This window comes from Salvia miltiorrhiza, chromosome 4 (genome assembly GCF_028751815.1).
Source record: "Salvia miltiorrhiza cultivar Shanhuang (shh) chromosome 4, IMPLAD_Smil_shh, whole genome shotgun sequence".
Classification (NCBI taxonomy): domain Eukaryota; kingdom Viridiplantae; phylum Streptophyta; class Magnoliopsida; order Lamiales; family Lamiaceae; genus Salvia; species Salvia miltiorrhiza.
Window position 1 is genome coordinate 26,095,634 of NC_080390.1, and position 72,089 is coordinate 26,167,722.

The 72,089-nt window shown below is 38.2% G+C and overlaps 2 protein-coding genes and 1 long non-coding RNA gene across 7 annotated transcripts; all 3 read right to left on the reverse strand.

Annotated features, from left to right (window-relative positions):
• Nucleotides 1-3,681: 3,681 nt before the first annotated feature.
• Nucleotides 3,682-31,437, reverse strand: LOC131020008 (anaphase-promoting complex subunit 1). Of its 5 annotated transcripts, none has more exons than XM_057948644.1 (39): nt 31,137-31,437; nt 30,528-30,763; nt 29,746-29,809; nt 28,397-28,481; nt 27,687-27,952; nt 27,475-27,580; nt 27,230-27,390; nt 25,677-25,864; nt 25,538-25,607; nt 24,591-24,761; nt 23,169-23,647; nt 21,912-22,371; nt 21,103-21,438; nt 20,269-20,352; nt 19,410-19,502; nt 19,180-19,239; nt 18,988-19,086; nt 18,618-18,758; nt 17,991-18,071; nt 15,097-15,168; nt 14,829-14,865; nt 14,661-14,732; nt 13,539-13,622; nt 13,382-13,464; nt 13,226-13,276; nt 13,008-13,085; nt 12,764-12,885; nt 12,519-12,679; nt 11,043-11,119; nt 10,862-10,975; nt 10,681-10,782; nt 10,063-10,203; nt 7,277-7,450; nt 6,901-6,964; nt 6,689-6,828; nt 6,460-6,608; nt 5,583-5,661; nt 4,821-4,919; nt 3,682-4,454 (listed from the first exon to the last, which is right to left on the reverse strand). In XM_057948644.1, exons 2-39 carry the CDS (start codon nt 30,743-30,745, stop codon nt 4,059-4,061), a joined length of 5,457 nt encoding a protein of 1,818 aa, XP_057804627.1. In that variant the 5' UTR covers nt 30,746-30,763; nt 31,137-31,437; the 3' UTR covers nt 3,682-4,058. The 5 variants fall into 5 exon arrangements, with proteins under 5 accessions (XP_057804627.1, XP_057804625.1, XP_057804624.1 ...); XM_057948642.1 differs by having other exon boundaries at nt 30,528-30,833; nt 31,137-31,279; XM_057948641.1 differs by having other exon boundaries at nt 30,528-30,844; nt 31,137-31,278.
• Nucleotides 31,438-34,503: 3,066 nt separating this feature from the next.
• On the reverse strand, nt 34,504-44,287 carry LOC131023211 (uncharacterized). The gene is made up of 3 exons (XM_057952753.1): nt 44,080-44,287; nt 42,752-43,972; nt 34,504-35,108 (listed from the first exon to the last, which is right to left on the reverse strand). The coding sequence occupies exons 1-3, from the start codon at nt 44,285-44,287 to the stop codon at nt 34,504-34,506; spliced, it is 2,034 nt and encodes a 677-aa protein (XP_057808736.1).
• Nucleotides 44,288-46,580: 2,293 nt separating this feature from the next.
• LOC131020010 (uncharacterized) lies at nt 46,581-50,053 on the reverse strand. The gene is made up of 2 exons (XR_009100577.1): nt 49,060-50,053; nt 46,581-46,883 (listed from the first exon to the last, which is right to left on the reverse strand). It is a non-coding gene; the product is annotated as an uncharacterized LOC131020010 (long non-coding RNA).
• Between the last annotated feature and the right edge of the window lie 22,036 nt (nt 50,054-72,089).

Here is a 72,089-nt window from a genome sequence, read left to right on the forward strand (position 1 = left end):
GCAATGCAGAATCTAAGTATAGAGTCTTAGCTAACACTACGATTGAAATTATTTGGTTGCAATCTTTGTGTACTGAACTTGGTATTGCTCTTACACCACCTCATAAACTTTAGAGTGATAATTTGAGTGTTGTGGCTCTTGCTTCTAATCCGATATTTCATGCTTGTACGAAACACATAGAAGTGGATGTTCACTTCATAAGAGAGAAGGTGCATGATAAAGTCATAAAAAGTGGTCATGTATCTGTGGTAGATCAAATTGCAGATTTATTCACCAATTCACTTCCTGAGTCTCGTTTTTGTCTTATGCGAAGCAAACTATGACTCAAGTCTTTGTTTTTCCTAGGTTAGCAATTTAGCATTCAATGAAGGTGTGTTAGATTTGTAGGTGTTTTTTAAAAAAAGTTATGATAGGAGTAGTTATTCTGATATGGTTTAGTTATCTAACTTGGCGTCGTTAGCTAGATATTTACTTTATGTTCTAAAGTAAGCTATATATTTATAGGATTAATTGCATATAAATTGCTGAACTTTCAACAAATTCTCATTTTGCACATGAACTTAAAATTTTTATAAAAATTACTCAATTATTAATTTTTTTACTCATTTTGCATGCTTACCCGTTTTTTGACAAAACTTTGGGAACTAAACGACGTCATTTCCATCCAACTATACAATACGACGTCAATTCTATTTTTTCACACGGTCATATTTATGGCACACAAGCATATTCATGTCAAGCGAATATATTTATACCATGTCACGATGACGAAAAATGGACGAATATGCTAAATGAGAAAAATTAATAGTTGAGTAATTTTAAAAAAGATTTTAAAGTTCGTGCGCAAGATCATGCTGAAAGTTCAGTAATTTATATGCAATTAACCCATATTTAAATATATTCTCTATAGAAATTAGTTTTTCTATACAGAAATTAAATTCCAAATATTCTCAAATATTTTCTTATTTACTTTCTCAAATCTTCCCCCTTTATGCAATCCAGTTTCTTTAATACCCTATGATGAAACAAGTAAAGTAACAACATATTAAAGAAAAGAGATAAAGAACACTAATTTTACGTGGTTCGATCATAAGATCTACATCCACGGGAGATTGTCGGAGTTTTCACTATATTTCGTGAGGATTACATTTACAAGTTTTCTACTACTGAAAAGAGAGAGAGCCTCCTAATTTACAAGTGAAAAGTCATATTTATAGTTTACAAGGAAACCCTAGCTTTAAAGGCCCACTCATTAGGTCAATTGGGCCCAAGCCTCATTGCAATAGTCCTAGTTTCAGAGCTTAATTGTCATATGTTGGCAGCGTTGAGCTGTCGGTGCTAAGCCGTCAGCGCTGATTTTGGCAGATCTGACTAGTCAATGTTGACTTTGGTAGAGTTGACCAGTCAATGCTGGCTTTGACCAGCACTGACCAACTGACTTTGACCAAAGCTGATTCCCAAGGTTGACACAAGTGTCTTGCCTTTCTTCTTTGATAGTTTTTCCTTCATCAAGTTTGACTATTTGCCTTCATTCATATCTTTTATTCATTAAACTTGGTCCAAAGAGATGTGCATAATATTGTCCTCATCACCCTTTTGAATACAACATATTACTACATTCGTCTCAACTTTTAGTATCCATTTGAGAGTGACACGGGTTTAATAAAGTGGTTGAGTGTGTTGTGAGTGGAATAAGGGTCCCACCTTTTGTATGAGGGTTTAATTAATTAAAGTGGAGCAAAGGACTCATCTACTTTTACTAGAACTATAAATGGATACTAAAATGCGGGACGATCAAAAAATGAAAGTTGGATACTAAAAGTTGGGACAGAGGGAGTATTATATTATGAACTTGTAAGTGTTGGCCAAGCGGTAAGGGGTTAATGCCTAAGACCAAAGGTTTTGGGTTTAAGTCCCATGTGTTGCGGCCTTTAAATTTCTTTATTTAATGATGTTCATTCATCAAAAAAAAATTGAAATACTAGAATCTTATTCATATATATTATGAACTTGTTAATTAAAAAAAAATGCAAAAACAGTCAGCAAACGAACCTAAACACATTTTACCCAAATAAATAAGACGACAAATTAACAAATAACAACAAGTTAACAATCAACAATTCAACATGATGCTAAAATATAATCTTCAATCCAACTCCTAGCCTCCATAGTCTTGATTACACACATCACAAATATGAAATATACAAATCTTCGCTGCAGACTGTGTTGTTGCTCTTTCCAGCGGCAGCACTGCTATTAATAATGCCTCCTCTTGTTGTTGAATCGTTCACAGCTGCAAACGGGTGGCGCCCAGCAATGGTGGTGCTTCCGGTGAACGGTAGAGAATGCTTCCTAACCCTACTAAATACATCAACGAACTTGCATTAATATATGATGTGGTAAAAACGCACCAATCCTTGTTTACATTTTTGTATTCGATTGTGTATATAGTGTAAAAATAATGTGCCTTAGTTTGGATAAGTTAACCCTATTAATTAATTACTCCATATGTCCATAAAAAAAATAGTACTAAAAAAGGACGACATGAGTTCTGAAAAAAAAAAATAGTTTAGTGTATTCGAAGTGAAGAATGAGTCTCGCTTAAAAATTAGTATTAATAATGATAATTAACTATATTATGAATGGAAAAATGGGCCTACAACGTGAAAATGTTTCCAAAAATGAAAAAAAAAACTAATTTTTGTGAACGTTTCAAAGTGACAAAAAATAGACTTTTTTTTATGGATGAAGTATTAATTAAAAAATGAAAATACTCTTATGAATCCTTATTGAGTTATAAAACTCTATTTAATTATTTTAAAGTTATATTAAAACATAATAAAAATAAAATTGAAAAAAAAAAGAAATTATTACTCCCTCCGTCTCACAAAAACATGAACGTTTTTCCATTTTGGGGTGTCTCACAAAAACATGAACCTTTCCATTTTAGTACATCATGACCCACCACTACTTTTCCTTAATTAATTCATTACTCTCACAACACCTTTTAAAGTGGGACCCATTTTCCACTTACTTTAACTCTCAACTAACATTTAAAGTGGCGAGCCGAACTGGAACGACGGCGGCTGGAGTTGCACGAACTGGAGTGTGCTGCACTGCCGCTGCTGCTGGCGGGCGAGCGAGCGCGGCGTGACTCCAGCGGCGGGCGATGGAGGGAGAGAAGCAGGGAGCGAGGTAGAAAGGCCGAGCGAAGCAGGGATCGAGCGACGAGCGTGACTCCAGCGGCGGGCGGGCGAGCGAATCGGAGAAGACGACCGGCGATGGAGGTGAGGCACGCCGACTGAGGGAGATGGGAGTGAGTCTAGGGATGGAGGTGCGGCACGGGGAGTGAGAAGACCGAGAGGGAGAGAAGAGATGAATTAGAAATTAGGTTTTCAAAGTTAATTTTATTATTTTTTTATTTTTTAATATATCTAATATTATTAAAAAAAATAAATATAAAAAATAAATAATATATTTTAAATTAAATCGGATCCACGGGTCGAATCTGGGTCGGATCCGGATCTCAAATGTCAAGATCCAGATCCAGATCCGTTTTAGAAAATGAGATCCAGATTCGTCAAATCAAATCTGGATCCACGGATCTGGACCGGGTCCAGGATCCACTGCCATCCCTAGTGGTGGGCAGCGGTGAAACAAAAAACACAAAGCCACAAGCTATAAGTGACAACTTACAATCTACTATAAAAGGTTTTTTTTTTTTTTAATGAATTACATAAGTAAATAAAGAACTTTAAAGACCACGCGACAAAGGACTCGAACACACAGGACCTATTTATATTAATCTCAAGAAAAAAAAAAAAAAGCATATTTCCATGTTTGTCTTTCAGCTGCAAAATTCCACTTTGAATGAAGTGAAGTTATGGTGTGTTTACATAACAGAACTATTATCACAACTAAACCATTTTCTCCATCATAATGATGTTTTGAGAAACTCCGGTAGCATTCATTCCCTGCAACCAAGTGAGTTTCACCTGTGAAACATCGTAGAGCCTGGTTTTGCTACTCGCAAGATACAATGACGACGATGGTTGGCTTCAACCTTCAACTTGTGATGATGACAAGAATTCATTGATAGCATCTATTGCAGCAACATGAGTTGTAGGGAACACCACCCGCAACAAGGGGACAGATGGGCTTGCCTTAGCGCATTTAATCTTCTCCGCAGCTCTTTTAATATCTAGTGGTGAAGGCACGTTGTACCATTGGAGGTACCATGATAGAGCCATACTAGACTTCATTACACGAGAATGATCCGTTGGCCATTTACCAGAGAGAGCATAGTCACGGATATGTGCATTCAGGTCTGTGGAACAATTTAGGATATCTTCAACTCGCTTCTTGAGTGAACCCAGAAAAGTTGATTGCATAATTTCTCCTCTCGAAGTAGTTAATCTTCCGTTCGAGAGAGCTTCATAATAGGCTAGAGCAATCTGGGACCAGAAAGTACGACAAGTCAATCGAAGACGGTCAGGAGCACAACTACAATTTTCATTGATGCAAAATTATAAGAATGATTTGAGTGAAAACCAGAATATTCAATGGTAATCAATACTTGTTTTAACTATCATTGTCATAGGTCTGTAAACTTTCACACAAGGCACATACGGAAATGGTGGTCTCCAGAACTTTGCAAAATATGCAATAAGTCATATGTTAAAGCTGATATATACAAGTTAGGTAAAAACACAGGATCCGTTATTTTATATAAATTAGGACTGCAATCTTTTCACACAAACAGCATAGAAGGTCCTATAACAGAATTTTTAACTCGGAAGTAACAAGGATGAGACTTTTACCTTCAAACTTGAAAGAGAGAGCGAGTCCCCTATTATGCATGTTCCACCGACAACCGAATCCACAATGTATGCCATTGTGGCGTACAAGGACAGATAAACCTGAATATCAGCACAACTGTGTTCCATAATGCTTGACGAGATAGACCAAACACTAAATAGCTTATGTAGCAAGGACAGTAAAGTTCACCCAATTTTTATGCTTTGTGATAGTTTTAAGTACTCCTTCCGTCCCCCATATTTATGCATACATTTTCTTTTTTGGACATCCCCCAAATTTATGCATACTCTATTTTCGGACACTACCCCACACATAATTTTCACAATTTTATCCTTGTAATTTACACTATTTACCCACAATCTACTTAATAATACCCTTAATGTGGGACCCTTCTCCACAATCAATATTTTAAACAACTTTTCATCAAAACCCGTGCCGAAAGCACCTATGCATATTTATGGGGGACGGAGGGAGTACAATACAACATAAGAAAAACTGAAATGTGGACCATTTAGTGCGATCTCCATTAGCATTTACAAGATTATATTTTGACACTAAACAGTTTGCATCTTAGAATGCAATTCATACTGAAAAAGTGTTATTTGTGTGAGTGTGACCAGGCAGCATATTTACCACCAAAGTTGTTCGATTACAACTTATCTGATTTTAGTTCCCAATATTAGTTCTCCAAGAAGGGCATGCCCACACGACCCAATATTAGTTCTCCAAGAAGAGCACATCCAGCTGTTAATTTGAATGAATACCTGCAACAATGCCGGTCTGTCCTTGCTGACGCACTCAAACAAAACTTGCTGACAGAATTCCTGGAAGTCGAGCTCAAATCTGCAGAAAAAGATTTTGCACTGAATAACTACTTGGTGGGAGTAATTTCTCAACTAGAATTTTAAAGACTGTCAATTAAAAACACCATCATCCAATGGATTCATTCCATGGGATGCGCGCAAATGTCTACTGATAAGTGATAACATAGGGACTTATACTAATTCCACTAGCCACCTGATTTCCATTCAGATAGTAGTATTGGTATATGCAGAAAATACAAAATTTATAAGCATCTGATGCTCAATAACATAAAAGACCTCTGCAGCATGTTTATTGGGACTGCGAGTGGAATTTTCAGAAGATTGGCATAGATAACAAGTTAATGAATCACACGTGTCAGAAAAAGATTTTAGAGAAATTGTTTGACCAGACACTAAGCCAAAGGATAAAAATAGAAAATCAAAAAATTGTAGACAGTGATTTAGTGTTTTCGTATATTCTACATATTCTCAAGTTGTTCATAAAAATTGCATGCTTATGGAGAAGCACAATCCGGAAACAAATATACAGCAAATTCAATGTGTAGTGCCACAGGAGAAATATCCTTCCCACATCATAAAGGAAACTGATTAATCTCATTAGGCATATTGGCATATCAGATAAGTGATAAAAATTATTGTTAACCATTTCAGATAATTAAGGTAGCATAACATAAGCATCAAACTTGAAGCTAGAGAACATACAATAGAACTCTTGCACATGTCCACTTTAATATTTATTTGATAGAGGATTATATCACCGTCATCTTCAGCCTTCAGATACAATAAAAATTACACATAAAACATTAAGCAAACTTGCCTGCTACTCCAAGATGAGCCACAAAATAATTGGGCGAAAGCAATCAAGCTCGGATCTGATGAAAAAGTGCTAACCAACTGATCGACTGGGATTGCATCAGTGCACTCTGTGGTTGGAAGAGAGGATTTTGGTTGATTCAAAGCACTCATCTGCATTGAAAAGGATTCCCTTCTGCTAAACAATATGATATGTGCAGAAGGTAAACAAAATTATTAAGAACGATGTAAACCTTGTGCATTGCTCGTGACAACAAAGATTGACTTCCTATGGGATCATCCACATAAGAACATGCTCCAACCTTTCTCTTCACGTACAGAACACCTGAGTTAAATGGGTGATGGTTCTCTCCAGAATTCCACCAAGGTTTTTCTGTACATTTACCATTATCCATAAAGTCAAAGTGCAATTAAACAGGTTGATTGTGTAATGTATGATTCATACCTTTAGGAGAAAGATCAATGAGTTGAGGCCAGTATCGAGGACCGCAGACACGGACAGACTTTAGCTGTAAACAAGAACCGACAGGTCATTAAAACCCCGTGCTTCAAACATGAAGGCAAGTCAGTGTAGTTATCAAACCAAACTAGTCGTAAAGGGAGTTGATGTTATTTCATTTCCACAGAGTTTCACGCCCATGGTAATGGTCATCTTTGTGAATGCCAAGAATGAGATCTATGGTAAGTGATTAACTGCAATACTATCAAATCTTTATCAAGCGAATGGAAGATGATCTTTGTCACCCCGACATGAGTTTACAGAGGAGAGAGACAACAAAAGGGATGTGATTGTGCAGGGATATAGGACTACTAAGACTTACAATAGCACGTTCTGGGAGGCTGCAAGGAGTGACCTCACAAAAACTTGTTTCAGCGTAGAGTTCAGTTTCCTTATTGGTAATTTCAAGAGGCACATAAACAGGTAAACCAGTATCGACATCAACTGTTTGAATCCAGCGTGCTTCAGTAGCAAGAACATATAAATGCCTGAATGCCTGGAATTAGAGGTGGTTCACGTCAAGAGGATGGAACTTTAGAATAAGAAACAAACTCAATACTCAAGACTTGAACAAGACGAGTATCCATTACAAAATATAAGATGACACAGCGCAAGGAAAAGATGAGCAAATGAATCATGGTAATCATAAAGACAGTACTTCCGGAAAAAATAAAATAACAACTCACTATTTCATCTGTTATGTCCTAGAATGAAATGTAAGCCACAAGACAAGTAACTATATTGATTTTCATTCGAATGCACAAAGATATGGGATGCGAATTATAAAGGTGTAGAAGAAAAGGGCAAGAACTCGTTAACATTTGTTTTTTCCATAAGTAGAATGAATGGGCAAGAACTCATTTTTATGTTAAAAATGGAAGATTTTACGGTTTCTGAGCTTTTGCTTCTAGGATATTTACTAACAGAAAGCTCTAAGATTATAAGATATTCCTATACTAATTAGGAAACGAACTCAATGATTCACTTCGTCCAATTACATATTTTATAACCATAGGCATTTACCTACAAAATGTCACTTCCAGTGAGCATTTAAGAGACCAAAAAAATAATATTGATGGGTAAATATTACTTTTTGGCCCATCGTTGCAATTTTTTCTTGTTTGTGGCCCACAAAAAAATTCCGACGATGGAAAATTGACGTGTTCTAGCAAGTATCCAACTTGTCAATACGTGTGGCATGGTTTAGACGAGGTGGTTATTATGTTGGAAAAAGAAAATCCACCTAATACCTAGAAAAAAATAAAAACGTTGTTGCTTCTACATGGCCGAGGAAACTGAGAACACAGCGTCTCCAGCGTGCGCGGCTGAAGAAATGGCGGTGACCGATGCGTCGGTGGTGGCGCCAGCGGTGGCGCCGGCAGAGAAGGAGAAAGATGAAGCAGCAGTGGTAGAAGAAAAAGCCCTCGACGAATTCAAGCTCTTGATTCAGGAGGCCCTCAACAAGCACGAGTTCACCGCGTCGCCGCCTTTGCCGCCGGTCAAGGAGGAGAAGATAGTAGAAGCAGAAGCAAAACAAGAAGAAAAGAAAGAAGAGCCCAAACCCGAAGAAGAGCCAAAAATCGAATCTTCGAGGTCCCACCTGCTGAAATTCTGCCGCCTCTGGCAGCAATGGAGGAGTCGGTGGTGGAGAGGAAGGTGGAAGAGGCAACCCGACTGTCTTCGGGGGAGGGGTTGGGTTGCAACCCTGTTCCGACAAGCCAGGAAGACATCGGCTTGGGCCCTTGCAACAGAATGGAGACAGCGGCAACATTGATGGAACCTGTGCGTGAGGCGGAGACTGGCTGCCCTGTTCTTTTGAGTACTGTGAGAAGTCCGACGGTGGGCTGAGGGATGGAGATGGGCGGAATTCGGAGGCACGACAGCCACTGCTGCTTTCCTAATCGTCAAGGCAGAAAGAGAGATGTCGATGGCATAGGGGCGGCTGCATTTTTCAGAGAAGGAGGCAAGGTGTTGAATGGATGCCCTCGCTGATTTTCGGAGCAGCAGCGACGGAGTCGTGGCGTTCTCCAGGCGGCAAGATCAAGAGCGAAGGGAGTTTGGGCTTGGTTCTTTTGTGAAGAAGGTATATGCGTATGTGAATTTTCTATTTATTTATTTATTTATTTTCAATAGACTGGCCACCTCATCTAAAACATGCCAAGTGTATTGACAAGTTGGATACTTGTCGGAACTTTTTTGCGGGCCACAAACAAGAAAAAATTGCAACGATCGGTATTGTTTTGTAATTGGACTTAGGGTGGGACATTTTCGAAAAAATGTTTAAACGATGGGCCAAAAAGTTATATTTACCCATTATTGATTATGATAAGTTTATTTGGATGAGAAGTCCCATAAGACTACTAAGAACTCTCTACAGCACATGGGTCAATATCTAGCCAAATCAGACAAGGAGACAATTCTAAAATCTTCCTGGATTGAGACGAACCAAGAAAGTCTAAACTTGATCATATCTCATAATCCGTCTAGAGACTCTCCACATTCTTAGAAGTCACTTCTAATTCTTTCTGACAAAAGTCGACCAACATAATGTAGGAACAATGACTAACCATAACTTCAAGCTGGAAATTTAACAATGAGGAGAGATATGGATGCTCTTAGGAGTGGCACTTTAAAGCTAGTTGACATGCTAGCATAAGAAAAAGGTTGATGAGTGAAAATGGTTTAAAATGTGAAATATGAGGCCAGAAGCATGGACAGATTCAAGGCACGATGAGGAGGTTGTACATAAACTTATGGAATGAGTATCAGGAAAAAATTGCAGCATAGTCCAAATAAAATTATTTTCTCGTTAGCTGTAAATTACAATTGACCTTTACATCAAATGCATAATGAAAAATGCATCCTATGTGGAGATAAAGAGGAAGATGTTTGGGAGCCTAAGAGGTCTTTCAGTGAAAGGAATTTTATACAGTCCGAAAGCATGGTCTGAAAGCTTTACTAAGGCTATAAAGAACTATGATTACTTCAGCGTAAAGCAAAATACTAGGTCATATAAGCACGATTTAAAAACAAGAAGGAAGATCACTTCTACAGATTATGTATAAGATATTACAAAAACAAAGCAGATCAGTCATACAATTACTTTACCTGGAGATGGCATCTGTTGTCATTTGGTCCAGTAGGCAAACGTGGATAAAGTGTTATCAGCAAAGCTGCGATGGAACAGTTGCTTGTTGAAAAGGTCCACATTCCACCTCCAATGAACAAGAAACCTATTGCTAAGCTTACCTACAAAAATGTGAATATCCATTAGAAACTTGTCTAGTTATAAATATATAAAGATGACTATCGCAATAACATTGCGGCGTCATATTAGAAGAAAAAAAAAGGCAATATCAATTAGAAACTTGTCTAGTTTCTAACATGTAGCTAATTACAAAATGTAATAGCATTGATGACACAAGTGCAGTCGAAAATGCCTCCAAAAACACATCATGTTAATTGTTTGAACCAAAATCCAACATTTTCATTCACTAAGCATTCCTTATAACAGTCTTCCCAACCTTGGAGGAAACAGAAATAAATATAATTAGTTTTTCCCTATTCTAGGTAACTGAAAATAGACTTCATTCCAATCTTAGGTTTGGAAGAACATTATGTGAAATACCTACACAAAGGTACCATATAAACTTAGATTCGTGTAATTTTGACCCATTTTTGCAAATAGATACACAGTGAGAGAGATTTCATGTTTAGCAGACTTACGGCCATTTGAGTACCGAAACCAGCATGTCCATCAGCAGAGTTGCGAATGCGGAGAAATTTCAAGAATCTAAAGGTTTGTAGATGACCAGATCCAGCCATTACCTGCAACCACACCAACCAGTCAGAGGTATCCTTGTGTTAAATCAAGAAAAAACTGATATTCTCATAATAAGCTACTAACCACACATAGGGAAAGAACAATAAGATGAAGATATGTCTCCAATGTCCCACGATCAACATAAACGGATAGGCCCTTGGGTAAATCATTTGCATTGGAAGCACAAACAGGCTTTATCTGCAGGTGAAATGGTGAATTTCTCAGGGTCCAAAATAAAATGCAGAAACAGTATTTCAAGACAAACCTCATTTAAGAAATAGACAGCATATTTGTAAAGCAACTCTTGTGCATTTCCATCTCTTGTACCTGCAAATCGTAACCCTGCAATAATTTATTGCTGTTGTCAGGAAGTGACAAAGCAATTAACAGAGGCAGAATCATTGTGAAACAAAATAATTCAGGCGGTTACAATTGTTTGGATCTACTTTATATATGTTCTTGTTTATTTCATCCACAAATAAATGTAAACTAAGTTGAGTTATGAGAACTTATCCTAATGTACATGCAACAGAAGCTGACCAGTCACAATCTCAATACCAGGAACATGTTGCAAAAACATAGTTTCTTTGAAATGCAATTCCATGTAAAATGCCTATCTCCAGTACTATGAAATATGAATACACACTGAAGCATAGATGTAATGGAAAATGCATCTGTTCAGTGTTTAGTATGAAGACTTCAACTCATGGCAGACATAAATAGTTCACATCTTCAGTGACATTAGATAAGAAACTAGAGGCCTCGAACTGGGGAAAAGTGGCACCCAAATGTTTGCCCATGGAAAACATGACAAAAGAAAGCAGGATAAATAACTACAAGATTGGAATTTAACTCCAGAAACCATTTTCCAGACCATCAAATTTAGACGACCAAAGTAAATGGGGAAAAAGCAATTAGATCACAGAGGAAGCAATTAGAAGTTGATTTTCATAATATGCAAGAAAATAAATCTTCAGGTTATAATGCCGGTCTGTCTCCCTTATGTTAAGTTACATAAAATTGGCGACCTCCAAAAGGACTGAACAGAAGCAGGAATAACACTTACACCAGATAGAAGAAATACAAAGGGAAAAGAATGAACCTTCTCTCCACAGTTTTTTAGCAAAAAAACAGCAACATTTAAGAGTAAGAGGGCGTTTGGCTAAACTTATTTTAGACAGCTTATAAGATGTTTCAAGAGCTTATAAGATGTAATGTCTCAAGAGCTTATAAGTTGTCAAACTGTTTGGATAATTGAGATCATAAGTTAGAGAGAGAATGTGAATTAGGGAGAGAATCCTAGTTAGAGATGAAATTGGAAAAGTATACATTAGAAATAGCAAACAATCATACAGTTGTTTTTGTAAATAGAAATAGCAAACAATCATAGAGTTGTTTTTGTAAATTGATTTTTGCGTATAAGATCATGAAAAAGAAAGAGTGGTTGAGGAGCTTATAAGTTCAGCAAAACACCCTCTAAGCCTAACCCTTCTCTTGTCTAGAACATAGGGTCAAGAACTGTCCAATTTCAGATAAACATAACATAAAGTACATACTAGTCTGCTCATTTTTATTTAAAGCAAGTTATCTAGGTGGAAAGTTCAAATCTAAAAGTCTCTATATAATTTGATTGGACATTATCCTAATTGAAACAGAAAACATAGAAAGAAAACCAAGATGGAACTCGTGGAACATGAATGAAATGTCTTAATAAGCCATGACACGGAGCAATAAAAATTACCAAGAGAAATACATGCTCCAACAATTATATTGACATATGCCTGAACAAAAGCCTCAGCGTCCATCTCATATACATCATCCATTTTATTTCCAAGGCCTGACACCCCATGTTTGACAACTTCAGGAATCTGTGACTGAATCCAGTTCTCTGATGGTTGAATTCTTAGCAATAATAAACTTGGATTAATCAAGATGCAGATAATAATTTATAAGCAACTTCATCTCATTATCAACTGAAGATTATACCTGGTCCACAGTATCAAATTTCGAGCAATGACACGGAGCAATATGAAATCAGGCCTTATGTACTGCAAGTCAAACTTAGTTTGGGGGATTGACAGTCTAGATACAATCAGCTCGGACTCTGTCTGTTCAAATCAAGGACAAATGAAACATCTCTTAAAGTAAATTTGGAAATGATATAACAAAATTATGTGGTAACTTAGTGGGATGAAAAAAATGACCGGTGAAATTTCATGCAACAAGATACCTTCAAAAACATCAGAGCCAGAGCAATTATAGCCCCTGGTGCAGTAACATCAATATTGACCACATTCCCATCTACAATCTAGAAAACAGAAAATTTGGATATATAAGAAAAATAACTGGATACAAAATAATCAACTCGTTAGAAAGGATTTTAATCAATATCAGATAGAAGCCAAAAACAAAAAAAGATCTTATATGGCTCATAGGAAACTACACAACCTGTCCCACACTTCGGGTGAACTCATCAGCTGATGATGAGAAGAGGCCATCCTGATAACAGTGTATATGAAACAAGAATTACTTCATAATGTTGATTATGGGTAAGCTCAACCAAAGACTGTAGCATTATTTTAATTGAAATATGGCAGAATATACATTATGAAGTTCTTTGCCACCAATGTAGTGGAATAACCGATCCACCAAGGTGTCTATGGAGCCAACGGCATCTTCACCACGACCTTTATTTACACAAGAGACAAGGGATGTCAGCAGAGACATCAATTAGATAAATCAGAAAGATTTTAAACCATACCCAAAGCAACCAATCCTAATGCAAATCCAGCTGAAACTGCATAACCCTCCCTTTCATGCACATTATCACCTCCACTTCTGCGACCTATTTCACTCTAGAAAAGAAGTTATGCACATTACTAAAGCAATGTTTGCATCTCGAGAAAGAAACAGAGACAGCTATCATGCTCAAATAGACAATAGAAAAAATGCAAGATGATATGAAATAAACATGGAGAGGTAGTAACGCTATAATTGCCAAATGAATTAACATAAATAGAAAACTTTTATATTTCTTCTAGTAAGATGCGCCTCAACCCACAATTATCTCCAGCATATTGTACAGCTTTAGCAAAACAAAAGACAAAGTCCAACATATGTTAGATCTCAAATATTTAGTATCTGGAATGGCAAAATCATCAAAGGAACAGGCTGCAGCACAATGATCATTCCCAATCAAAGATGTTATAGCAAATCATATATTGCACTAATAAAAAAGGATTATACAAAATGACTTTTAAATTCTCTATTTTAGCATCCATTGTAGTGTTGAAATCATTAGTTGTTTTTTTCTTGTTTAGTCACTGAAACCAATTAGATAGTAAAATTCCATAATTTTTTCTTAATTTCTTCTTAAGACATGAAACTGCTTCCGCATTTCTATCACAACTACAACCTATCAGATCCACAGAAAGCTGTAGGATGGCTTCATCTTAGATGGAAACATCTTATAGCCGCAACCACCACAGAAACTGGAATTTTGAAACATGGCCGTCAATAAAAGAATGCTGTTCAAAGGGCAATAATCTGAGTAATATTATCTTCACTCGGAACTTAGATTTATGTACTTTGACTTTTTCCAGTCTTTTCTAGCTGAAACAACAATAACATTGCGAGATTCTAATGGGAACAGCCTGGTTAAGAATTTTAAGAATTTAGTAGTAACAACGAAGTGGTGGATAAATTGCTTTTTATTTTTCTTGTAAGCTTTTTCCTTGGTTAATTTCAAAAGTTTGAGCACATTAGCAATTGATCTTCATCACTCAAATATAGCATACCGCACACTGAAACATAAATGTAAAATAAGAAAACAAAAAGATTAATCAATTTGAGACTCATAGATTGCATTAAGTCGTCAAATTACCAGAAGAATTTGCATTGTTTGCGGATGTGCTGATCCCTCGTAAAGAAGCCCAACCGAAATAAGTGCCGCAGACTAGAAATTTCAAATTTACAGTTAAAATTTCTTCAGAAGAATCATCGAAACCAATCCATTAGGTATTTCAAAATCAGATAACAGACAAGGGCATACTGGTGATAAATGACTGACCACAATAAAAGCATCCTGACTGTCAAAAGAAAAGGTAGATGACAATGAACTCTATAAAGGAATAATAGCATAAACATGCAAGAATTCTACAAAGCATCTGACTAGAAAAGGAAAGCCTTGCTGATAGTACTAAAGAAGATAAAATTATAAGAACAAGCACAAATAACAAGCTAAAGAGTAGATGGACCGTGTGTTAACATTGAGCTTTAGACAAATGAACAAGGGAAAATGATGGATCGATTGATCAAACCTGTATAAGGGTTGGAAGTTCTAATTCTGGAAAGGAAGATGGATGGCGGGCAGGTAAGTGCACGTACAGAGACTGCCAATATTAAATAAAGTACATCAATGAGAGTCAATAGATTGGATAGAATACTGACCCAGTGAGACTGGGTCTGCAGGCTGAAGATCTTCAAAACAACGAAAACTCAACAGCAGATTAAAAAGATTAGCTTTACAGAATTTGATCAGTTACTATTAACCACGCACATTTTAGCCAAAGGACGATCTCGACTCCAATTACAATAATGAATAAAATTACATTGATCTAATGAGTCCATACTCCAGCAAATGATTGCTCTATACTCCAATTACAGATTTATAGTTATGAATGGAACAACAGGACGATCTCGACTCCAATTACAATAATAATGTTGAATTTTAATGAATGTACATACTTTTTATCTAGGGAAAAGGTGCAGATTGGCCCGCGAAGTAGTAGCCCTTATAGCGTATAACCCCTCTTACTCACTGTGTGTGCAACTAAACCCCCGTACTAAAAAAAAACGTGCAATTAGGCTCCTCTGACCTAACGCCGTTTACGGCCATCAGTCAACTTTTTTTATTATTATTTAATTAAAAAGTGGGGCCCACCATTAGTCTCGCTCAACTCTCATCTCTCTCTCTCTCTCTCAGCCACTCCACCGCCGCCGCCACCTTCCATCACCACCAGCCGCTCCTCCACGACGCAACCGCAGCAGCTGAACGGAGGCCATGGAATCGCAAGGGAGACGCCAGAAAAGCCCCCTGCCCTCTCGCCTGAAACTTGAACAAGAGCTCAAGTGGGCTCTCTTCACAGGTTTATTTCGTCGCCGATCGACCACTAGGCCAATAACCGGCAACGTGTAGCCGTTCACCCATCTTCAGGCTACCATCGACAAGAATCGAAAAGCTCAAAAACTATCTACATCTCCCGAACCAACAGCCGCAATACCCTCCGGCGAAGCGACGTCGGTGAACAATCTCAACATCGTTTCCTCTCGTTCTCGATCTCTCACGGCTGTGCGTGATAAAAAGATCTCGTCGCTGCCTCTGTAGTCTTTTCCGCTTGTGACAGCGGCGCCGTGAACCCTCACAGCCAAGGAATTAACCGGCTTCGCCCCATCATACATACTCCTTCATATCTCAGCTAAGCCGACGGGAAACTAGCGGCGGAACTACTCGAAACCTCTCTTCCCTCCGCGGAGTTTGAATACACCGCGCCTATCTTCCTCTTTCTTTCTGTGACCATCACGCCGATAGCGTGAGTGCGGGTGAGACTAATGGTGGGCCCCACTTTTTAATTAAATAATACTCCCTCCGTCCATGAAAGAATTTCCTACCTTTTCTTTTTGGGACGTCCACAAAAAAACTTTCTACCTATTTTTGAATTTTACCCCACCACTTATAATTACTCTTACTTTCACTTTTTCACAACTCCCAATATTAATTATAACACCTTTTCACCATTCCCAATACACTCAACAACTTTTTCTCCACTATTAATACACCTAATAATCTTTTTCTTAAAACGCATGTCACTCCCTCCTAGGAAGTTTTTTCGTGGACGGAGGGAGTAATAAAAAAAAAAGTTAACTGACGACCGTAAACGGCGTTAGGTCAGAGGGGCCTAATTGCATAGTTTTTTTGAGTTCGGGGGTTCAGTTGCACACACAGTGAGTAAGAGGGGTTATACCGTTATACGATATAAGGACTACTACTTCGGGGGCCAATCTGCACATTTTCCCTTTTATCTATGGCTAGTAGCTTATAAGTTACATCAGTGTTCATACTAAATTGTCATTTATTTATCAAATAACAAACCATTAAATATGCAATTGGGAAAACAATTTGATGGTGGCAATTAGACTCTAGAAGGGTATACATGTAAAAACATTTGGCATGGAACTGAACAGAATGAATCCAACAGATACGATTCAACGAACATGAAAAATCTCATGTATAAACAAGCACATCTAATTTTATGGATAAACTTTGTACTAATGATATATCTCTGGTTACCTGAAATGGTTTGTAGTCCAAATAGCTTCAAAGCTTTTAGTCAACTACCAACTGTGTGGGAATATATGTAGGTGAAACAAAGAACTCTTGCTAGTAACATACATGCATACTAAATGAAATGCAAGTTGCATACATTTGCAAGAGTAAAAGAATTAAAAAAGCATAACAAAAATGACCACATAGGAGGAGAGTGCTGGGAGATGATCTTGGTTTAAAAAAGCGCGCTTAAGCGCAAAAAAGCGCACGCTTTTGGTGAAGCGCAGGTTTGGGCTTTTTTCTGGGCGAAGCGCGCTTACCTACAGGAAGCGCTGAGAAGCGCACAAAAGCGCGCCTAGGCGAGAAGCGCTGAAGCGCGGGCTTTTAGTATGTTAGGGTTAGGTTTTAAAATTTTAAAAAAACTAGGTTTTATTTCATTAAAACAAATGATTGCCTCCCATCTTCTCCCATCCCTCTCGCGACCTTAACCTGTTCTGCCCACCATCCAGCGCCGCCAGCCGTCGCGCGCCGCCTCCAGCCGGCCGCCGTCGTCGCCAGCTGTCTGCCGCCGCCGCCGGTCATGATGATTTTTGATTAGTTGCTTGAGATTTGATTGAACTTTTAGACTTGCGTACTTTAAACTTAAGTATTTGTGTGTTTTAATTTTTAAATTAAGTATTTGTGTGTTTAAGTATTTGTGGTTTTAAGTATTTGAGTTTTTTGCTATAAAATATATTGTAGGTAAATATATTAGAATTTTTTAGGTTTTAGCACGTTTCGCCTACGAAAAGCCCGCGCTTTAAGCCCCGGGGCAGTTTGCGCTTCGGTGCGCTTCACGCTTTTTTAAACCAAGGAGATGATAAGTAAGAGATTACATCTGCATTTTACCTTTGAAATAGATGGTTGCATGGTTCCTCTATATGAAGCCGCGAGGCCAATCATCAATCCTACTGTAGTACTTTCATGTTCCTACGAGAGAACGATCAATGCAATACAAAATTTAGGATGAGGTAAGACTGTAAGAATTGTTATCAACAGTTACAAAGTTGAATGAAACTAGAAAAAGTAGCAACCGTGGACATGAAGTTAGCAGGGGTGCAGTAGGTTATCAACTATTTCTATCCTTTGGCAGGAACAAGAAAAGGACAAAATTATTCTTATTGATGCAGGAATCAATTGCAAAATTTTCCTTCTCCAGTTTACATGTGAAAAGGCTTCAATATAGCAGCTGATGCAATATGTGTGCAAAATAAAGATTCGACGCCAAAAACCAATAATTAGAAGAGGCCAACTGGTGACCGCATGTATTTTCCAATCACACAGGAAAAACAAACAATAACTTGAAATCACAGATATATGTAAATCACATAAACCAAATGGATACGGCAAAAAATCTACTTTCCAGAAGAGCAACTTCTCTTCTTGAAGGAGAAAAAAAAATTACATACATATAATAAAAATAAAAGCCAGATAAACAAGCCTGATGCAATTGGGTCTCCAAAAATGATTATTAACCTGTGAATAATACTGGAAAATATCGGTAATAGTCAGGACACGAAGATGTCCGTGTAAACCCAAAGCAAGGAGGAGTCCTGCATGCGTAACATTGGGCTCGTCTGGCTTGTTGTAAAGTATCCATGTTCTAGACATTTTCCCCTGCTTATAGAAATAAGCATTGAATTAGAAAAATATCAAAACAAAACTCATGCAATATCATATACAATCAGAGAAAGTGCAATCGAAGTGAACAGTTGAGGCCGACTATAATGCAGAAATAAGGAATTCCTAAGGCATTCATGGTTAGTAACTAAAGAAGAAAAGGACGAAAAATGAAGCTATGCACATGATTGACTAATGGATTAATCATGTGATGTGTAAGATAGACCTGAAGTGGAGACAGTCTCAAGCCAGCAGCAACAGCATTGTGAAACTCTGGCCAAGACTTCAATTCTTGAATATTTCTAACATTGGGATCTAAGTTAACCTGTGACATTGCCACATCCGTGCACAATTACAAATTGTATCAATAACCACAAATAACAATGAATACTAGTACAATAATTTAAACAATGCATACTGTCGCATTTTGTTGTGCAGGTAACCGACCGGCCAAGACAAGCTTTGGGACAGCAAGTGCCTGGAAAAAAATAATAAAGATACGAGAAACAACCTTATCATGTCCATTTAAGTAATAAATAAAATTAAGGTGGAACGACTATGTTCTAGTTGTCATTAGAGATAAACAATACAACAATTCAGCATGGACAAGTTAAGAGAAGCATTAGAGGCGAAAAAAATAACAAGCACCTCTGTCAAAAGAGTACATATAGTACCCAGCGTAAATGCCCCACGGCCAAATGGAACAGCTGTAGTTCTTTGGGCAAGATGCCAGAGCTGAGTCTGCAAATGTCATATCAAAAGTGAAAACAGGAAAACCTATGAAAATCTAACATAGTTGATTGAAAATGTAATAAGAAGTTGACATGGTTAGCAACCAAAAATATTTGTCGCACTTAGATTACAATAAGAAGTGATTCTAAATAGTCAAAAACTACACAGGCTAGTAATCAAACATGAGAAAAGAGAATGCATAAATGACAAATTTAACGTCAAATCAAAATATTGAGTAAATTAAAGGTATATGATACTATAAGTTAACAAATATGCCATCAAGAATAAACGATATTACTCCGGTAGCGAAATAGATACCGAATAAATCAATTTTCGTTTCACAAAATAATTGGTTATGGCTATGAATAGAAAATTAAGCAGGTAATGATATGGTATGTCATGTCTTACATGCCAAAACATCAAGGGTAAAATCAGAAAGTATGGTTTGATAGACTTATATTCATAACAAGCACTAGTGATAAATTACGACCATGAATATACACCATTGATGGATTTGGTAAGTTGTCTTTTTTGCGTTATCTTTGGCATTTCAACTCAGCTCTCTTTCTATGGATTTATCTGGTATATATAGTGGCAGATAACAGAACAATTAGAAAAATTATTGATAAATACAACAAGACACCAAATATAAATGTTGTCAGTGCAACAGATAGTGACCAAACAAGTTTAAAGACAATATGCATTATGGTACAAGCCTTTCAACTACTTTGTAAAACTAAGAGAAATTGAGAATCTGGAGCAAGGAAATGGATACCTGTTGGAAGTCCTGATCAGAAGCTGTAGGGTTAACAGGTGTTTGAATAACTACTGGTCTAGCGGAGCATAAAAGGCGTCTAACCTATCAAAACACAGTTGAACTGTGAGTATATGATATCAATTGAGATAAAATTCTCAATCTCTGTCAGAGCAATAATACAAAATCACAACAAAGCATATCGCTAAAGACTTTAGTAGGTTGATGAGGAGGAAAATTCCAAGCTTAAAGGAATAGCATGGTTGCATTATGAGATCAGGTTACAAGCACTAAGACCTAAGTAATACCCATGTAACTTAAGTCTTATAGTAGACAACTGATCTCAAAAAAAAAAAAAAAAAGAGAGAAACCATTTCACAACATTAAACTCCAGTCTCTACAGATGCCATTCACAAGAAAACCATAATTAAGTTATTCAACAAGCATAATATTCAATGAAACAGACATATGAAGATGAGGTCTAGTAATCTAAATTTCTGGGATGTATTAAATGCCTGATGTTCATCCCTTGCATAATCAGGCAAGATCAGTGATAAGGATGAAGAGTCATGGAAAAAGGTGAAGCAAAAGGTAATATGCACCCATTCCATGTGAAATATGTTAAATTTCTTATTCCTCATTATGAAAGTATAAACCAGCATCAACCATTAAAAACGAAAAAGTTCTGCTTTAATAAAAAAAAAAAAGGTGCCGTGCAAGGAAAATCTGAACAATAGCATTTAAATGTATCTGTGATAGAAGTCCACTTTACAATATGCAATATTAAATCCAAAAGGAGATATTCTGGCGGGCTCCAAATAAGATAAAATCATAAAAGTATTCTTTCAAGTGCACCTCATTAAGCCGGAGATCACGACCATAGCGTAACTGTGTGCTAGAATTGAAAATATGCTCCATTCCATCAATCACCGGTCCCTCAAAATTGTCTATGTCCTCTAGCTTCGAATTATCCATTTCAAGTGTATCAGAAACTGAGGAAGGTATAGTCACTGGATGTAGTGGTAACATGTAAGGTGTAGACCCCAAGATTAAATTTGATCTTGTACAATCAAGTTCAGGATACTTTGTGGTATCTCTCAAATGGAGCAATGCTAAATCTTCACGACCAAGTAGCACATATGCAGCAGCTGGCCAATTTGTAGGAGGAGACTCGCGGCACTTATCTATTGCCTGTACAGCAAATGTAAACTTGTAATAACTTACAACATCACATATGATGGGATAGTTAAGATAAATAATGATAGCTAATAAAAAGTAACTCCAAAGGCCAGATTGGAGCACAGAAAAAAAAGAGGTGGGAAGCCATTATTCATAATGCCTACTGAGTATCATCATACTCAAAATCAGTCTTAAAGATAGAATATAAATACTATACAAATTCAAGCCTCCAAGCAAGATGATTGTGGTATTTAATTCAGGCCAAGAGATATAATTTCGCTTCAACACTCATCAACATCCTATTGTAAGGAAACAATAGCGCTTATGTGGGCTTATCAACGATGCAGTTGAAATCTCAATAAGTAGATATTATGGACTATTCATACAAAGTCATGATGCATCATCTATAATGTAAACATAAAATAGAACTGTTCTCCATAGAACTTAGAGAAAATAAACATCCTAACTACAAGGTATTAACTTACATGCCTAAGAGGAAGAGACACACCAGCTGGCAGCAAGTCTAGATGATGCAATCCAAATCTTTCACCAACCATTCCCAAAACTGTTAGCTCTTCTCGAGTATGATATAATCCAGGCACAATATTACAGGTAACACCAGTTGAAAGACTCTTTCCAGATTGCTCTGCTCCGCACAACAGACTATAAAATGAAATTATCTTCCTAGCCCAGTTCACTATAGAAGTTCCATTTCTACATACCAGAAGTGGAAGATCACAAATACTGGCAGAACCACATCCATGCTGCAAGCAGTTTTCAAGCCATCTGAACAAACTTGGAGGAGTTTTGGAGGTAAACAAGAACTGTGACATCCCAAAGTCTTTCAGAAGCCCAGGAAAATCACGTTTATAGTGATCCAAGTAGCTCGGTTCATGCAAAAAGTCAGCAATGTCATATAAAATAACAACCAAGAGACCCAAGTCCCTAGAGAAAGAGAAAAGTTTATGTGAGAAACATAATCCAGACAGCTTTTTTTACATAAAGAAAGGTGGCAAGTAAATCACCAAACAACCAATCAAAATATCTAGAAGAAAGAAGCAGGCCTAAATGGGCTAGCTGGTCTGGGCCCTCATATTTGTAGCTTTTTCTTTTTCTTTTCGAAAACAAAAATTCAATGCCCTCATGTGCTTCTTTTGAACCATTTTCCAGCAAAGAAACAAGGAAGTTGAATTTATGGTGTAGCACGCAGACCAATCTGCCAACATGCGGCAGGGATGGGATCATGGGTTGGGTTGGGTTGATATTTTTCGGCACGCAACTGCTAGCCCATTTTGACAGGTCTATTCATGATAATGGAAATAAGTTCTATGAATATTAAATAAACATATACATCATTGCGTATCCTATTTCTTTGTTTTAATGAAAAGTTTATCCAGATGGATCATGTAAAATAAGCATATTTCTTTAGAGCTAAACCTTATATATATAGTACATCTGGTGCCCCTAGAGTCATCTCTCTTGCTTAAATACTGTTATGTTTCAAATGCACACTAGGCTTTTTGATGAATTCCAAGACTCTCAATAGAGGAATTATAGTTGCCAGTTGCCACCCATAGCAAGATATGCACAGGCTATATAATACAGAGTTCTCAACTCTTTAAACAGCTTACTTGAATAATAGAATTACAAGTACAACCAATTATTGACATAACATGATGAAATGTAAAGCTTCACCAAGATACATACAGAACATCAAATAGATTAAAGCAAGAAAATCATACCTTTTACGGAGATTGTCAAGTTTAAGTGTTTCATATACTGCATGCAATGAATCCAGTGTTTCTGTCAGCAATTTCATGTGGAAGGCTTCCTCTGTATTCTGAGTGTGACTTGCAATGGAATCAGATTCCTTCAAGTTAGATATTAGTCCAGGGAAAGCACCAGTAACATAATTACTTCTTAAATATTGTTGATTATATTTGCTCTTAACTAAGAACTCCCAAGATGAATGTGAAACTGAATCTGATAACTGAGAGGTCTTATTGGGCTTTTGACATAATTTTGTTATCACATTACAGAAGGACTCCCATTCTGAATCAGCACACAAATTCGCCTTAGCTAAATAAGTTGAATCATCACCACCCCACAGAAGGCCAAGGAAGTGTTTATACAAATTAGGATTAAGCCCTTCTGACATTGCCGTAATACACTCATCAGTTAACGATGATGAAGGACTGCGCCGCAATGTACATCTGTAATTCTGAAGTAGAAAAAATATAGCAAAATGTTAGCATCATTATCGTTGTAGATTGCTATAAATTAATCAAATTTAATTAAATTGGGTACCAATACGATAGAAAAACGTATACATTAATATGATATGGACACATATATCACTGTGTTTTTGCATTGGTTTTCTTTAGTCATTTTTGCCAGATGGACAAATACATACAATTGTTATTTTTTATCGCCAAAAATAATGGAAATATAATATAGAATATTGATCCACACAGCAAACATCAAGCCATATTATCTGTCATAAAAGAGTAAGCCAAGCAAGTTTACAACATTGGGTGGGTAATTTTGCCACGACTAGCCTCTAATATAGTGGTTGCTAATGAATTGGTTTCATCATCTATTTTTGCATACCTTTCAACTATCATATCCTTATTTATAAATCGTATGCGCTGGACAACAGAGGTAAAATGTACAATGACTATGATGTCATGAACAATCATATGAATTCCATGAACAGAGTATCTCTTAACAAGATTGGATCTAGTCTCTCTCAAATTCATTATTATTCACAGATGGCTGGATTTTGTTCAAGTTTGATATGATTTTAATATCTCTGAACATTCAAAAATTCAAAATGCACAGGGATTACAATTTCATGAACAACCAACAGAATTCCATGAACAGGATATTACACTACTAAATTCTAAAAACTCGAAATGAACAACTACGTTTACATGAATAAAGAAACATAACAGCTATAGGATCTGTATGTCGGACGCCCAAGATTTATTCTCATTTCTCACAATAAATGAGCATTCTCTCTCTCTCTCTCTCTCTCTCTCTCTCTCTCTCTCTCTCTCTCTCTCTCTCTCTCTCTCAATGTATAATTATATATATATATATATATATGTGTGTGTGTATGTGTGACTTTACTCCAAAAGACAGATACATAATAAGAAACTTACCTGACCATTGTTGAGAACTAGGCTGATACGCCCTTCCACAGCATCAGATAATTCTACAATTTTCAGATCACATATAGTGTTGTTGACTCCTGAAAGGTCCGCTCTGCCCGAAAGTTGTGCATTGTCAAAAGGAGAAGGCATAACATACTTGCACAAGCACTGCTTCCCACACTGCAGTTATAAAGGGGCAAAGTCATCAACACAAAATCACAAACACATAACTACAATTGGAAATTAATCTACCAAAATGTAAAGCATGGAGCCATGGACTCTTCGAAAAGATAAGATGTGATGTAACCTATTCACATTCACACTATAAATAAATGCATTTCACACGGATCTGTTGACCTGATTGACATTATTTCACAAAATCATGAAAACCATTTTGCACTGGTGAATAATAGTTGGACCTTAAGAGGCACGTCGACTTTGTACCAGACCAACCAAAAGTCCATGCTAGCCTAGCTCTAGAAGTTCGAATCAGTTTAATCTTTTTACACAATATAATTCCTTAGCAGTTATGCAAAGACTAGGCTATGCTGCAAGGAGAATAGTTAGGACCAATAATTTCTGATTTTCTTACAAACCAAAACAACAAAAATTTAAGTCATCAATTAGCTAAGTAAGAAATAAAAGGTTAAGAATATGATATGTCAGAGCACGATCAGAGGTACACAATGTATTATGTACTAATGAGTAGATAATTGGATATATCATATATAAATATACAAACACACATTAACACGTATGGTCTTCCTAAACAAGAGAATAAAAGGAAAGATCAAACTCAATTTACCAACTCCTAGCTAGGGTGAAAGCAAGACTCCTACAAACAATGGACACCCATAATTTAATATTCCAAGAAACATAAAAGGCAAAGGTTCATCTCTTCAATTTTATTGTGTGTACATATAAGACAGCTTAAGGTGAAAGTATCAGCATCTTACATAGAGAAGTAGTGTGTTTGCAGGGGTTAAAGCAATTACATCCCTGTGTGGAAGTTGTCCGACTTTTACTCTGCATAAGTCAAACTCAAGTCACTGTACAAATAAGGACAAAGTAAGCAGAAGAAAGATGTAATATTACTTGGGTCGAGTGACGGCAACAGCAGCAGCAGCGATTGCTGATATGCACCAGCTCATATCAGGCTTAATGTCATAGATTGTCTCGTTATTTACTTCCAGACTCTGAAGTCGTAAAGACAACAACTTCTTCTGTTCTAGAAGAAGAAAACATATAATAGGTGTAACATCATCATCCATTGCCAGGAATACCTGTTAAGAGTTGGGCCACACCAAAAATGAAAAATAACGAATGAAAAGGAAACAATAATGTAGCAATAACATCAGGTGCTAGACTTTAATATAACAATTTCATAAGTAAATATAATAATAATACTACATCCGTCTCATTTGACTTAGCTTGTATTCCTTTTCATGATGTCCCATTTGACATGCCCTGTTTCCTTTCTGGGTAATCACTTTACACTATACTAAATATGGGCCCACACACCTCTACACTACAATCATGTCTCCTAAATAACCGTGCCGAAAAGAAATAGGTCGAGTCGGCTGGGACGGAGGGAGTATTATTTAAAAGAAAATCATACCTGCTCCATATAAGAAGCATTATAAGAAGGAAGATTTTTTTTAAAAGAAAGAAAGAGAAAAACATGCCATTTTTATGTCAAAATAAGTTAAAGTTTACATCATACCATCAATACGATAAATAATACAGCCAGCATAACACAAAATTTGACCATTCTGCCCTAATGGGCCTAAGAAGAACCTATATGTTATTCATCATCCATAATCAAGCTAAGAAGCACGAATACGAATACGAATACGAATACGATGCGGGCACGAAAATACGTCCATTTCCAAAAAATTAAATACGAATACATCGAAAATACGTTTATATTTTTTGATAATATTTTGATATATTTATCAGGCCATAGTTTAACCCACAGTTTATCAGTTTTAGCCCATATTTAACCCACAATTTACTCAACAATTTAGCCCACAATTTATCAGACCCACACAGAATTCACATAGCCCACATTTTTGGAGAAAGACCTAGCGATGAAGCTATGGTGCAGATGGGAAGAAGCGAGCAGCGCAGTCGCGCTGCGGCGGCACACTGAGCGCGCGCCAACGGCGTTGAGGAGCAGACCCGATGGCGGCGGCGGCGCGGAGGGGAAATTAGGGTTTAGGGAAGATGTAGAATGACATAGAAATTAATAGAAGAAAGTGCGCATTTTTTTTTTTCAAAATTAGGTCAAAACGTATTCTAAACGTAGTATTAACTACGTATTTATAAACCCTAAAATAAAAAAATAAAAAATATGTATTTAAATGTATTCGTATTTTTGACGTATTAAAACGCAGACATTGGGCATATTAACGTATTCATGCTTCATAGTAATCAAGTCATCCAAATTGAACAATCAGAGAACATCACAACCAGATAGACTTAAAAGAATGTTAATATACCCACAATCAGATAGTAAAACTCAAGAATGCTTCATCAGAAATGAACGCATCTATAAGGATAAAACTCATAAAGAGGTCGAGATAACAAGTTATCCACGTAATTGGGCCTTCATAAAGAAGGCAACAAGAAAACATAAAAATTATCACCTTACTGGCAGGAGTATGTGAACCCTTCCCCTGCCATATCCTTCTGAAGAAATGTTTTGCTGACATCAGAGGAGGAGAAATTAAATCACATGATTTAGGATTCACCACTTGAAGATTGGAGCCATTGACCTCTACTACCCAGAGGGAGTGTTGCATCTTTCCTGTGGAGCAATACAATATCTACTCCTATTCAATATATCCAGAGCAATAGCAATTACAAAATGTTGGAAAATAGCTCCATTTACCTTTGTTATATGACGCCATTAAAGGCACACAGTCACTTGTCCAAATTGTTCTTTCATCAAATTCCCACATCAAATTCAACTTGCCTCTTTCCTCAATATAAGTTATCTAAGGAACATCACATAACAAATCCTCATAAGTAATGAACTTATTTTGATATTTAGAAACGTATAAAATTGAAATAACACGTTGGGAGGGATCATTAAATTGGTACCTGAGGATCCTCTAAGGGATCCTTCAATATCATATGGGAGGACATTGATGTCCCATCACTTCTTGTACAATAATCAAACATATGTGTTGGAGTATAACTATCCCTTTTTTGGCGGAAGACATCACGTGCATTTAAGAAAGGGTTGGAAGATGATAATGTAATGTTTGTCAGCAAGCTCCCTTCAGATGCCCGCTGGAGAAGTAAACCAAAGGGAAGAGACCATATTGATGTGACGGCATAAGGAAGTGGGACAGAAACCACTTCACCTGTTGAAGAAAAGCCTCAAGCTTACATAGTCCAAAATCAAATAAGCACCGAGGTGCAGGCTATGGGCCATCCATCAAAGAAAGAAAAGGAGATATCTAGCAACAAATCCCTTGAAATGCAGAAGTCCCAATAAAGAAACTTGTATTTCATTTATAAACAATAATCCAATAAGTGTCCACACAGTCATCGCAGGCCCAATTTCTAGTACAATTACACTCTGAAGATCCTACGACTTATAATTAGACCAAATGAGATTAAATCGTAATTGAGGTAATAACAATTTAAAAGTGGAACCAGGTCCAGAAGGAACATGACATGTCTTGAAAGTTTATGGAAGAAAATAGCCACTGTTTCTAGGATAAAAATATTGGTCAGTGACAACCTTCTCAAGCCTAGATAATAGTGTCAAACTTGTAGAGAAAAAAAGGTGCTTATTAACTCACCTGCTATACCATAGATAGTTAATCTATCAACTTGAAGAACACAAAGCAAGGCCTCAGAGATATCACTCATCCGGGTCCAGCAAACCTGAAATATTTGATTATCAACCCAATAATCCAACAAAATGGAGCAATCAGACAAACTAAGTTCAAGCCTCACGGAAACAGGAAGATTACTTTTTTCTTTTGAGATTCACTTGTTTTTCGTGGAGAGTATAGCATGCAAGAAACTAACATCAAGAATCTCCAACTAAGCAATAAGCCTATATATTTTAAGTATTGTTGGACTTTCCAAATTATGAAAAGGTTTGGTAGAGTTTCAGATCACTTTTTCTTTTATTTTCTTAAATTTCAAGTTGTTAGTACTACCAAATATTTGGAATAAATCCTCTATAAATTTCTAAGGAAAGCATAGAATGATAGAATACAAGCAGTTTATAACTGTACATACATCTGTGTTTGTGCTTTCTTTTTTCTTTTTCAAAAGTAATGCTCCAGTAACCATATGCGCATCAGAGTAATGCTAAGAATAAAAATGTTTTGAAAACTAGTCACAGTACATTAAATGCCCCAGCAACTATGCTGCTCATCCAACTCTACATAGACATGTATTTTTCTCGTTTTTTTTCCCCTTTCTTGAGGGATGAACATGTATTTCTTCTGAAATACCTTTTGAAGGCAAGAATTCATGAGAAGAAATTTAGCGGGATAAACTTGATAGAGTCGAATATTCTGAGAAAATTCTCTTAGGATTTCAACTCTCAACTGTGGGGTTTTTCAGAGAATATTATATTAGTTATTGCACAGGGGGAATAAATCTCCTGATTCCATGATGTAACCCTGGTTTAGCCGAACAATGTAAATATGTATGTCATATTATTTTCTCCATTGGCATACAACAATGTATTTGTTGTCTAATCAACTAATGCATAATTTGATACGAGAGTCAACAAAAATGCTTAATGAATTCTAACGCTGAATGAATCTTTCTTCATTGCCCTTGGAGAGAGGAACTTCCAAAGGAAAGCTTGAACATTCTTTTTCAATGGGTCCTAATGATCTAAATGCAATCATGTACTTTTTAATCAGAGGGAACATAAGAAAAACAATGAAGACAAACTCCAAAGAGATACAACAAATTAAGTTCAGCTTAAGAATGTTTTCCTTATCAATTTTAACGATGTCATATAAGCTAACCAACATAAAGTTGTATCACCAAATCTTACATACAACTATATAACAAAGATCATAGAACAATTCAGTGACACATAAATGAGGAAGACATAAAAGCCAAAATAAATTAGATTTCCAAGTCAAATAATTCGATGCTTTTTGCTTGAAATCTCAATTACCTTGATGACTTTGGAGGGCAAAGTAAACCTCTTATAAACTTTAGAGCCAGCACTCCATATGATTCTGTCACAATTTGAAATTATCCAAAGTTACAATTACAATTTTTCACTCCATAAATCTTAAAGTCATAAACTATCCAATAAATTTAAAACCATTGAATAAGTTTGATTGCTCCAATATTTTCACAACAAATGAATTTCCATTTACAAATAAGGTGTGCAGTTATAAATTATCCAATAAATCTAAAACCAATGATTAAGTTTGATTGCTCCAATATTGTCACAACAAATTAATTTCCATTTACATTCAAATAAGGTGTGCACTTATAAATTATCCAATAAATCTGAAACCATTGATTAAGTTTGATTGCTCCAATATTTACAACAAGTAACAACTCAATTTCCAAATTCCAATAACATTCAGAAAAGGTGTTCACCTGGATCAAACTTTTATTCTGAATGAAATCATTCTCAACCATAATTAAGATACTTAGAGTTTAAATTTTGCAAATTAGCATTCCCTAAATTCAAAAACAAACAAAAGAAAATCTTTAAATTCACCTCCTACAGGATGGAAAAGTGTCACGATCATATTGATATGGCTTCTAATAAATTAAAACTGCAGGGATAAAAATGTTTAAAAATTTATAAATATAATCAAAATAAGAAATATGTCAAGTCAGTGACTTCTACTCGGATCTATTAGCATTACAAGCAAAGACCAGCAATTTCACAAAAATTTCCGAAAACATTACGTGCAACAACAAAAATTCAGACGTTACCTATTTCCCCTGACGAATAGTTCGTGATCGCTGCTCGAAGCATCTTCAACCTCGGCGGTCTCATCTCGCTGTTTGGCAACCTGCGGGCCGAAGAGGAAGTAATGGTAATCGTTGTCATCATCTCCGGAAGGACTACCGCCATCCAATGCCTCGGCGGTCAATCCAAACGGCCTGAACTCCGTAAGTACGGTGAGTTCCCGAACGCTGCAGTGAGGCATCCTGGCAACCGAATCTATCTATATATATATAAAAGCCAAATGCATCCATACTTAGCCATTTTCCCGCCAATAGAGTGCAGCAATATATCTGTTGGAAATCTGTAATGCATAAATAACTATTGGGTATTGCTAAAACTTGCAGTTAATACACATAAGTTAATCACTATTTTCTAGATGAAGATTTGGGCTCCAAGAAACCAATGGCTATAAATACATGTCCAACTCAAAGCAGTTTTTCATATCTATTAATATCTACCTTCACAAAAATAGACAAACTTGCAAATCTCACTACATAAATGACCTTTTCTCACGGCAGCGGATTGAAGACAAATAAATGTTGAATAAAAAGCTATTGTGTAGAAGAAGTAGAATCCTTTGTTTTTGGCTTTACCTGTTGGACAGAAGCCACTGCTGCTGCTGCTGCTGCGAACGCAGGCGTCAAGGACGGAGGAGGCGGGGCGACGGGGAAGACTGGGCGAGTCTGGGAGGGCAGCGGCGCACTGAAAGAGGAAATGAGAGAAACTGGAAGACGAGAGGGTTGAGCAAGCCGACGAGGGCGGCGGCACGGAGAGGCCGGAGACGAGAGAGAGAGAGAGAGTGAGTGAGAGAGATAGAAAGCGGCGCTGCCAAGAATGCGAGAGAGAGGAGACGAGAGTGAGAAGAGAGAGAAGAAAGAAGCGGCGCAAGATTTAAGTTTTTATTTGTTTGAATTTTATGTTGTTTTTCATTGTTGTGCCTTTAATTTTGGTCGGGCTCTTTGTTTGTTTAGTTTTATTAATAGCCCAAATTTGTTATGGGTGGTTCTATTCATACCCCACATTTTACTCCTTATAACCCCTTTTAAATACTACTTCATCCGTCCCAATATTCAAGTCCCGTATTCCTTTTTGGGTCATCCCAATATTCAAGTCCTCTTTCCTTTTTTGGCAATAATTAGAATACAATTAATAGATTTAATTATCTCTCTCCTTTCACAACCCAACCCACCTGCCCCTCTCTCTCTCATCACTTATCTCTTCTCTCTTCGTCATCTCCCCTCTCTCCTCTTCTTCTTTCACCAACTCCAATCTCCAATCCCTCCACCTTCCACCGCCTCCACCACCTTCCACCTTCCACCGCCTCGCGCCTCGCGCCTCTGCCGCCATCCTCTTGCACCGCCTCCAACGCCACCACTGCAAACCCTAGATTTCCCTCTGCCTCTTCCTCCCCTGCCCCTCTCTCTCTCTCTATCTCTCTCTCTCTCTCAATCATCCCCCCTCTCTCCTCTTGTTCCACCGCCTCCGCCAACTTCACCTTCCATCCGCCTTCTTCCACCGCCTCGCACCTCCGGCGCCTCGCGCCTTCGCCACCATCCTCACGCCTCCGCCACCATCCTCCTGCGCCGCCTCCACCTTCCTCCTGCTCTGCCTCCAATGCCTCCGCCGCCTCGCGCCTCCGCGGGCTCCAACGCCGCCTCTGCCGCAACAGCCGCTGCCCTCGTGCCTCCGCGGGCTCCAACGCCGCCTCTGCCCTCCGCCTCTCGCCCACCACCTGCTCTTCCATTTTTTTGATTTCTCTGTGGTGTTTTGGTGTTCCGGCTCAGAAATTGAAATTAAAGCCCAATGTTTTGGTGTTTTGGGCAGGGTTCGCCTCCGTTTTTTTTATTTCCTGTGGTGTGGTTCAGAAATTGTGGTGGTGCGGTGGTGCACAAGTGGTGGCGCGGCAGTGGCACAGGCGGTGGTGCAGCAGTGTTAATGAGCCTGAGACCCTTAATTAAAGTAACATTAACTTTTTCAAATATACCATTTAACTCTTAATTTTAGTCTCCTAAATACCCGTGCCCAAAAGAAAGGGGACTTGATTAACGGGACGGAGGGAGTATTAACTAGAACACCCACCCGTGTGTTGCACGGCAAGTGCTGCACGTTGAGTGTTATTTTTAAATAATATTCTAAATAAATAAATATGAAAATAAGACATGATATTCATATAAATTAAATTTAATTATAATTAAATGCAAAACAATAGCACACATATTGTCATACATTTTGAAAAACTTCCCTATACACAACATTTGTAGTAGTAGTATCATCATTTCTACCATCTTCAGAAAGCAATATTTTAAGTCCTGCTCGACTTCGTACTCTTGACACTGCAACGTACAATTGGCCATGTGTAAAAACTGGTCTTGGCAAGAATAAACCAACATGAGAAAACGATTGCCCTTGACTTTTGTTGATCGTCATTGCATAAGATACAATCAGGGGGAATTGTCGTCGTTCAAACTTAAATGGCAATCTTGGATCAGCAGGAGTCAATGACATTCTTGGAATCAAAATTTTTGTATTTGCATTATCTCCCGTAAGAATTTGTGCTTCCAAAACATGTTGTCCAAGTCTTGTTATTTTCAATCGAGTTCAATCCATTTGCATGATCAATGTTCCTCAACAACATAATCGGAGTTCCAACCTTCAAATATATTTCGTGATTTGGTACTCCTGAACATTTGATGTTATTCAAGAATTCTGGGGTATGCACTTGTTGTACCAAATCAGTGATTGAATCTGATCTTGAAGTTGAGTCTGAGCTTCTATATAAACGTCCTTCACTTTTGTTCAAAGAAATCATGTACTCCCTCCGTCCCAATAAACTTGTCCCACTTTCCTTTTTGGGTTGTCCCAATAAACTTGTCCCATTTCCTTTTTTAGTAAAAATTAGGGGTCTCATTAAAAATTAATTAAACACATTTTAATTAACTTTGTTAATTAAATCCCTTTTATTTCCTACTATTCCCTATTCCCTACTGCACTCGTCTCTCTCTTTCTCTCTATCTCAGCCACCTCGTTTCCATCCTCCAGAAAACCCTAAAATCGTCAGCCCCATTCGACCGGCGCCGCCACCACTTTCTCCCTCTGTTGGTGGCCGGTGATCGTCGGCTATTGTTGGGCGACGTATTGCATATATTCGGCACCGGCGTCGACCACAGGGCTCTCTCTCTCCACTGGTCGCCTCTTCTCGTTTCTCCCGAAAATCCCAAAGTCGCCGATCGAAATCGACCGGCGCCGAACGTTGGATGCGAGAGGGCGGAAGTGGAGGCGAAGAGGCAAGAGGCGAGAGGCGGAGGCGGTGGCGCCGGAACAGAGCGGGAAAGGGGGAGGCAGATTTACAGAGGCAGATTTACAACGCCTTTAGAGGAGATCTGTAAAGGCAAGGGAAGGGAGATCTGTAAAATCGCTGTGGTTGAAAGCCCATGAGAGGTCGACGGAGCCCTAATCGGCACCGTAGAGGAGCCTCAATGCACCCGCCGCCCTCCCACCTGAATCTGAGCGCCACATTCGGCGCCCTCCCACCTCCATTCACCCGGCGCTGCTTCCCTGTAAATCTGCCTCTGTAAATCTGCCTCCCCCTTTCCCGCTCTGTTCCGGCGCCACCGCCTCCGCCTCTCGCCTCTTCGCCTCCGCCTCTATAAACACTTCTTGAATTTGGGGGAAATGATGTGTGTTAAATTTTTTGGTTGGTTGTTTGAATGATGGTGTTTAGGGGGTGGAGAGAGACAGACGAGGGGAAAGGAAGGATGTCGGCGCCGGCGCCGGCTGCCGGAGTTGAGAGCGACGTCAGCAGCATAATTTTGAAGAATTAATTGTTGCTTTGTTAATAATACTTAAATCAATTAACAATATAATTAAACATGTGGGTCATACAATTTAACCTCTAATACAACTCTCCTTAATACCCGTGCCGAAAAGAAACGGGACAAGTTTACTGGGACGGAGGGAGTATTAATTTACAGATTCAACAGCATTAAGAGTAGGAGCAAGTATTGCTCTCTCTTGTAGATAACTTGTATCTACATTATTGGAACAATCTGATGGATAAATGGTGTTAACTATGTGCTCAATTGGATTTTCAGACCATTTTATCAAAAAATCTGTTCGAATATCAATATTGACATTACCATCATTCGCACTTCCAATTGTTCCATCGCCTATACTCGCAATCCATTTAGAGAACTCTTCCAACTCCACAGCTTCAGCACTGGAGCCCATATTTTGAAGCCTCATATTTTTTTTCAACCGTAAAACCTTGCAATATCTCCAGAGATATGAAGAATTTATTGTTGCAAAAACAATATCTTGCCTACTTCCTTTTGGTATAACAGGTAGTATCTGTCTGAAATCACCCCCGAACACAACTGTCTTTCCTCCAAAAGGGGTGGATGCACTTGACGGATTGACAAACCGCATTATATCTCGTAGACTTCGATCCAATGCTTCAAAACAAAACTTGTGCATCATCGGTGCCTCATCCCAAATAATAAGCTTACACTTAACAATCAATTCTGCAAGTGGAGAACCTTGATTGATGTTGCTGTTGGATTTGTATACTGAAAGCAAGAACGTTTTATGCTTGTATACAATGTTTCCTAAGTTCACTATCTAATCTCCTATCTGATTGTGTTCATGATTGCATATGTATGTTCTTTATCTCTATATAAGTAGATTATATGGTGTGTTGTAGATCACAGAAGACCATATAATTGGAATAACCTTAAGAGATATAATATGATCACAGCCGAAATAACTCTAGGACAAGTTATTGGTTTAGGCTGCAGTATAGATGGAAGTAGTTTGTCTTGGCTACTTGTCTATACTGGTACGTCATTACGTATTGATAGGACCACAGTTTGAGATGTATTCTTCTATCTGACTTAAGTGAAGAATCAAGATCTCGGTGACTTATAAATCTTAATACTAATAAGTATTCAGATATATATGTTAACTCGTATATCACTTTGACTTACTATGGGTGAAGGTTATATACTAACTCGAGTACTCTGTATCTTGGGTGATAGCGGTTAATATATGATATTTGATTATCTGTATTAGTACCCGTATCCGGTATAGGATAATGACATCCCCTTAAGGAGCTCAATAAGGTTTATTACGCTAAACCCTGCAGGTTGATTAAGTTCAGGCGTAATAATAAAGTTTGAGTGGTACTGCTTAAGGAATTATTAAGAGATTAATTAATTTAAGCTGTCAGAGCTCTAATTAATTAATGGATGTCGGATATTTTAAATACGGAGATTTAATAAGTCTAAATACAAGCCCCGACTCATCACCGGCAATAAAGGGGTAAGTCAGTATCGGTTCTCTAGTGGAATGAACTGATATTTATAAATTAATTATGGTCTGGGCTGACCATGGATAAATTAATTTATTTGAGGCCCATCTTTATTCCTTGTATCTGGTCCCTGGGCTGGCCCAATGTCTCCTAGCCCAAGAAGACAGAATTTTCGGCCCTCACATGTAAAGTGGCGCCTCCTCCTCTTTTCTGTATTATTAAATACAGCTGTCAGCTCTCAGGAAAATAGACTGATAAAAAATTAGGGTTTTTGAGAGCAGAGAGAGGCGCAGGAAAACGTGAGGTGATTTCTGTCTTGGGAATTTCCATAGCTCGTTGTCCATCCAACGTTGGGAATTGAGCGGGATACAGTCGAGAAGATCAGAGCTGGAGTCAGATTTTCGCAGGAAACCAAGTTCTGGCAGTCTCCGTAAAACGGCCATAACTTCCTCCACAGAACTCCGATTCAGACGAATCAGGCGGCCAAGGAAAGCTCTTTCGAAGACGAAGAAGTCGTATTTCTGCACAAAATACGATTGGAGGTCGTTTGAGGGGTCAAACGGAGCGTTGAAGTTGGATGACCTGTTCAGCGACAGATTGACGAATTCTTCTGAATTCTTCAGGTATTTCTGAACTCCAACGTGCAGCTGTTAAATTCATAGGAGCATGTTAGGATTAATCGTTGTATGATAAATTGATAATAATCCAAGAAACGATCATCGGGCAAAGCGGAACGTTAATTCAGTTTAATATTCCTTCAATTGGTATCAGAGCCCAGGATTAATTTCTTGGCTCTATTATTAATTTATGTACGATTAATAATGTGCGTTGTTTACTGCTGCTGTTCTTCGTGGTTTGTTGATTCGTGGAATACGTCGTTTTGACGTTGTAATCATTTTTCACCACGAGAAAATCCGTGGTTAGATTAGGTTTTCAATTTGTTTTTGTTTTTCCGTTGTAATCTGTAAAAATTGAAAATCGAGACGAAGACGACGACGAATCAACATCGAATGGACGGAGGTTGGAGAGTCGGAGGCAGGGCGGGCTGTACGCCGGGCTGCTGCTGCACGCCGGGCAGTGCGCCGGGCTGCTGCTGCTGCACGCCGGGAGGCTGCTGCTGCACGCCGGGCAGTGCGCCGGGCTGCTGCTGCTGCGCGCCGGGCTGCTGCTGCCGAGCGCCGGGGCGGCTGCTGTGGGAGGTGGCAGCTGCGTTTTGTCAAACCCTAGGGGGCCCAAACCCTAGTTTTCAAAGACGGGCCTGTTTGAAGCGTTTTGGGCCGAGTTTACGTTTTTGAGCTTTTTCTTTTCTGTTCTTTGTAATAGATTAGAAATATGGGGTTCCACGAATGGGTCACGAAGAACTTTATTGTTTTAATTATGTTCTTTGCATGTCGTGGTTGTTAATCCCTTATGCTCTTTACTTGCTTTTGCTCGTCTTTGCTTGTTAATATTTGTTTATTAATTGCGCTTAGACGAGCATGATAGTAGGTTTATCGTTTTCTTAAGCATGTTTCAGAATTCTGCAAGCATGTTTTACATGTTGCGTTCTAGATGAGCATGTTTAGGATTATGTGTTGAGCATGAACAAGCCTTTTGAAAGAAAAAGACTAAGATGTATTAATAATTTTATAGATGATTAAAAATTATTTGGATTTCCACAAACGGTCTCAAGACAAAGTGATTGAGAATATAAGTAAACGTCCACACAGCGTGGCTTACTTCATATTTGATTTCACAAGTTTGTTAAGTTGAGACTTCTATTAAAAATATTTAAATCCATTTAAGTAGTGGAAGTTATGCGGTAAACGTCCACACAGCGTGGCTTACTGGTATGATTTTCATAAGTACTTTAGATGATGGATTTTAAATAAGATAACTAAGAAATTAAATTGAATGCGACATGGTCCTAGTGAGTATGTCAAGATTCGAGAATTTAATTTCAAAGTTAGATTGTGGTTATTACTTAATAATTTTTATTCTTAAAATTATGTAGACCTCCACATGCGGTCTCTAGACAAAATGATTGGCGATGTGAGTAAACGTCCACACAGCGTGGCTTACTTCATATTTGTTCTTTCATAAGTTTGTCAGATGAGGTTTCTAATAAAAATATTTAAATCCATTGAAGTAGTGGGAGTTATGCAGTAAACGTCCACACAGCGTGGCTTACTTGTGTAATTTTTCACAAGTACTTTGGAGAATGGAATTAAATAAGATAACCAAGAAAATTAAATTGAAAGCGGTATGGTCCTCGTGAGTATGCTAATTTCGAGAATTTAATTTTCAAGGTTAAATTGTGGTCATTGCTTAGATATCATATCAAGTACAATGTACAACTCCCCGAGGAGTCCCTTCTTGATGATGATATGGTCTAGTTAAGGTGCCAACTATTAATTTCCTTTGTCAAAAGGTTAAGTTGACATGGATGGAAATTAAATGACTAGGTGAATAGTCTGGTTGAGGAGTTCGTGTGTAAACGTCCACACAGCGTGGCTTGCACATGGGATTCCTTGAGCGGTTGGAGGTTTCATTAATATTGTTTTATCAAGAGGTTATAATATTATTGTTACGAATTATGTGCTTTATGTTCGTTACTTTCAGATATGTCTATGTCTCCTGTTTCTTTATTCTTGCACAAAGTCTTTTAACCGGTCCACATATATAAAATGGAAACGCAGTTTTTGGATTTTTATCTTTCTCACAAACTAACACAATTTTTGTGTTGCTTACTACTCCACGTTCTATTGGTCCGAATAATGAGTCAACTGATGAGAAAAATGAATTACATAAAAGGTGACATAAGGCGAATAATGTGGCTATATGCTATATTATGAGTATAATGTCACAAACCTTGTAGCTCCAACATCAGGGCATGGACGATGCTATTAGCATCATGCTGAATCTCAAGAAAGTGTTCGGAGAGTTGGACTGAGCTGCTCATTTAAATTTGATGAGAGTAATCTTGTTATTTTTATGAGTGAGCACAACTCAGTGCACGAGCATGTCATGCAAATTTTTTTGATGGACTTGACTTGCTCAGTGGGAGTATCGACGGTGAGGCAAAAGTCGATATTATCCTGAACTTTCTTCCCAAGTCTTTTAATTAAGAACTTCCGCCTCAATGCTGTTATGAGCAAGAAAGATAATACTTCTTTTGAGTTGTTGAATGCTCTAGTTACGGCTAAGGAAGTTGTGGAAAAGAGATGTGCAAGCACTTGTTATTGCCAAAGGAGAGCCATCTTCTTCGTCGAATGACGGGAAGAAGAAGGGTCCAAGGGGCAAGAAAGACAAGGGAAATAGTGGGAGTAGTGGTGTGATAAGATTGGGTATTGGAGATTTCTTCTTTCAATACTCAAGGCAAAGGGTTAAGGTACTTCACTTGCTATAGTAACTGAGACATGTCAGCTCGTTTTCTACTCAGTTATGAGTAGTGGATAACGAGAGAAACTGATTGTTATATCTTGCATGGCTTTTTATAAGCTGACAAGGAAGCTGAGAAGTGATGAGATGATAGTCTTCATAGGCAACGTGACTAGAGTCGCAGTTGTTGCAATTGAAGACCTGTCTTTAAGTCCTGAAGACATGTTTTAGTTTTTTGAGAGTTCCTTATCATGTTCCAAAATTTTGAATAGATTGATCTTATGTCATTTTTTATAGTGGTGTTTCTATCATAAGAAATGACAAAGTTGTCTATTCTGGTTTTTTGAACATCTCTCTTCATACTATAACTTGTCTACAAAATACCTTTATATTGCATTTACATCATCGAACAAAAGAAAGAGAAAAGTTAAGGCTAATCTCTCATGAGGATCTTACACATATATTGATACCCTAGAAATAGGTCACATCTATCTTAATAGGATCCAAAGGCTCGTGTCTAAATAAGTACATTGGATTCAATCCAGGTTGTACTATTTCGAACCTGCGAATCCTGTATAGAAGAAAAGATGGAAACCAGGTCATTCATGACAAAGGGGATAAAGGGCCAATAATGTGTTAGGAATGATCTTTTCTGATTCATTGTCAGTGTTTGGGATTCCAACCCAGTTTACTACACCATGTAATCCCTATATAAAATGGTGTGGTGGAGAGAAGAAATAGGTCACTCTTGAAAAAATATGTCCGATGATGAGTTATGCATCTTTGCAATTAGTCCTAAAGAATCAGAAGGTGGTTATTAGCAATGACACACGATTCTTAGAAGTGGACTATGGGAATAATTACTAATCCAAGTCAGATAGTGTGTTTCAAGAAATTGAAGACATTAGACAGGCGATTCCATCACCCAAGCCAAGTATGCAAGAGTTTTGTACCACAAGACACTGCACGCACTGTTGACACACATGTGCCACCACAGATCCATTGTAGTGGGAGGGTTGTGGGACAACCCGATCGATTTATGTTCTTGGGAGAATCTTTGGATTCAGTCCCTGGTAGTGAATATAAGAGAATCGACCCAGATATCTACTTGGAATTAGTGGAAGACGAGAATGTAGATTATTGGCACACCTCAATGGAGCAATCCATTAAGAATATGGGTGTATACTAGAAAATCTTGCTACCAGGAGGCAGTCATGCCTTAGGTTGTAAGTGAGTATGCAAGATAATGACAGGCCCGAATGAGCAAGGTCGTAGCTTCCGAAGCTAGACTGGTGGCGAAAGGTTATGCCCAGTGTAAGGGTATAGGTTATGATGATATTTTCGCAAGTACCATGCTAAGAACATTCGGATCATTTTACCCATAGCAGCTCACTTAAACCATCGAGGTTACGTGAGGGAGGGAGAGAAACATCTCGTGTCAATCGCTCTCGTGTCATCGGTGATGTGGTTTATCTTGCATTTTATGTAGATAATATCCTCCTAATTGGCGACAATATGGAGCTATTGTCAAGACATAAAGTAATGGTTATCCGAACAGTCTCAGATGAAAGACTAAGGAGGTACAGTATACACCTTTGTGATCAAGGTTATAAGGGATCACTAGAAAAAGATGTTGGGCTTATCTCGAGTGTCTTACATTGATACTGAGAATACTCGTTGTAGTATGAATACCGCCAAGAAAGGATTGCTACCTTTTAGATACGGCGTTCCTTTATCTAAAGACTATGTCTTAAGATGCCTATTAAGGTTGAGGAAATGAAGGCAGTATTCTACGTTTCCGCAGTAGATAGCTTCATGTATGGGTTGCTATGTACGAGATCTTATATTTGCTATGCAGTTAGCATGGTTGTAAGATATCTGTATAGTCCTAGTTAAGGACACTGAACTGTGGTAAATTATATTCTCAAGTCCATGACTAGAGAATAAGGATAGTTTACTAGTTAGACAGTTTAGTTCCTTTTTGGATTATATGATTTCGGATTCCCAGGCTGACCGGAACAAAGAATAATTACCTCGAGCTATGTGTTTTCCTTGGGAGGTAAAACCTTTTGGTTTGACCACTACCTCCAGGGTCTAAGAGTGATTCCTAGTTTGCGTGAGAGCATCACCTTCGTGGTACCTCAAGTGCAGTTGCAAACTCTAAGGAATCCTAGAACCACAAGGGGTCAAACATATGGAGAGTAAGTACCAAGTTATACGATTATTCGTAAATCGAGGTTATGTGCTCAAAGAATAAACTCTCACATATTGGAGAAACCTACTGATCTTTTCACAAAAGGCTTATCGCAAATGGTCATTGAAAGATGGTAATGCGATTGATGCCAGATTGATGCCACCCACTTAGGAAACTTTAAGTATAAGTGGGAGAAGTGTTAGGTGATTGGTAAATAGACGCATTGTATACTAAAAGTTTGCTTTAGTATAAGTGGGAGATTGTTGGATTTGTATACTGAAAGCAAGAACGTTTTATGCTTGTATACAATGTTTCCAAATTACCAATCACCTAACACTTCTCCCACTTATACTTAAAGTTTCCTAAGTGGGTGGCATCAATCTGGCATCAATCGCATTACCATCTTTCAATGACCATTTGCGATAAGCCTTTTGTGAAAAGATCATTAGGTTTCTCCAATATGTGAGAGTTTATTCTTTGAGCACATAACCTCGATTTACGAATAATCGTATAACTTGGTACTTAAAGTCGTATTTCTGCACAAAATACGATTGGAGGTCGTTTGAGGGGTCAAACGGAGCGTTGAAGTTGGCTGACCTGTTCAGCGACAGATTGACGAATTCTTCTGAATTCTTCAGGTATTTCTGAACTCCAACGTGCAGCTGTTAAATTCATAGGAGCATGTTAGGATTAATCGTTGTATGATAAATTGATAATAATCCAAGAAACGATCATCGGGCAAAGCGGAACGTTAATTCAGTTTAATATTCCTTCAGTTGCACATGGAATCCTCATTGACATTTATGAGAATTTTGAATCGTGAATGAGCTGTTCTTCCACCAGGCAACAACAGGGACGCAATTCCACTTGAAGCAACATTTAAAACAATTTCTCCCTTTGACCTTAGAGCTGCTGAAAGAGTGTTCCATATGAATGTTTTTCCCGTACCTCCATACCCATATATGAAAAACATTCCTCCATAATTTGACCGTGTCGCATTAATAACAGTATCATAAACACATCGATGTTCATCGGTAAGCTTAGAAATCAAAGCTTTGTGTTCATCTGTTAATGCTTTTTGGTCATATCTTAGTTCATCACTGATCAATTTATTTTGATCAGTTTCGAAGAATTCAGAACTTGGATAAGGAATGCCTTCAAACTCTCGCAAAGTCCTTCCAAAACTACTCAACAGTTTTTCAATTTTCACAAGTGTATAATTCTTGATTTGATCTTCAGTTAGTTATAGTTTTGCAATTTTAAAAATATATATATAATCCCATAATATAATGTAATTATAAAAAAGAAAACATGTAAAATGATAATATAAAACTCTGTAATGATTTCACCTGGATGATGCAGCATAGTTCTTTGATTGTATAAGATATCATCTGATAAATATATCCAGCATGCATTCCAAACATCTGCTACGCTTCCAAAAGAGTCGGACGACAATAATGTGACGAATAACATTCTTAAAGACTTAGCAGATGCCCAACAACTTGCTTCAACTATACCATCAATGTATTCTCTATCATCATTCAATAATCCCATTGCATAGCAAGCTTCCTTAAATGAACCATATACAATCACATTAACAGTTCTTATGTCCGCATAACATGTAGGTCCACGTACTATGTTGAGTAAACATCTCAAATAATACATTTCTCCACTCCCAGGAGGTAAATAAACAACTCTTCCAATCGAGTACCTTTCTTTTCTTAGTTCCCATGCATTTATTTTCTTTGCGTGCCAAACAAATCGTGTTGGGAATTCTGCATATGTAAGTTTCCTTGCTTCTGGATATATCTTATTTGCCTCAAACCACTTTAAGAACTTGGTTTGTCCAATTGTAGGTTTACTCAAAACCTCATCTAATGTATCCGACTCTGAAAATATTATGTTTTGCTCATTCGGAAGATGAAAACTCAACCTTTCAACGGGAGGATCTTTGTACTGTATTTCAAATCCAAAGATTCGCCATGCAACCTCACATGGTGATATGTATCTGCAATCATAATACATATTCACTTCATCCACATTCTTTTCCATATGTCCATCATCCGTGCTCTTATAGAAAGATGCAGTAACACGATCATTTCCTTTGTTGATATACTTGAACAAATATTTGATCGACCGTGACTGATTGCACCATTCAACATTTATATGTGCTCCATACTTCATTAGAAGATAACGATTGTGCGGAACAACATATCTATTGTCCAAAGGCACACCATTCTTCAGAATTGTTCTCCCATTATTTCTACGCCTATATACTGGATAACCATCTTCATCAACACTCGTTGTCTCAACATATTTTTTGGGAAAATATTTTGTGCAACGACCATTTGCCATGCAAGACGAATTTTTATTTGCTACTCCACATGGACCATGAAGCATGAAATCATGTACAGCTGTATAATACTTTGGATCTAAATCCATGTCCGGTATTTCAGCTGAAATAATTTCGTTGATATTATCTGGTGAAGGATTTCTATCTTCATTCCAAAAGAAGAGCAGAATATGTGCATGTGGAAGTCCTCTTTTTTGAAATTCAATAGTGTATACAACTGTGACAATATAAATATAGAAATATAATAAATTAATTTACGAAATCACATAAATATTAATAAAATAATATAATGCATAAAGTAATAATGTAATCTAAATATAATACCTGCTCTCACAATGCCGAATATTTTCTCTTTACATAGATCATTAATCAAATTATTCAACTTCATTTTGAAAACCCGACAAATAATATCAGGGCGATCTTCCGGTTTCAATCCTCGTTTTTCAACATATCTAACAATCTCAGGCCACTTTGGATTACATGTAAATGTGATGAATAGATTAGGATATCCAATCCATTTACATATAGCCATCGCATCTTGATAATTTTGCACCATGTATCGAGCTCCCCCAACAAAACTTGATGGCAATATCACTCTTTTTCATCTGGTTGCTGGATTTGTTTCACCTCTTATTAGAGCATCTGTGAGGCCTTTATACAAATCAGCCCGCATTTTTTTCTGATTCATGCGTATATACATTAATCTAGATGATTCAATCATAGTGTATGCATCAACCACAAACTGTTGGAATAGACGTTTAGAAGTCAAAATTGTCGTCACATCAGATTCTCTTTCATGCAATCGGAAAGCAAAGTAATCTTTCATAGTAACATTACTGCGAGCATTATTACCATTTGAACTTCCCGGCACATTTAAAGGAATATCTTCACGAAATACATCTTCACCATATGGGAATAACAATGGATACTGCAAACCAAGATACGCTGCATGTAATTCATTAATGCGCTTGAGTTCTCCAGTTTGTGTTTCAACAATTAAATCTCTATCCCCCATCGATTCATCAAAATCACCAACTACTAAAGCAGCCACTTCAGATACGGTTGGTAGATTATATGTTCGAGCATCACCATGTCGTCTACCAATAAGCTTTATCTTGACATCAGATTGACCTTGATCAATAATCTTCTCTTTTGCCATTCTAAATGTCTTCACTAACACATTATTTTCATCCAACATTATCTTCAAATCAGAAACAATTTTAGCATGTAAATTGTTTTTATCACTTTTTTGCCTACACAAATAAAAATAAATAACTTTACATAACTAAAATGAAATAATAATAATAATAATAATAATAATAATATCATTACATACTTCATATAAACATTGTAGTTACCTCACAGACTGCATCCTATTAGCAACTTCATTTTCTGTATTGTAAATATACAGTTGAGCAAATTTTGGTGTAGCACCTTCAGATGGTATCAAACTGCCCATCAAATGATAGTTCTGACCATGCAATCGAAATGTTGGCGGTGAATTGCCAGTATTTAAACTCAAATCAATCTTTCCTCCCATTGATGTAAATGCAAACATACTATTATAAGATCGAATATGATCTCGAAAATGTTTGCTCTTTGCATCTTTTCCATGAAGAAAGTTATGCAACAATGTTGGAGGATGATTAATTTTTGGAAGTTTTACTTTACCACTACGACAACACAATGAGTACGTTGGATTTTCAGTATCGCAAGACTTCCCTTTTCTTTCATCATACCAAAATAATGCATTGCAAAATTCACACTGACAAACTGGATCACCAAGATCGTAGTATTCTGTTAAATTAAATTTAGAATTAATCATTAACCATTAATAATATAAATTATAAGTATACAAATAAAACTAATTAATACCAAAACATTCATCATAATTAAGAAAATTTAGTTACCTGCTTCCGAAGCAACCAAATCTAACAGATAATCCGTGTCATTTGACGCTTCATTTGTTAAATCAATGACTTCTGATCTTCCATCATTTCTTTCATTTTGAGATTGACGTTCATTTGTGCTCGTGCTTGCATAATCCATAAATGAAGAAGATTTTTTGGGACATGGTTCATCATTTGTTAAATCAATGATTTCTGGAATATGTCTACTCCCTCTACAATAATTTTTTTTTTTTTTGAAGCATGCTCCATGTTATCTGCAAAAAAGAAGTAAAAATCAATATGTGGTTTCCTAATTTAAATGTATAAATATATTTAACTATAAAAAATATATAAAAAAAGCTAAATTATTTCTTGGCCTAACGATTTTTCTTTTATTTGTAAAATTTAATATTAAAAATGTAAGTATTATATAATATACGGTAATTTTTTTGCGCGTTAAATACAAAATTTTCCGCTAAAATTGAATGCAACAGGAACAACTGTAATATTTAAAAAAACGTGTCAGTTGTCGAGACTCATTCAAAGTTTTGCCAAAATTGAAATTTGCTTTTTTTAACAATTTAATCCCAACTTGATTATGCCCATAACCGCCGAACGGCAACAAATAATGGATAATATCGAGTATTTTTGAAAATTGTATCCTTGCACCTATTTATTGGCGCCCACTAACCCTTGCACTTTATTAAAATTTGTAGTATTTAAAAATACTAATATTTTAATAACAAATGTCTAGCAGATTCAAAAAAAATTACATAATTAAATATGTATATTATAATTCTGTAATGCGTATCCCATATATAATATATTTGAAAATAAAATGTCACACCCCAATTCTTGAAGGAATAAACTATAACTGGGGTACGACTAAAATCATATAAATGAACAAGGGAAGAACCTTGTGAAATTCAGATAATAGAATAAAAATGTTGGGCAATGCCCTTTGAATGAAGAAAGATAGAAATCAAGTGATACTAATCAATCAACAACATTCAAAGCCTTAGGATCACAAGTTCGGTTTCATGCTTCCGATAACCAACGTTAAATAACATAGAGCTAGAAATTTAGAGTTTAAGCTCGATAAAAACATAATTCAGAATTTAACATAACAGTCTTAAGTTGGAGAAACAAAAGACAAATAAAAGCTAGTGCAATAGCGGAAGACAAAATACGGAGTTGAACCCTAGCCTCAGCTCTGCCCCGTCATCACCAGCCATTAACCTGAAAACATTTGAAAGTAATTTTGGGCTAAGTACTAATGTACTTAGTGGGCTGCAACTTTTAAAGCATTTCATAATCTGAAGAACAGTTTATCCAATCTTACTGACATGTCATAGAAGGTTTTAAAAAGAAATAACTTCTATGCATGTTAAAACATTTTCATATATATATACTTAATTATTTTGCGCGCATTTGCACACTCCATTATGTTACTCGCTGTGATCCCGGACCTCTAGCCACCGACGGATCTCTGTCTCCCGCTGACTTGAACTGAGGGCGTAACCCAGCCAAGTATAATAAACCTCGGAAATTAATCCAGACAGGCCTATCATTTCTATGCTCCGGAACACATCCCGTCGAGCACCCTTATAACGCCTCTGGTTAGTGCCCGATGGAGATCAACCCACCGAGTCAGCTAACAAGTGTACACAATTCTCAAACAACGTGTTAGGTCATAAGAGAACCTCAATTGATTAACTGTACGAGCCTTAAACATGGTAGAGTGCACAAAAATATTTTATTGGATAAACAGTTTATATTTCACGAATATTTAAGCTCATTAGCTCAATCATACATTTGGAAAATAAGCCCACCTGTCTAGGCAAAGCCTGTCGTTTAACCTTCTCTCTGAATCGGAATAACATTGCTAGTCCTCCTGATGCTCAAAGCCTACAAGAAATCTATTCTTAATAGGTCTCCTTGAATTCTAATCTTAAGTCATGGTATAGTGCTTAATATTCTATGATTCACTTAGCCGGGTTTTCAAAATTTAATGAAAACATTTCTCTTGAGTTAAGAACACCAACAATATTCTTACTCATCTTTCTTTAATAATTGGAATTATAATTAAAACCAATTAAATCATGAATATTCTAATTGCAAAATAAAATGCAATTTCATGTCATGCTTAGCATATAATAAGTAAATTTACTTAAAATATGCACATAATAATAATTTAATATTATTATGAAAACTATTCTTTGAATAAATTAATTAAACTAATTAATAGTTCAATTAATTAAAATAGAGCAGCCCAATTAGTTAAATTAATCAAGACAACCCAAAGTTTTAAAATAAAACTGACCCAATTGATATTTAAATAAGGGCCCAACTGAAATTAAAGAAAAATCGGCCCAAGTGAAAATTTAAAACAAAGGCCCAACTCTCAATTAAAATCGGCCCAAGTCAAACCCACCCTCAAGCCCAAACCCAAAACCCAACATCCCATTTCAATCACACGCACACACACATTCAGAAACACACACACACTCACACACACGCACACACGCAGCAGCACCCCCCCTTTCGCCCTCTTCTCTCCTCCGGCGGTAGCGTCGCCGGCCACGCCGCCGCCCCCGACAACCCTCTCCCTCTCCTCTGCTCTCCGATCTCCCTCAAACAAACGCCCATCACTTCCCTCTCTCTCTTCACGTCGGAAGTCCGCCGCCGCGCCGCGGAGAGTCGCCGGAGGCGCAGCAGCGACGAGCCGCCGCCACCAGCTCTCTCTCTCTGACAGTGGCCAAGCACAGCGGCACCTTCTCCCTCTCGATCTCGGTCGACAGCAGCGAGGACCGCCACCGACCATCGCTGAGCCCTCCACCTCCATCGTTTCTCTCTCAAATCTCTCGCTTGTTCACAGATCCGACGGCCGTAGCAGCGGGAGCTAACCACCGCCGTCCGCCGACTCCGACTCTCCTCTTCCTCCGACCGTGGCCGAGCGACAGCGGCAGGGCCGCCGCGCCCTGGCCTCCCTCGGAACTCTCTCTCTCGGCTCACTAGACTGCCCGACCCGACGCCTCACCTCTCTGTCTCCGGCAGACGACGACAACGCCGCCCCTGTCTCCCTCTCTCTCTCACCGTCCTCGGCCCGGCAGCAGTGGCAGAGCCGCCGTGCCGTGCCTCTCTCTATCTCGCAGCCCGACTCTACTCCGGTGACAGCAACCCGTTTCTACACGACAAGGCTCAAGACTCCATTTTTCAAAAACAACAAATCTCTTCTTCTACTTTTCTTTTCTTTTATAAAAATTTGGTATGCTTCATGTATACTCGTATAGAAGTTTGATTAAATAAACACTGTGAATGTATGAATGCGTGTGAATATCTGTTGGGTAGCTGTAAGATTTCATGTATTATTCATGTTTGTGAAATGGAATAAGCAGAGTTCAAAAGATGGAACCTTTTTGAGTTTCAAGTTGCTCAAGTCTGAAATTTCAAGTTGCTTGATCTGAAATGTGTGCTGCCTCTGCACTTGAATCCTTGTGTGAGGAAGAAGTTTGAAGTTGTTGAATGGTGAAAGGCCAATTGAAATGGTGAAATGGTTTCAGCAAAGGTGTGCTGGGAATTTGAAAGTTTCATTAGGCTGGGCGGCTAGTGGGTAGACTGGGCGGGGCTAGTAGGTAGGCTGGGCGGCTATGAGCTAGTGAGTGCTGATTGGATAGCGAAAATCCCCCAGGATTGAAATATCAAAAATGTAATATTCGTCAGGGTTCGCTAAATAGCTTGTGTAAGAGCTTGAATGCCTAATTAAATAAATATGCTATGCATATAATTTAATAACTAAATTTACAAATACTTTTGTAAATCATTTTTGTTGGAATTAAAATAAATTCCTTTTTTTTTTATCCGGCGTGAATCATCTTAATCTAAGTTCAAAGTTATTCTAAACTTAGCTCGAGGAAATGGGGTATTACATCCCTCCCTCCTTAAATAAAAATTTCGTCCCCGAAATTACATACCTTGATAATCTAGCTGGGGATACTTGACTTTCATTGAATCTTCAAGTTCCCATGTGGACTCTTCCATCCCGTGATGGTTCCACTTCACTTTAACGAGAACGATGTTCTTGTTACGTAAAACTTGAACCTTGCGATCAAGTATTTGGACTGGTTTCTCTTCATAACTTAAGTCCTGGGCTAGGACCACTTCATCGTGCTTAATCACATGTTTTGGATCAAACACATATTTTCTTAACTGAGAGACATGAAACACGTTGTGCACGTCTCCAATACTGGGTGGCAATGCCAACCTATAGGCTACAGGGCCTATCTTATCTAGGATCTCAAAAGGTCCGATAAAACGGGGTCGTAACTTGCCCCTCTTTCCGAAACGTATAACTCCCTTTGAGGGAGAAACTTTGAGGAAAACTCGATCCCCAACATTGAATTCTAACTCCGATCGGCGTTTATCGGCATAAGACTTTTGTCTATCTTGAGCTTCTTTGATTCTTTGCTTGATGTGGTCGACCTTCTCAACCATCTGTTGGACGAGTTCAGGACCTAACAACTTTCTCTCGCCCACTTCATCCCAGTAAAGTGGCGATCGACATTTTCGGCCATACAAAGCCTCATATGGAGCCATTCCAATTGTTGCTTGATAACTGTTGTTATAAGCAAATTCTACAAGAGGTAGCAAATCCTCCCAACTTCCACCTTTGTCTGCGACAATCGTTCGCAGCATATCTTCTAGGATCTGAATCGTTCTTTCTGACTGTCCGTCAGTCTGAGGGTGGTATGCTGTGCTGAAATTCAGCTGAGTGCCCATTGCTTCTTGTAAACTTTTCCAGAAACGCGATGTGAATCTGGTGTCACGATCTGATGTGATAGATACAGGTACACCATGAAGGCGTACTATCTCTCTGACATATAACTTTGCAAGTTTCTCCAATCCAAAAGTCATTTGAATTGGCAGAAAGTGAGCTGACTTTGATAATCGGTCCACTATGACCCAAATAGCAGTGTTTCCACGTGCTGACCTCGGTAGGCTCACTACGAAGTCCATGTTAATGTGCTCCCACTTCCATTCAGGGATAGGTAGTGGTTGCAGCATTCCATACGGCCTCTGATGCACGGCCTTCACTTGTTGACAAGCGAGACATCGCTCTACAAACAACGCTACATCTCTTTTCATTCCTTTCCACCAGAAAATTTTCTTCAAATCTTGGTACATCTTTGTGCTGCCTGGATGTGCAGTGTAAGGAGTATCATGAGCCTCGCTCATAATCTCATTCTTTAATTCTTCTTTGTGTGGCACACACAATCTTTCACCAACCATAAGTGCATTATCCTTTGCTTCAGTGAATCCTTTCGTTTCCTTCGTTCTTGCAGCTAGACGCATCTTCTCCAAGAACCAATCTTCTCTTTGTGCTTGCACAATTTTTTCCCTCAAATCAGGTTTAGCTATCAATGCAGCAACACAACCCGATACTGTGTCTGGAGGATGAACAATTTCCAAACTGAGTGAGGCGAATTCACGAATCAGTTCCTTCTACTGGGTGATGAAATACCCTAGCTTAGCCTTCGTCTTTCGACTTAGGGCGTCAGCTACTACATTCGCTTTTCCTGGATGATAACTGATGGTGCAATCGTAATCCTTTACTAATTCGAGCCATCTTCGTTGTCTCATGTTCAAATCCTTTTGCTCGAAGAAGTATTTCAAACTCTTATGATCTGTAAAGATCTCACACTTAACTCCATAGAGATAGTGTCTCCAAATCTTCAGCGCGTGCACGACGGCTGCTAGTTCTAAATCATGAGTCGGGTACTTCAGCTCATGGGGCTTCAATTGACGAGACGCGTATGCTATCACTTTCTGATTTTGCATCAACACGCAACCCAATCCTAGTTTCGAGGCATCAGTATACACCACGAATTCTTCATTCTCTTCTGGTATTGCTAACACTGGTGCAGTAGTCAGCCTAGTCTTAAGCTCCTTAAAACTTTGTTCGCACGCTTCAGACCAAACGTATTTAGTCCCCTTTTTCAAAAGTTGAGTCATTGGCCTAGCCAATTTTGAGAATCCTTCGATGAATCTTCTGTAGTATCCTGCTAGACCGAGGAAACTCCTGATCTCATTGACATTTGATGGTGCCTTCCATTCCTTGACTGCTTCGACCTTGGCGGGGTCTACTTTGATTCCTTCAGTCGACACGATGTGACCGAGAAACATCACTTCTCTCAACCAAAACTCGCATTTGCTGAATTTAGCAAACAATTTCTCATTACGCAGGGTTTCGAGTACGATGCGCAAGTGCTCCTCGTGTTGTTCTTCAGTCTTAGAGTAGATGAGAATGTCATCAATAAACACTAAGACAAAACTATCGAGATATTGATGGAACACTCGGTTCATCAAATCCATGAAAACGGCTGGGGCATTCGTTAATCCAAAGGGCATCACTGTGAACTCGTAATGTCCGTAACGCGTTCGAAATGCTGTCTTTGGAATGTCTTCTCTTTTCATCTTAAGTTGATGGTAACCAGATCTTAGATCAATCTTGGAAAACACACCGGCTCCTTTCAACTGATCAAACAAGTCGTCTATCCTTGGAAGAGGATATCTATTCTTTATCGTGAGCTTGTTCAATTCTCTATAATCGATACACATCCTTAATGAACCATCTTTCTTCTTGACGAATAAGACCGGTGCTCCCCACGGTGATACGCTAGGCTGTATAAAACCTAGATCCAACAGTTCTTGTAGTTGCACTTTCAATTCTTGTAACTCTGGCGGGGCCATTCTGTATGGTGCCTTTGACACTGGTGCTGCCCCGGGTTCTAGATCAATCGTGAATTCTAGTTGTCTGTTCGGTGGCATACCGGGCAATTCTTCGGGAAAAACATCTTTGAATTCTCGCACCACTGGAACTTCTTCGATCGTTTTCTTTACTTCATGTTCTCCTGTCAAACTGACCAGAAAAGCCTGACATTCTCCCGTTCTCATTATCTTTGTGGCCTTCATCGCCGAAATCACTGGTACTCTTCCTCCCATTCTTATGCCATGAAAACTTGCCTTCTCCTTTCCAGCGGATTGGAAAGAGATCTTTCTCTCGCTACACAGTATCGTGGCACCGACTTGAGTAAGCCAGTCCATCCCTAGGATTATGTCAAACTCTATCATAGTGATGACATACAAATCTGCCTTAAATGTTTCAGCACCTATGTTCAGCTCTAAATTCGAGATAATGTCCTTAGCAGCCAATCTTCCACCACCAGGGGTGCTAACTTCTAAAGTTGTCTCAGCCAATTGTGGAGTCAATTCTAATCTCTTACAAGCAGCATGTGAAATGAAAGAGTGGGACGCTCCAGTATCAAACAAAGCTATAATCGGCACGTCAAAAACATTAATCATACCTGCCAAGTTTCCTTGGTTTCCCGCTGCTTGTTTTTGGTTAAGGGCATAGGCCCTAGCATTCTGTGGCTGTCCCTGTTGTCCTCCAGGGCCCTGATTTTGTCGCTGTTGATTTATGGGGTTTTGCTGTTGAGGTGCTCCTCCGTTCTTCTTCGGACATACTGAAGCATAGTGCCCAGTTTCCCCACATCTATAGCATATATTCATTCCTTTCAGGCATTCCCCTGAATGAGGTCGCTGACACTTTAGGCAGAGTGGTCGTCCCATTGCTTGCGGCTGTTGATTCTGACGTTGATTCTGATTTTGGTTAGCAGCCCACGGCTTCTTTCCATTTCCATTCCCGGGGTTTCCTCCAGTTCCCTCGTTCCACTTTCTTTTTCCTTTACCACCATCTTGAGGTGGTACGAATCCAGACTATCCCGGAGCTTTCCCTTTTTCCTTTGGTAGCAATGACTCAATGGTGAGAGCCCTGCTCAAAGTTTGTGCGTAGGTGAGACCTCCCTGGCTTGCTAGGGAGATTGATATCTCATGGCGCAGTCCATTCCTAAATTTTTCTGCACGTTTCTCATCAGTGTCCACCAGCGTCGGAGCATATCTTGATAGCTGATTGAAGGCTCTATCGTACTCAGTAACTGTCCCAGCCCTCTGCTTCAGATTCCAGAACTCATTCTGCTTCTTTTGTCTATAGCATCCCGGTATGTACTTCTCGTATAATTCAGTCTTGAAATCTTCCCAAGTGAAATTTTCCCACTGTTCCTCAGTCATTGTGCGCCTCACAGATTCCCACCAGAAGTCGGCTTCGTCCACCAGTTGGTAGGTTGCACAAGTTACTTTGTCTTCGTCCTCGCAACGGATGTAGTTAAAGATACGCTCTATGGCCCTAATCCACTTTTCGGCGTCTGTTGGATCGCCCAGCCCGTCAAATGTTGGAGGTTTTTCCTTGCGAAACTTCTCTTCAGCAGTACGATTTGGTGCTACTTGTTGGATTGGCTCTTCAGGGATAAATCCTCTGCCGCGTCCGCGACCACGACCACGACCACGTCCTCGTCCCCTACCGCGTCCTCTTTGTGCGTCTTCCATTCTGGTTTACGAACGAAAATAACACAAAAGTGAGACTCATTCTGTATGCATGCATACATATATATACATACATAGATATACTTAAAGTATATTGTTTCTATAGTGTAACCCTATGAAAGGCCAACTCTATGTGAAAACTGATCTATCTTGGTGGAATACTCAAGTGAATCCTTAATCTTATCTCATTTCTGCTATGTTATAACATATCTATGTTAAACGTTTCTATCTTACCAGTCCTTACTTAAATCGATCAAGCGGAGCTATCACGACTAACATTCCCAAGGTATTCTTGGGTGGTACTCAAACAGTTGTAAGAGTTCTTATTATTCTGATCGTATAGGCAGTGAACCTAAAACGATAACATAACTTTCTCATTTGTTCATTCTCTTTGAAACCTGAAACATGTGGATATTAAATGTCACATGAAACTTTTCTATTGCCGGAAAGATTCAAAGAATCTAACTCGACTATACATCTGGTATTCGTGAAAGGCTCGATAGTCCTAAACACGACTTTACTTATCTTATCGTTAAGGGCTCGGGTTGTCCCAAACACGATACTTAGCTGGTTATATGAGTCGGAGACTCAAAATAACAATATGAAAGCAATTAGCAATTCATAACTTATAGCATATGGAAAGCGTTAAGCAATTCACATAGCATCATTTACTGAAGCGCGCACTTCTTGAAAACTCTAAAACATTTAATAACTTTGAAACTTTTAAATCGTACCTTTTTCTTGCGGCAGTGTGACGGCGAGCTGAGGTTCAAAAATTTTCTTAGAAGTCTAGAGGTACTATTCTAGACTCGACATTTAAAAACTTATGGTTATCAGAAACATGAAAGAAAACTCATGCTCTGATACCATTCTGTCACACCCCAATTCTTGAAGGAATAAACTATAACTGGGGTACGACTAAAATCATATAAATGAACAAGGGAAGAACCTTGTGAAATTCAGATAATAGAATAAAAATGTTGGGCAATGCCCTTTGAATGAAGAAAGATAGAAATCAAGTGATAGTAATCAATCAACAACATTCAAAGCCTTAGGATCACAAGTTCGGTTTCATGCTTCCGATAACCAACGTTAAATAACATAGAGCTAGAAATTTAGAGTTTAAGCTCGATAAAAACATAATTCAGAATTTAACATAACAGTCTTAAGTTGGAGTAACAAAAGACAAATAAAAGCTAGTGCAATAGCGGAAGACAAAATACGGAGTTGAACCCTAGCCTCAGCTCTGCCCCGTCATCACCAGCCATTAACCTGAAAACATTTGAAAGTAATTTTGGGCTAAGTACTAATGTACTTAGTGGGCTGCAACTTTTAAAGCATTTCATAATCTGAAGAACAGTTTATCCAATCTTACTGACATGTCATAGAAGGTTTTAAAAAGAAATAACTTCTATGCATGTTAAAACATTTTCATATATATATACTTAATTATTTTGCGCGCATTTGCACACTCCATTATGTTACTCGCTGTGATCCCGGACCTCTAGCCACCGACGGATCTCTGTCTCCCGCTGACTTGAACTGAGGGCGTAACCCAGCCAAGTATAATAAACCTCGGAAATTAATCCAGACAGGCCTATCATTTCTATGCTCCGGAACACATCCCGTCGAGCACCCTTATAACGCCTCTGGTTAGTGCCCGATGGAGATCAACCCACCGAGTCAGCTAACAAGTGTACACAATTCTCAAACAACGTGTTAGGTCATAAGAGAACCTCAATTGATTAACTGTACGAGCCTTAAACATGGTAGAGTGCACAAAAATATTTTATTGGATAAACAGTTTATATTTCACGAATATTTAAGCTCATTAGCTCAATCATACATTTGGAAAATAAGCCCACCTGTCTAGGCAAAGCCTGTCGTTTAACCTTCTCTCTGAATCGGAATAACAGTGCTAGTCCTCCTGATGCTCAAAGCCTACAAGAAATCTATTCTTAATAGGTCTCCTTGAATTCTAATCTTAAGTCATGGTATAGTGCTTAATATTCTATGATTCACTTAGCCGGGTTTTCAAAATTTAATGAAAACATTTCTCTTGAGTTAAGAACACCAACAATATTCTTACTCATCTTTCTTTAATAATTGGAATTATAATTAAAACCAATTAAATCATGAATATTCTAATTGCAAAATAAAATGCAATTTCATGTCATGCTTAGCATATAATAAGTAAATTTACTTAAAATATGCACATAATAATAATTTAATATTATTATGAAAACTATTCTTTGAATAAATTAATTAAACTAATTAATAGTTCAATTAATTAAAATAGAGCAGCCCAATTAGTTAAATTAATCAAGACAACCCAAAGTTTTAAAATAAAACTGACCCAATTGATATTTAAATAAGGGCCCAACTGAAATTAAAGAAAAATCGGCCCAAGTGAAAATTTAAAACAAAGGCCCAACTCTCAATTAAAATCGGCCCAAGTCAAACCCACCCTCAAGCCCAAACCCAAAACCCAACATCCCATTTCAATCACACGCACACACACATTCAGAAACACACACACACTCACACACACGCACACACGCAGCAGCACCCCCCCTTTCGCCCTCTTCTCTCCTCCGGCGGTAGCGTCGCCGGCCACGCCGCCGCCCCCGACAACCCTCTCCCTCTCCTCTGCTCTCCGATCTCCCTCAAACAAACGCCCATCACTTCCCTCTCTCTCTTCACGTCGGAAGTCCGCCGCCGCGCCGCGGAGAGTCGCCAGAGGCGCAGCAGCGACGAGCCGCCGCCACCAGCTCTCTCTCTCTGACAGTGGCCGAGCACAGCGGCACCTTCTCCCTCTCGATCTCGGTCGACAGCAGCGAGGACCGCCACCGACCGTCGCTGAGCCCTCCACCTCCATCGTTTCTCTCTCAAATCTCTCGCTTGTTCACAGATCCGACGGCCGTAGCAGCGGGAGCTAACCACCGCCGTCCGCCGACTCCGACTCTCCTCTTCCTCCGACCGTGGCCGAGCGACAGCGGCAGGGCCGCCGCGCCCTGGCCTCCCTCGGAACTCTCTCTCTCGGCTCACTAGACTGCCCGACCCGACGCCTCACCTCTCTGTCTCCGGCAGACGACGACAACGCCGCCCCTGTCTCCCTCTCTCTCTCACCGTCCTCGGCCCGGCAGCAGTGGCAGAGCCGCCGTGCCGTGCCTCTCTCTATCTCGCAGCCCGACTCTACTCCGGTGACAACAACCCGTTTCTACACGACAAGGCTCAAGACTCCATTTTTCAAAAACAACAAATCTCTTCTTCTACTTTTCTTTTCTTTTATAAAAATTTGGCATGCTTCATGTATACTCGTATAGAAGTTTGATTAAATAAACACTGTGAATGTATGAATGCGTGTGAATGTCTGTTGGGTAGCTGTAAGATTTCATGTATTATTCATGTTTGTGAAATGGAATAAGCAGAGTTCAAAAGATGGAACCTTTTTGAGTTTCAAGTTGCTCAAGTCTGAAATTTCAAGTTGCTTGATCTGAAATGTGTGCTGCCTCTGCACTTGAATCCTTGTGTGAGGAAGAAGTTTGAAGTTGTTGAATGGTGAAAGGCCAATTGAAATGGTGAAATGGTTTCAGCAAAGGTGTGCTGGGAATTTGAAAGTTTCATTAGGCTGGGCGGCTAGTGGGTAGACTGGGCGGGGCTAGTAGGTAGGCTGGGCGGCTATGAGCTAGTGAGTGCTGATTGGATAGCGAAAATCCCCCAGGATTGAAATATCAAAAATGTAATATTCGTCAGGGTTCGCTAAATAGCTTGTGTAAGAGCTTGAATGCCTAATTAAATAAATATGCTATGCATATAATTTAATAACTAAATTTACAAATACTTTTGTAAATCATTTTTGTTGGAATTAAAATAAATTCCTTTTTTTTTTTATCCGGCGTGAATCATCTTAATCTAAGTTCAAAGTTATTCTAAACTTAGCTCGAGGAAATGGGGTATTACATAAAATATATTTGAAATGGTAATTCAAAAATATATTACATTTATAAAATTACAAATATATTACGTATGTAATTTACATATATATATATATATATATATTATAACATATAATAAAAAAATATAAATAAAATATATTAAATATTTTCGATATACAATATCACATGTGTATAATCGACTTTAATGGATTGTTTATAAACTAATAAACGAATAATATGAACGATGATGTGTAATAAATACTACACCTACTGAAAAACAAACAATGAATAAATAAGTAAATAAAACCAATATGTAAATCTTTGTTATTGTGCATATATATGAAATGACAGATGGTGGACTAATAGATCAAGTATTCATTTTGTTCGGCATCTAGTAATGGGTAAAATCATTAGGTATAAATCGCTAGTATTCATCTTATAATACATTAGTATTTATTACTTGGTTCGACACCAAGTAATCATTTTGCAGACGTGCAAAATCGCTAGTATTCATTTTATATCTTTAGTAATAGGTAAAATACATTAGTTGAAAATCGTAACTAATATCATTATATCAACTCAATTTTGGGCTAAAATCAGTGAGCCCAAATATCAGCCCAGTAACCTTACTCAAACCTTAATTTGTACACTATAAATATATCCACTTCACCCACTCAAACCCTAATTTGTACACTATAAATATATCCACTTCACCCACTTAGCTAAAAAAATTCGCAGCCTCACCTCTTCTCTCTCTCACAAAATTTCGCAGTCTCACCTCTTCTCTCTCTCTATATACTCGCAGCCTCTCTCCATTCTATATGCTTCTAGTTTTGAAAATATACATATAGGTATAAGATTTACATAGAAGCTATAGATGTTGTTGCGATTCATTTTATTTGTTTTTGTTTGGTTTTTGTATAGATTTTGCTGCAATTTATTTTATTTTTTTGGTTTAGTTTTTGTGATTATTTTGGTAGATCTATTAATATCTACACAAAGTATTGCTTAAACAAAAGTTCTTTATTTTTTCTTTGATTATTTTTTCGATTACTTGAGTTTATTCCTTTAATTTGATAGATCTATTTTTTTAAAACAAAGTTCTTTAATTTTTCGTTGTTATGTTTCATTTTCTGGTTTAGTTTTTGTGATTATTTTGGTAGATCTATAAATATCTACACAAAGTATTACTTAAAACAAAAGTTCTTCATGTTTTCTTTGATTATTTTTTTGTTTATATGTTCTTTATTTATATTTTTAAGATATCACTTCGTATAGATTTACATAAAGATGTAGATTTATGAATATTTACATCAAGATGTAGATTTATGAATATCTATATGTGAAGTGATGCTTTTCTTTATTTTTAGTTACATAAATATGAATATCTACATGAGAAGTGGTTGTTTTCTTAATTTTTTTTCGCATTACATATATTTTTATAAACACGGTTTTATATTTTTTCGTTAATTTTTTTTAATTATTTTTTTAAGCATCACTTCATAAATCTATCAATTTCTACATTAGATCTATGAATATATACATGAGAAATGGTGCTTTTGTTTATTTGTCTTTCACTTAAGCCATTTTCTATGCAAGTTTGATGAAATATTCATAGCAGGAGTCGATTACTTCATTATCTATAGAAGACTGTAAACAGATAAGTAAAACTACTAATGCTTTAATTCATTATATGCAATTTATTTTTTTGTTTATGAATTTTATCATTTATGTATCAGGAATCATTCAAGATACTCGTACAAACCAACGAATTCACGGGTAAGTTTAAAATTAATTTGCAAATCGTAATTAATGCAAGCATGATAATCAGAAAATATAGAATCATATGAAACTATTTATGCATGTTCATATCTATCACATTCTCCAAGGATTTGATAGACATTCATATATTGTATCGAAGAACATGATATTCACATACATCATCATAAATAAAATATAAATTTACAAATGGAACATGTTTACTTACCAATTGCTTGCTTGCTTTTGGTGGAATCGCGAAGATGGAGAATTTATGCTTAAGAATTTGAATTTTTAACCGCTTATCTGAAATATAAACTGCTTAAATTTATCTTTTCGAAAGTGATTGATTTAACTGCACAATTTGGTTTTTAAATTTTTAATTGGCCTAATTTATTTGTTGGATTAATATATTATTAAATTAATTTTTGGTCTTTTACCAATATCAACATTGGCGTCTACTTTTCAAAAAGTCACCAATAGGCATTTATTGTATTACTATGTTTTTTTTATTGTTTTGTTTTTTGTTTTAAAATTAGCCCATTTCGTGTAGATTACGTTAGTTAGCTTTTGTGAGATTATGTATTAATTTATTAATGGTTGAATATTCTGTCTTTTGGCTGGCTTGAGTATTCAATGCGTTAAGGTCTTTTACAGCCTCTGTCTTAATATATATAATTCAACTTTATCTTCGCTATTTATGATTTCTGCCGCATTTCGTTATTCTATTTATATTTTGGAACGCCAATAGTTTAGAAGTTTTCTTCTTGCTTCGTATTTTTTATTAATTGGGAGATTTCTTTTGGCATCTACTATATTTTCAGATATATTAATTCATCTTGTTAGGTCCTGAGGGTCTCGAATAGGTGTATGGGGGGGGGGGGAAATACACCTATAGGCTATTTTTGCACAATCTACTGACCTCAATCAGAGGGATCTCAGTCAGAGATCAAAACGAAACTTTGCACGCAAACAAGGACTCCTGTTTTACTGAAATCAGTTTTGACCAACATGGTTGACGACTGATACTGAAAGCTCTTCAGTAATGAGTTATCAGTTAAGTTGCTGGAACTTAACTGATGCAAGTAAGGGCTTCAGTCGTGTTTGCTAGGATAGAGATGATATCACTCTTCCTGACTATCAGAGGATAGTTCAGTCAGATCGATATCATGCGCAGCGGAAATTAAACTTAGTTTCGTAATAGCCTCGGTGGAGCAGGTTGTTGGATTAAGGTTTCTCTTTGCTGTTAGTCAGTGTTCAGTTTTATCAATTGAAATAGCACAAGTAAGAATGTAAAACTGAAAGCTGTAAACAACACAGAGACTTTTACGTGGTTCGGAAAAACCCTTTCCTACATCCACGGTTGGTTGATCAGACCAACAATCCACTCCGCAAGTGCTTCACTGGTGCACTGCAAACCGTACCCGTGTGCTTGCCTGGTGCACACAACCGTAAACTGAAGAAAACCCTTCTTCAACACCCACACAACCTCGCGTAGGATTTCCCTGCTAAGCACACCTCGTGCTCAGACTTTTCACTCAGAGTTCAGAGTACCTTCCTGAACTCCGAACCACTCAAACACTCTTATAGGGGGAGGTTTGAACGAGTGCCAACTATACTTACAAAGAACAAGTTCTTTGAAGCAAGTTTGACCTTTGGCTTCTGGGTAAACAGATATATGCCTAGGGTCTAAGAGAATGTATGTAATCAGCAGTGACTGATTTTGGCTTTGGAATTCTCTTATTCGATTCAAGCTTTGGGGCGGTTAAGCTTTAGACTGAGTAGCAATTTTGGCAGAGCTTCAGCTTATGTCGTTGAATCGGTGAAGGTTGAAGTGATCCTCAAGCGCTATTTGTAGGAGAACTCTTGAATAGATCCGTTGGCGTAAATCGTCCTCAAGATTTCTTCCGTTGGAGAGCAATTCGAATTTGGGCTGAGGCTTCAATCTTCGAGGTTCCTTGTCTGTGTGGAAACGACTCTCTTTGATGGACAGGAGATGTGACGTCTCTGAAAAGTTACCACCAGATAGGAATGACCTCTGCAGAGATAAGATATTCTGAGATCTCTGCATTTAATGCGGTTGTACTTGTGCGTACGTGGCTTCCTCTGAACGTTGGAAGATCAGTCCTAGGAGGAATGTTCAACTGATACTTGACTTTAGTATCAGTCCATTGCACGCATTAAATAATCAGTCTTCAACTGATTCTTCAACTGATACTTCAGTTGATATCTGCAGTCTTCAGTCTTCAGTCTTCGTTCTTCAGTTTTCAGTCTTCAGTCTTTGACACCGCAAGCTAAACTAGAAACGAACTCTAACACTTGAGTTCAAAACGATTCTTGTCTATTACATTTAAGTTCTATGAATTTTGGTATCATCAAAACAAGGGTTAGGATATTCCATAAGGTTCCCAACAATTTCCCCCTTTTTGATGATGCCAAAACCACACAACAGTTCTAGACAGCAAAAAGACTGAACTCACAGTACAAGTTCTAAACATGGGGTGAAAACAGTTCCCCCTTAACAATAGATCCTAAAAACTTGTATTTAGAGTAAGAACGAAAACAGTTCTAAAACAGAACATAAAGAAGACAGAAAAACCATAATCAGAGCCTGAACAAAGAGTTATTGTCTTCAGGTTGAGATCAATAAGAAGTTCATTTCATTAAAAAGGACTGATAAGCCATCAGTCGAGGTACAGAGCAAGACTTACATTGGAGTAAAAAGAAAAAAACAAAAACAACATGGGAAACCCATGGACTCCAGCAGTCTGCTTGGCTGCGCCTTGAACTTCTTGATCTTCATCTTCTGTCTTCATGTTCCTAAGCTTGTTCCACTCTCACTTGTGTTCCGTTGAATTGAGGTCTTTACTGAAACGTCATCCTTACAACTTCTGGTGATCCTTTGCTGTTCCATCATCAGTCAAGAGTTAGAGGACAGGAGCAACCTCAAGGAAAGGTTTCTCTCTGACTTCTGACTTTCTCCCTTTTTGGCAACATCAAAAAGAGAGCTGACGATGGAGGCTATGATCAGACGGTACCCAACTCCTAGTCTCAGAAGCTCGTGAGAAGATTTGAGAACAAAGTGAGTCCGAATAAACAGAAGAGGAGAACGCCAGTGGGGAGGTGAGGAGATGAGGAGACGGAGAAGTGGAGGAGGACAAGAAAACGTAGAAGGCGGAAGATAGAAGAGGGCTGCCTTGGAAGAAGGAGAGGGCTGCCTTATGAGGTGAAGATCAGGTTAGTGAATTGGAAAGAAAGAAGGGAGACTAGAATGGGCGTGAGAAGGAAGAATCGAAGCAGTGGCAGCTGGGAAGACTAACACCGTCGATTCGCCGGCCCTGGGTCTGTGAAGAATAGACCAGGTGCGGCTAAAGATGCCGGCCAACAACGAGAGAGGTCTCGTTGTGTGTTGCAAGCCAGGGAGGAGTACAACATATGCGATACGGAATATCTCCTCCAGAAGCGATGAAGCTTCTTGGTGCCAGGCATGAGAATGGAAGACGCTCGCTTCGCTGGATACAAGTGAGGGTAGAGCAAACTTTGATGCCGGAGAGACGTTGAGATCCAGTGGAAGGGTCCGGTGAAGACCAGGTGTGTGAGTGTCATTCTTCCACTCCATGACTTTGCAGTCATAGATTTCTCCTTTAGTCGGAATAATTTTTCTCTGCAACTTTTGGAAGGATTGAAAATTTTTCTCACAGTGAAGGCTGTGGAAAGTTGTTAGTTGATGCAGAAAAGTCGTGAAGACAACATAGTATATAAATAGACAAGATTTGAACCATGTAATAAGATGAAAGGGTTTTTCGAAAACTGTGCCTAAAATGCAATTGAAGAGAAAATTCGCGTCCGCCGTCACTGCAAGGGACTGCGTCTTCAAAAAGTTGAAAGGCATCATTACATTCTGTCATGTCAATGAGCTTTTCAAGAAATTTTATTGTAGAGGCAAAAAGGTTGGAAAGATTTTTGGCAAAAAGATCAGGACAAGTTCAATCAAAACAGATTTTCCCTTTAAAAAAAACTTGTCCTTCATAGATATTCCATTTTCCAACACTTCCAACAATCAGTTAAAGTTTTTGAAAGAAACTGATCAGTTAGAGAAAAGATTTTGAACTAAAAACTCAAAGGTCTTAACTGAAATAACTGATTTAAAAAGTAAGCATTTAAAGTACTTACTGATCAACTGAATATTGTAGTCAGTTGATACCACTTGATCCTGGTTGTTTTCATCAGGATGACTTCTTCTTCAGATGAGCATTCGGACTTCATTGCTTTCCATGTTGGCGATCGTTGAATCAGCAGTTGGTTGACCACCAGTCAGCATGACTGTTTGAGAAGATCTTCAAACACAGCATCACCCTTCAGGGTTGATGAGGCCGATCTTTGCACATAGATCATTGAACCTCTCTTCTGGAAGAGCCTTGGTCAGCAGGTCCGCTCTCTGAATAGCAGTGGGAATCCATTCTACAGGGATATCCTTCTTTTCGACATGATCACGAATGAAGTGATGTCGAACAGCAATATGCTTCACTCTGGTGTGATGAACTGGATTCTGGGAGATTGCAATAGCACTGGAGCTATCGCAATAGATAGGAACTTCCTTTTCGTCGATCCCATAGTCCTTTAGTTGATGGACTAACCACAGGATTTGTGAGCAGCAACTTCTGGCAGCAACATATTCAGCTTCAGTTGTAGAGGTGGCGATTGAAGTCTGCTTCTTTGAAAACCAAGAAATGAGCTTGTTGCCTAGGAATTGACATGTTCCGGAGGTTGATTTGCGATCAAGCTTGCATCCACCGAAGTCTGAATCTGAAAATCCGGTGAGCTTGATGTCGTCGTCTGCTGGATACCACAATCCTAAGTTGGGCGTGCCTTTGAGATATCTCAGAATCCGCTTTGCTGCATCCAAATGAGCTTCCTTAGGATCTGATTGATATCTTGCACATACCCCGACTGCAAATGCGATATCTGGTCTGCTCGCAGTCAAATACAGCAAAGATCCAATGATTTCTCTGTATTTCTTCGAAGAGACAGAGTTTCCTTCTGAACCTGGATCAACTTTCCAGTTTGTGTTCATTGGGATCTTGACTGACTTTATGTGCTGAATACCGAACTTAGCTATCAGTTCCTTGGCATATTTGGACTGACTGATCAGTATTCCTTCGTTGGTCTGCTTGACTTGCAATCCGAGAAAGAAATTCATTTCTCCCATCATGGACATTTGAAACTTGTTGGTCATGATGTCAGCAAACTTCTTGCACATGCGTTCGGATTTAGATCCGAAGATTATGTCATCGACATAAATTTGAACAAGCAAGAGATCTTCTCCTTCTTTGAGAGTGAACAGAGTTCTGTCCACAGATCCCTTTTTGAAGCCTTGTTCAACAAGATACTCCGAGAGAGTATCATACCACGCTCTTGGTGCTTGCTTCAATCCATAGAGCGCTTTCTTCAGCTTGTACACCTTTTCTGGTCCAGCAACCTCAAACCCTGGAGGTTGTTCTACATAGACTTCATCTGTGAGCACTCCATTGAGAAATACATACTTGACATCCATTTGGTGTACCTTGAAACCTTTGTGAGCTGCGAAGGCTAAGAAGAGTCTGACTGCTTCCAATCTGGCAACTGGGGCGAACATCTCGTCGTAGTCGATTCCTTCTTCTTGACTGTATTCTTTAGCCACTAGCCTTGCTTTGTTTCTCACAACGTTTCCTTCTTCGTCTTCCTTGTTCTTGAAAATCCATTTCAAGCCAATCACCTTTGCATCGTCTGGTTGATCCACAAGCTCCCAAACTGAATTCCGGTTGAATTCATTGAGTTCTTCTAGCATTGCGATGACCCACTGAGTAGACTTCATAGCTTCTTCAAAATTCTTGGGCTCTATAGATGATAAGAAACAGCTGAAATTCTTATCTTCGTTGATGCAGTTCTGATTGATGTCGAAGACGAGGTTGCACATTGATCTCCGAGTCTTGACGCCATCTGATGGTTCTCCAATGATGTTCTCCTTTGAGTGGAGTTCAAACCATCTTCGATACTTCTTGATCTCTTCTGGAGATGGTGGGGCTTCTTCGGTCAGAATGGTTCTGAGGTGTTGAGCACCTTCTGGAGCAGGGGAATGTTGAGCTGGAGCGGCTTCTGCGCGTTCAACTCGAACTTCCGCAACTGGAGTTCCCCCTTGACTGATGCCATCTGCATTGGCTCCAGTCTGAACTTCAGACCTTTGGTTGATCTTCTGATACTGAAGCATCTCAGCATCTTCATCTTTGCCAGGTCCCCACACTAAGACAGTAGAGGGCTCGGTGTTGTGGATTTCAGCTTTGGAACCTTCAGTGTTCTGAACACACTTTTCAGCTTCTTGTTCCCTGAAACCATCTGTAGACTCATCAAAGATCACATGAGGTGTTTCTTCAACACAAAGAGTTTGAGTATTAAACACTCGATAGGCTTTGCTTGAACGATCTGTTCTAGAGTATCCAAGGAAAACTCCTGGATCAGCCTTGCTATCGAAAGTGTTCAACCGCTTCTTATCATTGTTGTGTATGAAACACTTAGAACCGAAAGCATGAAAGTAGGCAATCGATGGCTTTCTGTTCTTCCAAAACTCGTATGGAGTTCTTCCATGTCTCTGAGTGAGGAAGGAGCGATTCTGCGTGTAGCATGCGTTGTTGACTGCTTCGGCCCAAAACTTCAAGGGGAGTTTTGACTCGGCTAGCATCGTCCTTGCTGCTTCTTTTAGAGACCGGTTTCTTCTTTCTGCAACTCCGTTCTGCTGAGGAGTTCTTGCTGCAGAAGTTTGATGACTGATTCCTTGTTCATCACAATACTTACGAATGACAGTATTGAGGAACTCAGTCCCACGATCTGATCTGATGCTGATGATGTTGACTTCCTTTTCAATGCTCAGTCTTCTCAGCAGCTTTGGCAGTTCCTCCAGTGTTTCTTTCTTCTTGAAGAGAAAGATAACCCAAGTATATCGTGAATAATCATCCACAACTACTAAGGTGTACTTCCTACCGTTGTAGCTTCTTGGAGTGATCGGGCCAAACAGATCCATGTGAAGTAGATGCAGAATCCTTTCAGAGGAGTGTCCTAACTTTGACTTGAATGACATCCGCGTCTGCTTTTCTCTGAGGCATGCTTCACATTCTTGCTTCTTCTGGAACACAATAGAAGGAAGGTGTGATGCCCCGCTCTTTTAAATACATATTAGATTAAATATGTGCATTAGTTATAAAATCCTTTTAATTATTTATGGTGATTATTTTGTTCAGATAATATTATTTCAGCAAAAGTCTGTATAAGAGATACAGAGCTGCGATTTAATATTCAGTCATGAATGAAACCAATAATTAAATTTATTGGTTTAACTATACGTTTGAGACTTTGTTTTACCAGTTTATTGATTTAATCAATATTATTAGAAAATTTAGATTTATAACCGATTTTATAAATCGTGTTATTTAAATCAAATTGCTAGAATTATAATTTGAGATCATATGCATAATAATTTTATTATTTCGCATTATATGAGTTAAGGTATTAAGTCGCGAATTAATTCCGACTTTCACGTATTAAATCTCAAGATTGAGGATTTAATTTATATAAATACGACGAGTATTTATTAAACGAGAATTGGAGAATTATTACAGGAACTAGGAGAAACTAGATCACGGCACTACACGTATGTCTCGATTTTTCATCCAACACATCAATTCCTACACTATTTCCTACACTATTCCCTACACTATTCCCTACACTATTCCCTATACTATTCACCTTCCCCTCCAATACACCATTACTGCAGAAGGAGATTGTAAAGATTGCAGATTTCTTCATGTAGTATATCTGAACTCCATCACACCCCAAAGTCTCCTGTAGGAGAAGAAAATCACGCCAATATCCACAATTTTCAAAAGCTTCAGCACGCCGAGAAAGAAATTTCACGGTAAGATCACAATTGTCAAAGGATGTAAATTTCAACGATCAAATCTTCAAAAGTTGCAACTCCAGGTACCAAAATTTCCACCATTTTGATTCTGTTGTCTGCAGAAACTCCTCTATAAATTGAGGAGAGTTCTGCAGAAGGAAGAAGTGCAGCGAGCAAGAGTGAGTTTAGGAGATTTGTTTTTTTTTACTTGCAAGAGCTCAAGTGAGCTCCCTTCGCCGGGCCATTTCTTCGTCGACCGGCCACTAGGCTCTGAACCGAGAACGTGTACTCGTTCCTCCATCTTTAGGCTACCAAACCCAACAATCGAAAGGCCGAAACCTTCTCTATATTTTCCCGACCAAAGGCCACAATATCCTTCGGAGGCCAACGTCGAATTCCCGACTTAGCCACCGGCCAACTTACGGCCTTCGTTTCTCACTATCCTTACGACGAAAAAGGATCGAGAAACCACCGTTGTGTAGCCTGATCTATCTCGCACGAGGAAAACTAAGTCGTAGACCTTCGCGGCTAAACCCCATCGCAGAACGACGACCAGAAAAAAAACCCCGGCGAACAACTTCCATTAGTGCTCACTTGGACAAGGGTAAGTTGACGCCCTTATTTCGATGCATTCCCGTTTCTATTATATTATGAGAAATTTCTGGGGTATAGATGGGAGTGTGGTAAATATTCGTACAAAGTTTCATATCATTTGAACTTCGTTTACTACCCTGTTAAAATTCGAGAAGTCTACTGCCCGTATCTGCTAAAATTGTCGTGAGGCAGATGATTAAGTTAATTATTTCAGTAACCATATGTTGATATTTAGCTCTCAAATTTTTATTCTATGAAGATATATGTGTTAGCTATCTACATATAAAATTTGAGCTCATTCAGGTAACGTTTGCTATTTTTCAAAAATCTGGACTTTCAGTTGGCAGAAACTGCCGAATCTGGTAGGCGATGGGAAAATCGCTATATCTCTTAAACTACTTGGAGTTTTTCAACATACTTTTTTTTCAATTAAACTAGACTCAAAGAGGTTTCTATTGATATAAAATTCGACTCCATACGAGTTCGGAGTAAAAGCAGTTTATTAGTTGAAGTTGAATCTATACAGTTTTGTTGAGATTGAAATGTTTCTAAATAATTCTTATTAAGGATTTTAAAGTTTTATTGTTGATAAAATATCACTTTTAGTTTATAAATGAGCTATTGAGATATATAAATATTCTGAGAAAGATTTCATGAGAACTTGTTGGTAAAATTATATTAGATGGAATAGTTGATAAATGAAATATTAAAGATTTATTTATTAAATGGTTAAAATATTAAAATTATTAGATCTTCTCGAAAATTTCTTTTATAGTTAACTCCTTTTATTATTTTAAAATATTTTTACAAATGTTCCTAAAATCTCACAATGAAATTTTCATCAGGAATTAATATTTAGAATTTATTAATGACTTATTAGTTCTTTTAATAGTAGCAATATATATATATTGATTGGCATTATTAAATGGGGAAAAGGAAAATATTTTATAAATTATTCTTTATTTATAATGGATAAATAAAGGAATAATATAAAATGGGCTTTCCTACATCCTCAAAGGTACATGAAGTATTTCGATAAAAGAAGAACGATTGTATATGAGTTAGATACAGTCGTTTAAGGAAATATGGGTAGTTAGAGAAATGAGTGAATAGTGATTCACTGCATTTGTTGTTATCTTTTCTATTATTCACTCGAACACATGTTTCGTGTTATCAAAGGTTCAAATAAACAAAAGCGCCTGAGTAACCTATCGCGCTAAGGAAAGAGAATCATTGTCTTAAGTAGCAAAACACTGCAATCAGGTAGGCATTACTTTCATATATATCAAATGAATTTAACTGTTACGTTCAAGCAAGTTATTTCATGACAAAATCTTTGAATTGAAGTTAATTCAAGTATTGTCTTGCCATAAAATGTTTTAATTTCAGTATGATATCTATCTGATATGGCTTTGCCAGTTATCATGTAATCGAATTCGGGTCTTGAGCAGTTGATAGCTATCCTGCCTTGGCTAGTGTACACCAGTGATCGTGAGTCATCTAGCGGGTTGGCCGGTCAAGTGACCGTGAGAGGTGGCCACCTCTCCGGCACACAGATTCAGATATGATAGATTACAAAAGAACTTAGTCTGATCAGACGAACTTTAGAATCACAAATGAATTTAGTATGCTTAGGGCCTTTTTAAGTAAAAACCCTTGGTTATACTATTGAAATGGCATGACAATTTACATTTATTATGTATGTATATGATTTTCGGCATATGTCTACTGAGTACTTTGTACTCAGCCCTGCATGTATTTCTAAATGTGCAGGTTGAGCAGTGATGAGTGATGATGGGGTGTCGTGCGGAGCTTTGTCATATTTACTAAATAAACTCTTGGCGATACATGTCTTCATACATGTATCACGTTCTATTTCCGCTGCGAACACTCAGTTATGATGCATATTATCCTATTATGTTGGATTGTCAAATCAAGTTATTGTATAAACACTTAAATCGGATACTCTTGACCGATTACTCGCTCTTATCTATTTATGTGTGTTTTTTTTCTCATATGATGTCTCAATCTTAGTTCAATTCCTTTATTATTATTTATCACCCCTTTTCTGTCCCCTCTCCTAATTTTCCTTCCCTAGTCACGGTTTCCCGGCTTACCTATCCTTAGTTAAGACCGGTCGTGACAGAATGGTATCAGAGCAGTTCGGTTGCTCTGAACCCAAGAGTTATCCCAAAATTTATTCTTTACTGAATACTAGTGTTAGAAAGGTCAGTTGACAAAAGCTCAGCACCTCATCACAACATCCTGCTCAACAGAGAAACAGAGGTAAATATTTATTAAATGTTGAGAAAGTTGTATTTTCAAATGTTTGTACAAGTGCTTAAATCTCATGCTATATGATTGAATAGATTCCTTGATGAACTTAGATGCGTTAGAAATGTTTGATCACTCTTACAAAGAACATAGAAGCAAAACATATACATGAGTTTAGTTATCATTCATTACAGTTGAAATGAAAAACACAATAGAAGAAAGAAAATCAGGCGTCACTCGAGGATGTATAAAGATAGAGACATGACGGAGCGTGTCACTCATGATGATACGGGCATAGTTCGAATTGTTCAAACATATCAACTATTGCCTTACCCAATAAAATTATTTATTATATAGCTCGTAGTGACAAAAGTGCATTGAATGATTTACTATTTGTGCAATGAGTTGAATCTCTTTCAACCCTTAAAATTTCAATACATATGTAAGTATTGGGATTATGACTGCACGATCTAGGACTTGTGAATTATTAATTATGCATAAGTCAGAGATTAAGACCAATATTACTTATGATATGATCACGACTTGTGTTGTTAATACATGAGAGTAATTAGAAACCTACTGCTATAATAACTTATTATGAGTTTAATTATAGAACGTCATTCTTTCAAAGATGGCAAGAACACGACGCACCGCTAGAAAGCAAATGACGAGGCGACCAAGTCCTGAAAGTATCCTCAGGGAATACCGAACCTACACACGTTGTTGGAGAGATGACCTAGGAGAGTTCCTCGCCCATTATTATCGACTGTGGAAAGCTGCACATCCCCATGGAGCCACTGGTTATGACGGGATCATGCGCTTGATCTTATTACTTCCACCAGACTGGCAGGGATGGGCTACAGAGCTCGCAGGTGACTACGTACACACTGCAGAAGAGTCGTTTGATCCAGAAGGCAATTTTCCACGGTTCATCGCAGCAATTCACTACACCTATGATGCCTTTGGCAGAGCATTCAGGGGACCATATATGAGGCCAGGAGACCTTGCTCCTGTTGGAGTTCGTCCGGAAGAAAGGACCCCACTTATGCCTACTCAGGCTCCTATAACAGCAGATCCACCCATCCCAGTGCAGAGTGTTTCCCCACAACTGTCTGTTCTCGGTCGTCGATGCCGAAACGACTTCGAGGCCGGGACATCACGTCCAAAAACCCAAAGGAAAGAGACGCCACCACCCCAATCACCAGTCGGTACACCCCCGATACAGCCACCTCCACCAGGGGAAGAGGACCCCATTTACAGTGCGGCCATGAAACAATTAGAAGAAGTCTTGCGTCAAGCACGCGAACTTATTGATAAGGGCAAAGCCCTGGCAGGCACTGACAACGATGAAGGTGAGATCTTGCGCCAGGCACTCAAGACTGCTGAAAAAGGGAAAACTCCAGCCCATGATGACACTGGGGGAAGTAGGAAGAAAACTCCAGGCAAGACGAGTTGGAAGCCACTACCTGCTCAGCCTCTTTCCCTTAAGAAGGGTACTACGACCTCCGATGCAGG

Excerpts from the sequence above, each read along its gene's own strand:
- LOC131020008 (XM_057948644.1), bottom strand. The coding sequence starts at position 30,745 with ATGCCTCACTGCAGCGTTCGGGAACTCACCGTACTTACGGAGTTCAGG. Across the intron at positions 13,623-14,660 it reads AAACAATGCAAATTCTTCTG|GTCGCAGAAGTGGAGGTGAT; the intron begins GTAATTTGACGA and ends AGAGTGAAATAG. Across the intron at positions 7,451-10,062 it reads ACAACAGATGCCATCTCCAG|GCATTCAGGCATTTATATGT; the intron begins GTAAAGTAATTG and ends CTCTAATTCCAG.
- LOC131023211 (XM_057952753.1), bottom strand. The coding sequence starts at position 44,287 with ATGGCTATATGTAAATGGATTGGATATCCTAATCTATTCATCACATTT. Across the intron at positions 43,973-44,079 it reads ATTCGGCATTGTGAGAGCAG|TTGTATACACTATTGAATTT; the intron begins GTATTATATTTA and ends ATATTGTCACAG. Across the intron at positions 35,109-42,751 it reads AACTATGCTGCATCATCCAG|TATACAAATCCAACAGCAAC; the intron begins GTGAAATCATTA and ends TCTTGCTTTCAG.